The 61,025-nt window shown below is 50.4% G+C and overlaps 1 protein-coding gene across 3 annotated transcripts; it reads left to right on the top strand.

Annotated features, from left to right (window-relative positions):
- The first annotated feature begins 9,443 nt into the window (after positions 1-9,443).
- On the top strand, positions 9,444-30,098 carry LOC119973318 (troponin I, slow skeletal muscle-like). 3 transcript variants are annotated; one of them, XM_038811188.1, is made up of 10 exons: positions 9,444-9,493; positions 18,868-18,899; positions 21,995-22,001; positions 22,268-22,408; positions 25,817-25,858; positions 25,953-26,084; positions 27,226-27,315; positions 27,417-27,593; positions 29,579-29,670; positions 29,799-30,098. In XM_038811188.1, exons 2-10 carry the CDS (start codon positions 18,889-18,891, stop codon positions 29,800-29,802), a joined length of 696 nt encoding a protein of 231 aa, XP_038667116.1. In that variant the 5' UTR covers positions 9,444-9,493; positions 18,868-18,888; the 3' UTR covers positions 29,803-30,098. The 3 variants fall into 3 exon arrangements, with proteins under 3 accessions (XP_038667116.1, XP_038667114.1, XP_038667115.1); XM_038811186.1 differs by having other exon boundaries at positions 29,579-29,684; XM_038811187.1 differs by lacking the exon at positions 9,444-9,493 and adding an exon at positions 15,418-15,429 and having other exon boundaries at positions 29,579-29,684.
- Positions 30,099-61,025: the final 30,927 nt, after the last annotated feature.

Here is a 61,025-nt window from a genome sequence, read left to right as displayed (position 1 = left end):
CGCAGAGGACGGGCACACAGAGGACAGACACAGAGGACGGACACACAGGACGGACACACACAGGATGGACATACAGAGGGCGGACACACGGGTCGGACACACGGGACGGTGACACAGGGACCATCGCACCACGGATCAACACAGGAGACCCCAGACTTTGCCTCTGATGCAGACGCAGGTGGAGGAGTGCATCCACGTGCAGGAGCAGGGAATGGTGCCGGTCATGCTTGCCACCCAGGCCGAAACCGCATGGGTGGCGTCCGCGGTGGAGGCAATGGGGACGAGTGTCGGACATGGGTAAGTGTAGGCAAGGCCTGGGGCTATCTGCATGCAGCGTCCGTGACCCAAGACAGGACTGTCCACTCACAGGCAACCATGAGCCAGAGCCAGCTGCAGATTGCAAAGGCACTCCTCACCGTGGCCCAGTCTCAGCAGGCCATCGCTGAGAGCATCGGTGCCATTGGCCAGTTGCTGGCCGGCATCGCACAGACCCAGACAGGGATGGCCAACTACCTGAGCTCCATGGCCGCTAACTTACAGACCCTGGTCGATACCAGAGCGGGCTTCCCCTCCAGGGCTGGCAGCGCCAGGTGTCGGGGATTGGCCCCGCTCGCACCCGTCCCAAGGAGAAGCCCGGGGGCCATCGGGCACCCCGAGGGAGGAGGAGGTGCTGGGGCCTGTGCCGGTGCCTCCTGCAGGGGGTGTCCCGGAGCACCGTGGCACCTCGGGCTCCCCCCCCCTCTGCAGTCCCTGGTGCATCAGGTGGGCAGAACAGGGCGGCAGCACGCCATCTGGGACACCCGAGGTGCAGCCTGGCCCATCCACACCGGGCCGCCAATGGGGACTCTAGTCGCAGGGCAGGAGTCACAACAGTCCACCTCCACGTATGCTGTACCATCTGGGAAACCACGTGACATAGTGTCCGGGCCCGTAAGGCCAGAAAGTTAGGCACCTAGTAAGTTGGAACAGGTGCAGGGCACAGCTTGGGTTACAGGGGCTAGGGCACATATATAGAACTTTTGTTATTAAACACACTGTAACACCGATGAGAGCTGCCTCTGTGCTCTGTCCGATGCATGTGGGGGTGGGGCGGGAACTGAGTGCCACTGTGGGTGAGGGGTGATGGAACGTCGAGCCCCGGTGGGTGTGACGTGCGCACCTCTCCACCCCCCCGGACGTCCATGCCACCCCACCCCCAGCGAAACGACAGGGCCATGTCATGCAGTGTCCAGCCCGCATACAGGGACCACCCAGGTGGAGGGTGTTACTCTGGCCATGAGACAGACAATGTCTAACGATGTGGAGCTCAGAGCTCATCGCAGAGCGGGCTGTCATCATCCTCCATGGCATGGACCAGACCCGCTGTCACTAGCAACCGTATGAGTCCAGTCCGTTATGCCCCAGGTGAATGTGTCATGGAGAGATGGTGTGCATGCGGGTGATGTGGTGGTGGGGAAGGTGAGTCTCATGGGTGTTGTGGGTGGTGCTGTCTGTGGTGTCCATGCCCATGCTCAGCAAGACCCACCCGTACCCCAGTTGGTGAAATTAACTTGTCCCGTGCTCGCTGGCCCTGCCGGTGGCGTTGGGCAGCCTCCCATCCATGTCCAGCCCCCATGTCCTGTACATTGCCCTCCCCTCCCCATCCTCCTCATCTGGAGAGGCGTGCCCTTCATTGTGATCCACCTCCCCCTCCTCCTCCTCCAGCATATTGCCCCTCTGCTGGGCTATATTGTGGAGGACGCAACAGACCACAACCATGCGGCCGATGCTATTCGACGGGCACTGGTGGGCCCCTCCAGAATGGTCCAGGCACTTGAAGCGCATCTTCAGCAACCCAAAGCACCTCTCGACCACACCCCTGGTCGCACAATGGGCCTCATTGTAGCGGGTCTCCGTGTCAGTCTGTGGCCTCCATATAGGCGTCATCGGCTACGACCGCAACGGGTAACCTCTGTTGCCCAGCAACCAGCCCCGCAGCCGGGGGGGGTTGTCCCTCGGACATGCCGGGGATGAATGATTGCGCCAGGACAAACGAGTCATGCACACTGCCCGGGTACTGGGTGCAGATGTGCAGTATCTTCATCTGGTGGTGATAGACCACCTGAGTGTTCATGGAGTGGTACCCCTTCCTGTTCATGAACATCCGCCTGTTATACGATGGTGGCCGCATGGCGACATACACCCCATCGATCACCCCCTGTGTCCTGGGTACGGCAGCGAAGCCCGCTGCCCAGGCATCCTGGTGGGCGCGGTCCACAGGGAACTGAATGTACCAGTCCGTAAGGTCATACGGCATCAGTCACTGCCCGGATGCACCTGTGCATTGATGCCTGGGAGATGCCCGACAGATTCCCACTCAGCGACTGGAACGACCCCAGAGATTTAGAGCGACGTCACCTTGACGGCCACCGGAATAGAGTGTTCCCCCCTCCCCCCGTCCCGTCCCATGCGGTGGCAGGTGTGCCATCATGTGGCAGATATGGGCGATGGTTTCCCGGCTCATCTGGAGTCTCCTCCTGTGTGCCTGGTCCGGGAGTTTCTGGAAGGACATGCGGCGCCGGTATACACGAGGACCCATCAGGCACCTCCGTGGCACCACCTCTTTCTGCCTCGCCCCCGCCGCCTCCCCTCCTCCTCATCGGCATACTCGTCCTGTGGCTCCCCCTCGTCTTGGTCCTCCTCCTCTTCTTCCTCCCTGAGATGCCCCTACTCCAGCTCCCACAGGGTTTCATGCAGGGCAGCGGACAACATCGCTGGAAGATGCCCAAACATTATGATCTGCAGGGGTGGGGGTAGACAAAGTTTCATCATGGCGCATACCCTCCCTCCACGACCAGGTGCCATGGGCATCATTGTAGCGGGTCTCTGCCCCCTCCGGGCCCTGACTCCTGTCGGCCATCCCTCCTGCCAGGCTCAGCATTTCATGGCACTGCCCTCATGGGGGGCTGCCGTGGGTGCGGCCCTGGATCTACCCGCCGGTGCGTGCAGCTGGCTGGGTGGAGTGCCCCGGTGGGGGGGGGGGGGGGGGGGGGTCCGGCACCCATCCGAATGGCCGAGAGTCCTGGGCTGAGCCAGCATCCGGGGTGGGTGCCCATCAGCGTGGCGTCCGTGGCATTGCCCCCCCCCCCCCCCCCCCCCCCCGCAGACACGGCTGTGCCCGTTTCGCCAACCCGAGGTCCCCCCACGCTGACCCCTACCTCCTCGGCCACATTGTAAGCCAGCACGACTGGCGATTTTGTACACCAGATTAAAACCATGCCGTTGACCTCGGGTCACGCTGTCGGGACTTCGGCCCATCCAGGGCGCAGCATCATTCGGGGCACAGAGAATCGCTCATCCTGCCATCTGTCACAATTCTCCGGGCCATGCGGTGGCCGCCGCGATCGAGCAGTGTTCGGGGGTTCGCGAACCGGCGTCAGAACGGCACCGCAGGCGGTTGCGGCATAAACACCTATTCTCCGAGCCGGTGCGGGCTCGGAGTATCCTCTCCTGGTTACTTGTTGTACACTTTGAAATACCTTTCTTGGAAAGACTACTTGAGAGAAAAAACCCTTTCAGACACAAGCTGCAAGTCCTTTTGTCTTTGGCAGACTAAAAGCTAAATTGTTTGCAAAAGACCTAGCTCCTCCCATTAATTAAATCATCTGTGTCCCACTCAGATCCCATGACCTGCTTACCTAAGTCTAAACACAATGGGGCGGGCTCCGAGATCATGCCTGGTCGGAGAATCACCGGGGATGCAGGAAATTCCCGCGATGCAGCTCCGGCGCCGGGACGTGATTTTATGCCGACCGGAGAATCGCGCCCGTGCGGCCGCCACGGCGCCGGTCGGGGGCCACTGAAAAACGCCCTTCGACAGGCGGAACTCCCTCTGAGTCCTGCCGGCGTGGTCCCAACCTGGTACCACCCAGCGGGAGCTCGGACCCGCAGCCACGGTGGACGTCCTGGTTGGGGGGGGGGGGGGCGGAATCTGACTCCGGGGGTGGTCTCCACGGAGTCCAAGCCCGTGATCGGGGATCTTCCGATTGGCGGGCGCCCGCAATCTGGAGGGGGCCTATCTCCTTCTGCGCAAGCCCGCTTTAGGTCTCCACCATGTTGTGCAGCGCCAGCGCGGAGACGGCTGTCGCACACATGCGTGGACTGCGCCGGACGTGCAGGTCCGCCTTTCGACACCAGAGCAGCACCCAGCACTCCGGCGCTTTGCTGGCCTCCTGAAGACCGCTGAATTGCTAGGCCAGGAGGCCCGTTGACGCCGGCGTACACCACTCCGGTATTTACACCTGCGTCAACACTTGGCCGGGATTCTCCAAAATCTCTAGCAGGAGAAGAGTGAAAAGCACCTCACCTGAATGTCCTATACTGATCCTTTTAAATAGTTGTGATTATTGTCTCTGTAAGGGCGACACAGAAGAGCAAGGGTCACCTGGCCTGGGTGACCAACGGGGACTCAGAGTAGGGAATCACCCCAGGGGGTGGAGTCCTCTGAGGCAAGAGACATTTTGGGAGCTGGCTGCAGCCAAGCAGCTGCTATACAATTCTTATTAATAATAGTCTGTTGTGTTTATTAATGATGTCTGGGAAAGTGGTCTTTACAATAGTGCTATTGCAGAGTCCCTCACGTGATCAGATATTCAGCTGAAAGTGTTTTAAGAGAGGGTGATAACCTGACCGTCAAGATTCAAAATGGCAGGATGTACACCAGAGACAAGATGGTGAGGTGATCTGCCCACTGCCTGACAGAAAGGTCCTTGAGAACTCTGAATTCTCTTTCCCCAAATGCTGTCAGACCTGCTACGTATTTTCAGCATTTTCTGTTCAAGTTTTAGATAAAAGACTACTTGGTGAGGAGCAGGGAGAATTTATTGAATTTATTTGCCACTCTGCAAATGTGAGGCAAGGTAGGTAGGCACTCCTCCATGAACTACCACAGCAGGCATGGGTTTTAACCGACACCGTTGGTGTCATTCTGTATTACACACTTTTAGCCAACTGAGCCAACCCTTACAAGAAACTGAAGTTTTTTTTACTGAAGTGCAGAAAGGAGAATCAACTGGAAACCTGGCAGTGGTGGAATTCGGACTCACGCATCCAGAGACTGGAACCTAACTCCAGCACCTGGGACCAGCAACTAACGTCTTTGTAAGGATCTTGTTTAAATCTACTAATTCTTCACAAGTCAGTATCAGTATTGTTTGCTGAATGTTTTAGCTTATTAAAATTGTTAGTATTTTGCCATATATCATTTCTCTTTCTATTGGGCTGAAGGCCCAGAATTAGAAGAACAGTGAGCTCAATTTAGCTACAGTTTTACAGAATTTGAAAGTTAGTAACGATGTTGACACACTGCAATGTGCTCGTCCCTCACTAGAATACAACTACCACGAACACAATATCTCTAGAAGCTACGTAGGTAAAGGTCATACTTGGAGCAGCTGGTGCAGTTCAGGCATTTCAGATAATGGCAAAAGTAATTTTCCAGATGACCTTCATTTCTGTCTCCTTAACCAATCTGTTATGTGTTTCAGGGCATGCACTGTTGTGGGTCCGTATACATATCTATTCAACTTCACAGAGGAGCAAATGCAATACTGAAGGATTTGCTTTATTGTACTTAATCATAGTAAATTCTGTCATGCAGTGAAATGTATGTAAAGCCTATCTTAGAGAAACATAAGAATTACAGCACAGAAGGAAGTTCATCTGCACTGGCTCCTCAACGAGAGCTCTCTGTTCCAGCCCTATTTTCCTGACTATTCGTCACACCTCCTTGAAGTAGTTTCAATTAATTATACAATTTCATTTTTTAAAGTGATGATACAGGCTGACAAATTCTACGGAGCTGCTTCCTCCACAAGAATTACTTTATCTAGAAGTATTCAGAAATAGGAAGGATGTGATTTCACTAGAGAGGGTGCAGGGGAGATTCACCAGGTTGTTACCTGGGCTCAGGGTTTCAGCCATGAATAGAGGTTGGCTCGGCGGGGGTTGTTTTCCTTTGAGCAGAGAAGGCTGGGGGGAGGGGGGGGGGGGGGGGGGGGACGGACGGACATGATTGAGGTGTACACAATTCTGAGGGTCACAGATAGGGTAGAGAGGAAGGAACTTTTCCCTTTTGTAGGGGGGGGGGGGGGGGGGTAACCAGGAGGCATAGATTTAAACTAACGGCCAGGAGATTTAGAGGGGATTTGAGGAAAAACATTTTCACCTAGAGGGTGGTGGGAATCTGGAACTCACTGCCTGAAAAGATGGTAGAGGCGGGAACCCTCACAACATTTAAGAAGCATTTAATGTGCACTTGAAACTCCATGGCATACAAGGTCAAGTGCTGGAAAATGGGATTAGAATAAATAGGTGACTGATGGCCGGCACAGACATGATAGGCCAAAGGCCTCTTTTTGTGTTGTAAAACTCTATGAAATGTGGGGGGAACCCCATTTACACACATAAAGTAATAGAGGTAGAACAAGAGCAGCACAATGAGATTTCCCAGCCGATACCAAGGCCCTCAATCAACACTATCAGAATGAATTATCTGATCAATTTTCTCATTTTTCTGTTTTGGGATCTTGCTGTGTCTAACCTGGCTCCTAACAACAGCAGGCACTTCAATTCAGAAGTAATGAATTGACTGTGAAATACATTGGGACATCCTGAGGGCATGAAAGACACTAAATAAATGCAACCTTTTATTTTCCTTCAATAGCCATTCACAGTGAAAGATTTAACTTTCTAATAACCCTTGGAGAAGAAATCTTTTGACTTAAACCTTCATTCTTCTGTTGCTAACTCATAGTCAGTCACCCCTTTTTTATATTGGCTCAGATCCTGCTGGGGGCAGCAAATGATCATCACCTGCCATTCATAAGACTTGCATCTGCTCTTAGACTTTCTACATGGTTTTGTGCTGCAAGCTCCTCTTCACAGAGCATTCATTAGGATATCTAAAACCTGTGTGAATAGAGAAACAACTTTGCATCATCTTAAATCAATGAGATCGAAGAATTGTTAATGAACAGTGTCAAGTCGGAACTAGGAAGTGCACGTTAATGTAGTGAATTCAACATCAAATCAGAGACAGAAAGCAAAATAAAGAGAGGGGAAGAAAGATTGGATTAATGGAGAGATGATAAAATAGATGAAAAAGATTTTAATAATATGCATTTTTAAAAAAAATTCCAACAATAATTAAAAGCAGAAGGAATGAGGCTCCATCATCATAAAAATACATTTTAAGTGCCAGAAAGCGGCACGGTAGCACAGTGGTTAGCATTGTTGCTTCACAGCTCCAGGGTCCTAGGTTCGATTCCCTGCTTGGGTCACTGGCTGTGTGCAGTCTGCATGTTCATCCGTGTCAGTGTGCATTCTCTCCGGATGCTCCGGTTTCCTCCCACAAGTCCCGAAAGATGTGCTGTTAGGTAATTTGGACATTCAGAATTCTCCCTCTGTGTACCCGAACAGGCGCCGGAATGTGACGATGAGGGACTTTTCATAGTAACTTCATTGCAGTGTTACTGTAAGCCTACTTGTGACAATAAAGATTATTCAAAAAACAGGTTGTTTGGCAATTATTAAGACTTACCACACTGTTATAAGAGCAAATATAGACAATCCTAGATTTTTGTGGTAAATGGAGTCAGTATCTACAACATTAGTACAGGAATGGCATACTGCTCAATACATTTGAATGGGGAACCAGATGGCAAGGTGTCATTTTTGCACAGCTTGTGGAGGTGTGGCACATCTCAACCACATCTGGATTTTCCCAATTAGCTTCACTCCCTGCCTTATTTGTGTGCAAATAACAGTGAGACAAGCAGCATCGTTGGCCTCACAGTCATTTTCACTGTAAAATCTCGATCATTTATCTGTGCATATATAAGTCACCATGGTAGATTCTATTACAATATAAAATGCATATCGAACCTTCATTACACAATATTATTTTTTCTGCACAGTACAAAGAAAAAATGAAAACAGTTTTACTTGATGGACTTTTAGAGGAAACAACCAGGTCACAAGAAAAGGAATTCAGAGCACACATTCCCACTGTGATAACAGCATGCCTCACATTCCTGGACTATCAGATGGTTAAGCATGATCTCCTAACTCCTTTTTAAATATCCTGAATTGTATTAACAATTGTCTCTGCATATTGAAACAACATGCACTTAAATAAGTCGCTTAAACTAATGGAAAATATTCTGAATGTTAATTTTAACAGGGTGAGTGCAATTACCAGTTAAGTTAAATACATATTTTTACAGTGACTGCATGGAGTCTGAATTTCTGAAAAATCATTTTTGAAACTTTGCAATTAGGCTTTCTGTCAAAATTTCAATTTATCTTCGTTTCTTCAGATATTTAATTGAAACGTGGATCTGAAGTCATTGGAAGATAGTGGTGTTTATATTATTGCATGGATCACGTTCTTTATTCTTTAACGGTCATTTCAAAGCTTGAAGCAGTTCATATCTGTAGCCACAACACTCACCTAATATCACCTTAACATCCCAAATCATTTCTGTTATTTTATCTCAGTAGTAAAAATAAGACCACAAATAGACCAAGTGGATTTATGCAATGATAGCTTTTCGTTGCTTTTGAGAGGTCACAGCGGTCTTTTTCGCTTTGGGATAGAATACTTTTTAAAATTCCTATCCTCCCTCTCCAATTCCCGTCACATATTAACATTACACCGTATGAATCATGTAGAAATCCAAAAATTTCAAGGATTGTAATATGTTGATTTTTCCTCCAGTAGGATACAAGATGACGATAGCACAAAATATTCTCCTGCTCCTCGCAAATATAGCAAGAAAATTAAATGTCTTACTGGGGGGAGGGCGTTATTATCTCTGAAGCACTTTATGCGCCTAAGTTATATCCTGACAAAAGGTTGAGCAGGATTTCCTAAAATACCTGTTCTAGATCATTTTGCCTGTGTAGATGGAAAGAGACATAATTTTTTTTTTGTAAGACACATAAATGGCTTTGTGCAGAGGACAACACATTGAAAGACTGGACAAACATTAATAGTTTAGAACAATAAAATATTCAGAAACAGAATTACACAATTTGACTTTCCAGTTCCGAAGCAATGAATATATATTTGTGTTTGGTGTGACCAAAGATAGACGAGGGTAGCTTTCAGATTTAAAACATTAATCAGCATAGTCTTCTTTGTTTCAAGTTTCCAGTTCAAAGATTCTTCTTCATAAAAAAGATGCACAGCTTACTTTTTGCCCAGACAAAAGGCTTAGAATGCTGGCACAAAGATGACAAAGTGTTTCCTGATTTTAACTGAGGCCTGTGTGTCAGATGTTGAATGATCGCTAAAAATAAACGATGATGTGTTTTCAAGTGTTACAGCTAAATTTATTATCCAGTCAGAGAATAGTTCCATTTGGTGTTCTATAATAAATACTTGCATGTGTCCATTTCACTCCTAGCTTTGTTTCCCAACTAAGAGCGAAGCCTGATTGTCATAAGAAAGGTAAGAATGGTTCAAACATGTATTACAAATGAGAATGAAAGTTAGTAACATACCAATTTATGCACTAAAAATTAGAAAGCTTTGGCAAATTGGGCTATATATCCCATAGTTTTGTACTGGTAATTAAAGTATAATAAGTTATTGTTTTCAGTCATTTGCATTTTGTGTTCAGATTAAACGAACAGTAAAAATAATATAACTGACAGAACTCCATAGCAACTGACGTGTATAAAAAGGGATTCACTTTGAAATAATGAAATTAATGGGTTATTGCCAAAAAAAGCAAATTGATATATAAGTTTTAAGAATAATTCCATTAAGTTATTGCAAAGTTAGAAACAGTGAGCAAATGCCATCTGAGCTATTGTTCAAGTAGAATTCCCCCCTCTGCAGCTCCTGATCCATTATAGTCTGACCTTGGCTCTCAGGCAACTCAATTCTATTTGTACATACATTTCTCATTCATTGATTTTTGATCTTTGTGGGTTCGAAACATATTTTTCAGCACAATTGCCTTGTTTGTGGATAAAACCTAAAGCAAAGCAGCAAGATGAGTTAATAGCAACAGTGGGAGCATGGGTTTAAATTTCATTTGTGGCCCAAGACTGAGTGGTACGCAAATGCATTGCTCACAAACATCGGAGACATCTAAAATAGAAGATGAGGTGTGATTGAATCTTTTAGTTGCAATGTTTGTTATCATTGCTCTGTGATAGTCTAGGAAATGTAATTATCAATCTAATGCATCTTTAATATATTTAGCACTCTTTCTTTTGAATCAGCGGTGAAATCAACAAAGCGCTTTCTCCCGCGTGAATTGTTTTTTCACCCTTGTAATTAACTTGAACAAAGACAGACTTCAGAACCAAAAGGGTGAGGTTCCAGTGGGTATGATATTCTTCGACACTAGATGGCACATTTGACTAAAATCACAGCTTTGGAAATAGATGTTCAATCTAATAAATGTCTCAGTTTTGATATATGTTTGACATTGGCCAACTTTAACACGGCAACAACAGCTAACACACAGTACAAGATTAATGGGTGTTTGTAGAAGATAATTGTTCATTTTTGACACAATGGGAGTAATTTTAACCTAATTCACTAGGCAGGAAGCCCATAGAGTTTGCTGGAATGCTGGTTTGACACTTCAGGTCAATATTATTTCCATTGATGTCAATAAATGGAAGGGGCATTAAACCAGCATTGCACCCATTCTGATCAGTTTCACAATGGGTGAGTTAAGTTAAAATTGTCCTTCTAAGTACCAGCGACAGTACAATTGCCATCGGTGGACTTCCAACGTTTGGAATTTTTTACTCCTGCTCATATTTCTTATGCTCTTAACTTTCAATTTGTCGATTCAGTAAGCAGCTGAGCCAAATAGCCAGGTTCACCCAGTGGTCAGTACTGAGTAAACTAATCTCAATGGGGGAAATTATAGGACCATAAAAGCTATCCTCAATGTCCCCTGGGTTCAGGGCAGAAACTTCAGCAGACTTTGCCCTTCCCATTTCCATTCAATGACCTCTGCTGGAATGTATATTGGTGTTGATAGAATTGGGTTTGTCTCTAGTGCTCTATATCTTCAAATAACTTGATAAAAAACTCTTGACAAGGCTCAGACATGAAGAATGGCATTTTAGTGAGGCACCAAAATAAACACAGTCAAAGAGTCAACACTTTCAGACGGTGAGGAAGAAAATAAAATAAATGGATAAAGTTGATGTTGAAAAAATATCCTTAAAATTTTTAACTAGCTTCCTAGGTTGACAAGCTGTATAAATGATGAAGAATGACAGAATCAATACATGGGCCTAAGGTACTTATGATCTGTTATTACAAATGCAAGAATCTTTTGGGGAATATGTTTTTAGCGTATGAAGCACATAGAGGATGGCTAATTAGCACCTGGATACAAGGTGCATGTGATTCATGTTGCCATGGAGATGGTCTTTGAGAGGGGAGGAGTCCATAGGAAGCCATTCTAGGATTGAGTTACAGGTTTTCCTAAAAATATCACTGCATCTCACGGATAGTGTCAATCCACAAATCCTAGAGAGAGAGGAAGAAAGAACAGATATAAAGGCAACAAGTATTTATTATTCACCATGCTCCAATTCAAGAGAACAAGGTCATGAAGGTTTAGAAAATGTTGGAAGATTTGCCTAGCTTTGCTGAAGTGAGAGATCTGCAGAATAAGCTATACTGTGAAATGCAAGTTGAGAATTGGAAGCTATCCAGCTGGAAAAGAAATAAAGGAGAATTAAGGGCCTAATCAATCGGCATTGTCACGCCCGGCTCAGTGACACGACGAGGCTGTTAATTCTCATGAGACGCCTCTTGCGATATTTACATCGATCAGGACAGGAGACGTCACGATCTGGATCTCGCCCTCACTAGGCGGGATCCAGATTTGCTTATTTAAGTGTGCAGTTAGCTTCACTTAAATATGTACATGCTGGAGTATCCCAAGGCCCGCGATCGAATGCCTGCACCTGGGAGACCTCGCCGTGGCACCGTTTAACACTCGTTTCCACAAATTTGGACTAGGCATAATGACACTTAGGTGGTCTCCCAGGCGATCGAAGTCTCGCAGGTAGTCGGGGTCTGAGCAGTATGGTACATTGGCATTGCCTCCTGGGCATCCTGGCAGTGCCAGGTTGCCAAAGCTGTGGATCGGGCCCGGGTATGCCTTGCCTTATGATGTGAGGTGAGGGGGGCTTGAAGACCCTCTCATTGGTAAGTTGGGACATTGGGGCAGTGTGGAGGCTGCAGTGGGGGGGTTGAGAGATTGGGGCAGCATTTAAAAATGGCGCTCGATCTCTTCCTGCGCTGACAAGCTGAGCTCTTCAGTGGAGGAAATGGAGGTAAGTGTGACCATGGTGGGGCATTCCTTGCAGAGCCTCCCGCCCCCCGCCCCCCCCCCCCCCCCCAATAAAAACAAAGTCTCGTTTGATATTGGGGTAATTATACAAGCTCCGAAAAGCACCCCGCTATTAGTGCCTAGAACAGGACTCTGGGCGCAATTTAATACCAGGTACAACCCGGCTATCTAATGGCACTTTGGCACTCTTTCGGCCCCGGCGGGGAATGCCTCCCGAGGTCGTACTTTAGCATAGTTTCCTGCATTGAGGTGTTCCACTCGCCAGTGCAGGCAGAGATCGGGGCTCCATTTCAAAATGGCACCCCAATCTATCGACCCCTCAAAGCAAGCCCCGGACCCCTCCCAGGCCCCAACTTGCCTATAAAGTGAGACACTGGGAAATATTGGTATTCAGAGCATCATGAATGGCCTTGAGCAAAAATCATCGAAAGCTACCATGCAGATTCAATAACCAGTTGCAAAGGAAGATGCTCTGTTATTCTTTATTACAAAGGGATTGGCATTTAAGAATGAAGAAGTCATGCTGAAATTATATCGGGGCTTAGTCAGACCACACATTGAGCACTGAAGACAGTTTTCATCGCTTTATTGAGGGAAAGATACATTTAAAATGAATGTACTGCATCAAAGGTTCACTACATTGTTTCCTGGGAATATGGTATTGTCCCTATGAGGAGAAATTGAGTAGATGAGGTCTATATTTCCTAAAACTTACAAGAGTGAGAGGAATCTAATTGATACAAATGCAATTCTTAAGGAGCTTGACAAAGGGGATGCTCAGAAGCTGCTTCCATGGTCCCCGGAGTCTGGAACAAGGGACCACGGTCTCAGAAGAAGGGGTTAGTCATTTAAGACCAGATGTTAGAGAAAATTCTTCACTCAAAGGGTTGTGTATCTTTGGAATTCTCTATTCCAGAGGGATGTAGATGCTTAGTCATTGAGTATGATTAAGATGGATAGCAACATGGCGGTACTTGGCGCAGTGGTTAGCACTGGGAATTCAATGCTGAGGGCCCTGGTTCAAGTCCCGGCCCTGGGTCACTGTCCGTGAGGAGTTTGCACATTCTCTCCGTGTCTGTGTAGGTTTCAACCCCACAGCCCAAAGATATGCAGGTTAGGTGGATTGGCCACGCTAAATTGCCCCTTAATTGGAAAAAGAGTAAATAATTGGGTACTTTAAATTTATAAAAAAAGATGGATAGCAACTGATTTTTAGTTAAGCAAATCATAGGATGCAAAAGTGAAGTTGAGATAGAAGATCAGCTATGATCTTGTTGAATGGTGACGGAACAGGCTGAAAGGGCTGAATGGCCTGCTTTTGCTCCCACTTTTTCAGTTCTTGCATTCAATCACTCAGTAAGTTCATTTGATGAGTAGCTGAGTCATAAGGATGAGGAAGGTCTTAGGTCGAATCATCTTACTTCTAACAAGCATGGATGGCGAGGCTGCAATTTGTCTCAATGCCACTTCCATTAGTTCCCAGACACCTCTCCTGAAAGTGTACATGTGTGAACACTAGCAGAAGGGAGGATTGAGCTCAGCTGTGGTGGTCTTGTGGAATAGCCTGTCCAGTCTCACTGCCATGGCTCAGAAATGAACAGTCGCCACTGGGCGAGGTATCGTTGAGTGAACAGCAGTGCTCTATGAACCATCGTCTTCAGTGGAAAGGATACATAGCAGAAAGAAAATTAAAGTTCAAAGGAAAAAGAAATTACAGCATTTACATCTCTATAAAAGGGAAAGAAACACCATCAGTACTTAATTGTTAAAGCTAATGAACAACGTGAATCTGCCTGAGCATCCTTGCACAAAACTCTCCTGTGTAACAATGGATCAGTACAGCTATGGCATCTTGCAGACCAAGATGTAGTTCTTGGCACTAAAGGGATCCAAGGATATTGGGGGAAAGCGCGAACAGGTTACTAAGCTGGATGACCAGCCATGATCATAATGAATAGCAGAACAGGCTCAAAGGACCAAATGACCTACTCCTGCTCGTATTATCTATATTTCTTCAGCGGAAATTTCCATTTGGGAGACTAAGAGCTGACGCCAAGATTGAATTGCCTGTGTTCAGAGTGGACGAAAGCGGTGCCAGTTCCGGAGGATTCAGGTCCCGTTAATGGGCTAGCACCGGTGCCACGAAGAACTCACACAATTCCAATGCATGCCAGTCCTCATTCCCGCTAAGATGATGGCATTGGTTGTACTGCAGCATGCCCATCCTGATGATGGGTCGACTGGCCCCAGAGGATACCTAGGGTTATGGCCTGGGGGGGGGCACCCTTACGATCCATGGCGCTAAGTTCACAGTGGATAGTCAGTGGCATGTGCAGCCAGGTGGCTACCTTGCAGGCTATGGCAACGGTTTCATACTATTATGCTCCCTAACTGTCAGTATTTTACTCAAAAATACAGGCCTAGTTTCAAGACCAGAAGACATAGGAGCAGAATTAGGCTACTCAGCCTATCGAATCTGCTCCGCCATTCAATAATTTGTTTTTGATTATTTTTTATACATTCAGAGTACCCAATTACTTTTTTCCAATTAAGGGCAATCTTAGCATGACCAATCCACCTAACCTGCACAACGTCAGATTGTGGGGTTGAATACCACGCAGGCACCGGGAGCATGTGCAAACTCCACACAGACAGTGACCCAGGGCCGGGATTGAACCCGGGTCCTCAGCGCCGTAAGCAGCAGTGCTAACTGCTGCGCCACCATGCTGCCCTACACAATTTAATCATGGCTGATACATTTCTCATCCCCATTCTCCTGCTTTCTCCCCATAATCCTTGTTAATCAAGAATCTATCTAGCTCTGTCTTAGACACTCAGTGATTTGGCCTTCACAGCCTTCTGTGGCAATGAGTCCTACAGATTCATCACCCTGTGGCTGAAGAAATTCCTCCTCATCTCAGTTTTAAAGGATCGTCCCTACAGTCTGAGGCTGTGCTCTCTGGTTCTAATTTTTTCTACTCGCAGAAACATCCTCTCCACATCCACTTTATTTAGGCCTCTCAGTATCCTGAAAGGTTCAATAAGAAAGGTTCAATAAGGCAGCATGGTAGCATTGTGGATAGCACAATTGCTTCACAGCTCCAGGGTCCCAGGTTCGATTCCGGCTTGGGTCACTGTCTGTGCGGAGTCTGCACATCCTCCCCGTGTGTGCGTGGGTTTCCTCCGGGTGCTCCGGTTTCCTCCCACAGTCCAAAGATGTGCGGGTTAGGTGGATTGGCCATGATAAATTGCCCTTAGTGTCCAAAATTGCCCTTAGTGTTGGGTGGGGTTACTGGGTTATGGGGATATGGGTGGGTATGTTGACCTTGGGTAGGGTGCCCTTTCCAAGAGCCGCTGCAGACTCGATGGGCCGAATGGCCTCCTTCTGCACTGTAAATTCTATTAAAAAGAAAAAAATTTTAAAACCCCTCATCCTCCTAAACTCCAACGAGTACAGATCCAGAGTTATCAACCGCTTGTCAAATGATAAGCCATTCATTCCAGGGATCGTTCTTGTGAATCTCCTCTGGATCCTTTCCAAGACCAGCACATCCTTCCTTAGATACAGGTCCCAAAACTGCTCACAATGCTCCAAATGGGGTCTGACCAGACCCTTATACACCCTCAGAAGTACATCCCTGCTCTTGTATTCTACCCCTCTCGACATGAATACTAACATTGCAGTAACCTTCCTAATTGCGACTCAACCTTAAGACAATCTTAAACTAGGACTCCTAAGTCCCTTTGTGCTTCTGATTTCCTAAGTCTTTTCCCATTGAGAAAATAGTTCATTCTTCCTACCAAAATGCATAACCTCACACTTTTCCACATTGTACTCCATCTGCCACTTCTTTGCCCACTCTCCTAGTCTGTTCAAGGCCTTCTGCAGCCCCCTGCTTCCTCAAACTACCTGACCTTCTGCATATATTTGTACCAGCTGCAAGCTTAGCAACAGTTCCTTCAGTTCATTCTTCCAGATTGTTAATGTATATTGTGAAAGGTTGTGGTCCCAACACCGACCCCTGAGGCACACCAATAATCACCGGCTGCCATCTTTAAAAAGAACCCTTTTCCCCCAACTCTCTGCCTTCTGCCAGTCAGCCAATCCTCCATCCATGCCAGTATCTTACCCTTAACACCATGGGTCCTTAACTTATTTAACAGCTCCTGTAAGGCACCTTGTCAAAGGCCTTCTGGAAATCTAAATAGAGCACGTCCACTGGTTCTCCTTTGTCTAATTTCCTTGTTACCTCCTCAAATAATTTGAATAGAACTGATATTTAAAAAAATCTTTACTGTCACAAGTAGGTTTACATTAGCACTGCAATGAAGTTACTGTGAAAATCTTCCAGTCGCCACACTCCGGCGCATGTTCGGGTACACAGAGGGAGAATCCAGAAGGTCCAATTCACCGAGCAAACACGTTTTTCGAAACTGGAGGACCCGGAGGAAACCCACGCAGACACGGGGAGAACGTGCAGACTCTGCACAGACAGTGACCCAAGCGGGAATCGAACCCGGGACCCTGGCGCTGTGAAGCAACATTGCTAACCACAGTACTACCGTGCTGCCCTAATGGGTGCTTCGAAGGTGATGGGCGCGATTCTCCCAACGGGAGTCTGAGTGCCGACGCCGGATTAAAAACCGGAGCATGAGCGCCCGTTCCCAGACCCCATTCTGAGGCTTCCGTGCAGCTGGCAGGGGCGTGGCGTGATTTGCAGGGGCTGGGGCGGGGCCTCGGCGCGGCGTCGGAGACCCGGCGCCGCGTAAAAGCCTTGGGTCCCGCGCATGCGCAGTTGGGAAGGTGCCAACTAGCACATGTGCAGTGGCCATCCTCCCCCCAGGCCTCCCCGCACAAAAATGCCGCAGGGATATAACATTGCCAGTGGAGGAAAGGAGGCCCGCCGAAGAGAGGCCGGCCCGCTGATCGGTGGGCCCCGATTGCGGGCCAGACACATCGGAGGCACCCCCCCCCCCCCCCCCCCCCCCGAGCGTTCCTGCAGAGTTCCCACCGGCAGTGACCAGGGGTGAACAGCATCGGCGGGACTCTGTCGTGTCGGAGCGGCTGCTCGGCCCATCCGGGCCAGAAAATCGGCGGCCCTGCCGATTGCAGCGGCCCGCAGCCAACACGCCGGCGCAAACGGCGGCAATTCACCACACCTCGGAGAATCGCGCGCAGTCGTCGTGGAGCGGTTGCTCCGATTCTCCGACACGGCACGGGGCTCGGAGAATTGCTCCCATTGTTTAGATATGATACTAAATATCTTTATTAACTCAGCGACTGTCAATTAATAATACATTTGGATTTCACAACAACTGGCATTTTTTTTAACTTACTTTTAGTATACAGGAAAAAGGTGGGAAAAAGGTGAATGAAGGAAACACTTCAATGCACAAAGTATATACTGTGACTTGAACTAAAGGTGCTTTTATATTCATGCTCACAGTTTTCAAGCATGAGTTATGTACAGCTGGTTAGAAGTCAAACGTCTAGGCACTTCAGTATTGTGCGACATCCATATTAATACTGACAGACACTCCAAGTACGGATTCCATGCAACCAGCTTCAAATCATGATATAAGGTGATTTTACACTGTGCTGGGTCTATTCTAAGTTCCCAAAGGGCAGCATTTATGTAAAACTGCTGGGTCTCATGGGCAGCACGGTGGCACAGTGGTTAGCATTTCTGCCTACGGCGCTGAGGACCCGGTTTCAAATCCCGGCCCTGGGTCACTGTCTGTGTGGAGTTTGCACATTCTCCCTGTGTCTGCGTGGGTTTCACCCCCACAACCCAAAGATGTGCAGGGTAGGTGGATTGGCCACGTTAAATTGCCCCTTAATTGGAAAAAAATAATTGGGGACTCTAAAATTTTTTTTTTTAAACTGCTGAGTCTCAAAAAGATCAATGTGATATTAAAGCACCTTAGAACTGCTGGAGAAGTGTAAGAAAGGAAGCTAAGGCAAGGCTGAAAAATAGAAAGTGATAGATACAGGGATTAGAAGTAAAGAGAATATGATAATAATTAAGAGGAAAATAACAAAATTTTCTTATTGGAAAATTAAACTATCTGAGGAATGCTGTACCATTATATAGTCGAAGGGTGACAGTGCAGTATGCGAAAATATGAAGAACCATAGCCTGAAAAATTGGACATGTTCTGAGGTGTGAAGAAAGATACTGGCTATAACTTAATTTGCACAAATAGACAAGTGGTGGGAAAAGAAAAAAAAACTGTGCCATCACAGAACCCATAAATGTAGAAAAGGAATTTTCACAAGGAGCTCTGAAATAATTCTAAGTTGGAAATGTTGATATTATTCTTTGTCATTATTTAATCTTATCGCTATTTTATTCCCCTCCTCCCATTTCCTGACATTGAGAAGTGAGAGGTGCACTTTAACGATGAACTATGGCGCGCTTTGACACTTGCGTTTCTAGCCAATTGAGTCTAGGAGCGGGTGTAACATCTCTTGTTGCTGTTACAGGTCTAGAGCCATAACTCCAAAATGTCTGATCAGTAAGTTCCATTTATTTTTTCTTACATAGATTTATTTCTAGGACTGTAAACTTGAAGTTGAGCGTTTGCAATCTTCAGATTGAATGCTAATGGCTGTACTGTTTATTTCCTCAAAGTAGCATCTTTGCAAATGAAATGTTCGCCAATCCTGGTTCATTTTTACTAAACCTTACTGTCACCAATGTTAGGTGAGATGCTCTTGCCTCCCCACACGGCATGTTTCTCGGTGGTCAGTGTGGATTGCGGTTGGCTGGCGGCAGGCTCTCCTGGTCCCGCCGCTGTCAATGGGATTTCCTATTGGATCCACCCCACGCTGCTGGGAAATCTGCGATGGTGGTGCGCCGTCAGCAGAACCGGATGATCACAACAGCATGAACAGCCGGAAGATTGGAGCACCTTATTTAAAGGGCACCCCAATCTCAAAGTAAAGTTAAAGGCCTCCCCCTCCCCCCACCCCGAATATCGCGACCCCCAGCAGACAAGAGGAACACCCCCAACCCTTCAACACAGAAGGCCAGCCTTGCCGCCCCCCCCCCCCCCCCCATCCACCCCCCCCCTATCCACCCGATCACTACACCACTCAATGGCCAGGTTGCTCCTCCACCCCCGCACCATGCAGGCTCCAGGGTGACCCAGGTCCTTATCCCCCCACAACTCAGCCAATTCTTGCCGGCATCAAGGCACCTCCCAATTCCAAGTCTCCATCGCCCCACTCTACATAATGGGGAGCCCCCCAATCCGGGGTACCCTAGAGATCCCGCCTCCTGGCAGTACCAGGATGCCAGGGGAAGTGCCATGTGCCTGACACTGGCCTCTGCACCCCCGGCGTGGTCATCTTGACCGCTGCAGAGCAGTGGTGATTCCAGCCAGCGTGAACATGTGGCAAACCCGGAAGTAAGGCGTTATTCAAATCTATTTAAATTGATGGCAATCAGGGGTAGAACCTGATTATATCTCTGGTGTGGGTGCGGGAAAGAACTTATTCAGAAAGCGCCCCAGCATAAATCCTGTTATGGTCCTCCCACAAGAGTTAGCAACCATAATGAGACTGTGGCTAATGGGGTTGGAAAATCGCCCCATAGTCCTTCTGCTGCTTCTTCTTCCCCCCCCCCCTTGCTGATATGTTGTGAGTCAAGACCAAGTTACAAGGAACCAGCAACTGTTTAAAGGCTGCTGGCTGACCTTCAAACACTGGTAGTTTTTAAAATATGAATGATTTGGGGTGGAACAACACCTTTTACATGTTGGTCGTTGGAGACCAAAAGCATGTGCATCAAGAAAGGGTGGTTCTATTAAAAGAAATGGTTCTCACAAGGACTTATCACTTCTTTGTTAGCCTTCACTGAAGAATGCTGTTCATGTTGTACTGCTCATAGAAATGGAGCCTCAGTAAATGTGCTCTTAATTCACTTTCTGCTCGCATATTGGTCATATGCAGAATGCGTCAGACATAGAAGAGACCTTGCATCAAGCACCACAATCTTGCTTGAGGGTGATGCCCTTTTAAGTTTTTGGTCTGAATTTTTTGAACACATCCTGCCGACTCCAGCAGCCCCAATGCCATATTACACTCTAAAGCCCCAATGCCATATTACACTCTAAAGCCCCAATGCCATATTACACTCTAAAGCCCCAATGCCATATTACACTCTAAAGCCCCAATGCCATATTACACTCTAAAGCCCCAATGCCATATTACACTCTAAAGCCCCAATGCCATATTACACTCTAAAGCCCCAATGCCATATTACACTCTAAAGCCCCAATGCCATATTACACTCTAAAGCCCCAATGCCATATTACACTCTAAAGCCCCAATGCCATATTACACTCTAAAGCCCCAATGCCATATTACACTCTAAAGCCCCAATGCCATATTACACTCTAAAGCCCCAATGCCATATTACACTCTAAAGCCCCAATGCCATGTTACACTCTAAAGCCCCAATGCCATGTTACACTCTAAAGCCCCAATGCCATGTTACACTCTAAAGCCCCAATGCCATATTACACTCTAAAGCCCCAATGCCATATTACACTCTAAAGCCCCAATGCCATGTTACACTCTAAAGCCCCAATGCCATGTTACACTCTGATTGACATAAGGCGTGATTTCAAACTTCCTGCGGGAGAAAATCCTGCCTGGGGGAGCTTCCAGCCAATCAGATTGTTCAACAGTTCCCCAGTTCCTCCAGGCACAATGATACAGTGGCCGGAAGAGGCACCTGCAGGAAGCTGCCTGGATCAAAGCCCCAGAATCCCGACAACAGAAAAGTGTCAGGGATCCCAGGGCGAGAAGGTTAGGGAATGTGAAAAATGAAAATGAAAATGTCTGGGGTGGTCGCCAGAGGGACAATCAGGATCTCAGGATTGGCCCGGGGGAGGGTGGGAAGGTCGATCCCGATGTCATTGGGCCTTCCAGCCTTCCCACCACTCTGGACTATCATCCACGTGCCAAGCTACAAATTGAGGTTGGGTGGGAAAAAGTCCCTAAGTAGTCATTAAGTGGAATTGAATGCCTTGGGGAAAGTGACAGGGAAGTGGGGGGGGGGGGGGGGGGGGGGGGGAGGGGGTCTACCTGTCCAAAGCCCTGCCCACCTCATCGTAAAATCCCAACCAGGCTTGAAAGGGCGGGAACCCGGAGGGATTCTCGTCCATGCAATCACACACTCCCCCACCTCCAGCCTCAGAACCCAGCAGAGGGTGGGCGGGGGAGTGTAGAATTCTGGCCTTTGGTTTACTATAAAAATTGTGAACTCATGCATCCAACACAGGTCTGTGCCTAAATAACCGTTGATAAAAAAATCCACAACATGCATTTTTGAAAAGGTACAGGGTATAAGAAAAACATTTTTAAAATTTAATTCTAACCCCACAGTAAGTGCACTTCATTCTTCTTCTTACTTTGAAAGGTGCAAATAAAACTTTGCAGTATTTGACTTACCCTTTTCACATTCTCCAATCATAATTTTTGAACAACAGAGTAAAGTTATCAACAGAAATAATAGTACTGCCTTTAAACTATATATTCAGCATGTTACTATTTTCTACTTGTATGATGTTCTCTCTGACATTTCTCTCTCTCTCTTTTTCAGGGAAGAGGTAAGCATTTTAACTGACCTGCCATCATGTTTCTGTGGCAATTGTATTTCTAATTGTTTATGTTTTGTTGATTTATAATTTGTACTTTGGACCAATTTTGACAGTTCGCCGACAATTAAAATTCAAATTGTACCATTCAAATTTAAACTTTGTACTCTTTTGGACATTTCTCTAACAATTAAAATTGAAATTCGTACACTTCAAATTTGAAATTTGTGCCAGCTTGGGAGAATTCTCTAACAGTTGGATCTATAATATTTCCACAGTACGAGGAAGAGGTTGTTGAGGAAATGGAAGAGACTGAAGAAGTGATTGAGTCGGAGCCAGAACCGCCAAAACCAGCACCCCCTCCTAAAGCTGCTCCAGTGCCAAGAGGTCCAGGGGCTCAGAAAGAGACAATTGCTAAAGTATGCAGTCAGCTTCTCTGCACTTCCCCTCAATGAGATGGTCATGCTATTTCCAGTCATATGCTAGTTTTGTTATTCTGCAATATTTAAGGGAATAAGTAAATATACATACCTATTATATGTATAACTGTGAATCGCATGTAAATTCTTGTACTAACTATAGAATTGCACGAACTAAGCTTTATCGTACTTTGTTAAAGATGTGCTCGAAACAATGGGAAGAGTTTTACAGCTACTCCCACCCACGGGATTTTCTGGTCCTGCCGGTCAATGGACTTTTCAGCGGATCGTCGAATTTTACAGCTTTTCCCCTCCGCAAAGTGGCCATACAATTTTACCCAATATTTCCCCAGGGAGCCCCGCCTGGACCGTGCAGTGGTATTCACACCCCGCAATGGCACAGGACCACATTTCACTGGATGAGGTTTGCCATCCTATGATTCAACCCATGAAGAAATCTCAGACTAGGACTAGATTTTGGATTAGGAAGTGCTTAAGTAATTTTGACACAACTTGTCAGTGTCTCTAATGACTTACAAAGTCTGGTTTTCTCCAAAGGAAATTAGGGGCTGGATTCTGCTGCCCCGCCCACCCACTGCAAGAACGCCACGGGTGAGACCCTGACAATGGAAAAATCCATTGACCTCAGGCGGGATTCTCCAGCGCCGGGCAAAGCGGCAAGAGAATCCCGCCCTGAGTTTCTATCAGCAAACATTGTGAAATATATTAAAGTGAAGTGTACAGGGCAGAATGTTAGCTGATTGATCCACTGGGCGGGAGCAAAGGAGGGGGTACAGTCGCCTTCTAATTGGCATTTCCCAACATTGCATTGAGGAGGGTTGGGAGTGCATGTGGGGGAGGGATGGGGTGTAGTAGGGAGAGGGAGGAGTTCTGATGAGGATTTGGTGGGGGAGAGAGGTGGTTGTCATGGAGGGGAGGGAGTGGTTGTTGGGGAGGGAAGGGGGTGTATTCGGGGAGGGAGGGGGTCTGATGGCGGCTGTGGTGGGGGATGGAGGGGTTATGGTGAGGGGTGGGAAGGGTGTGTGTTAGGGAGGGAGGGTTTGATGGGAGAATGGAGGAGTTTGAGGGGAGAGGAAGGGGGTTTGGTGGAAGAAACATAGAGCTCCTACAGTGCAGAAGGAGGCCACTGGCCCATCGAGTCTGCAGCACCCCTCTGAAAGAGCACCCTGTCTGGGCCCACCCAAACCTGTCCATCTTTGGATACTAACCGACAATTTATCAAGGCCAATCCACCTAATCTGCACATCTTTGACTGTGGGAGGGAACCGGAGCATCCAGAGGAACCCCACACTAACAAGGGGAGAAAGTACAAACTCCACACAAACAGTCAACCAAGGCCAGAATTTAACCCAGATCTCTGGCACTGTGAGTGCGAATCACTGTGCTACCGTGCCGCAGGCATCTGGAAGAGAGGTGTGGGGTGGGAGAAGGGGGATTGCTGGGGGGTTGGTCAGGGAGGCGGTGGGGGAGACAACGGTGAGGTGGTCCAGCACTGGGGTTGAGGAGCTGTGGTCAGAAACCTACATTAGTTCTGGCGAGAAGGAAAGGCCCTCAATTCAGAGGCATTTAAGGGCTCATTGGGGGTTTTGCATTCTAGTCCTCGGAGAAAGATCAGCAGTTGGAGGCCTCGGGCCAGCTGAAGGGTCATCTGAGGTCAGAGGATGTCTCTTTATGAAGGGGTTAGCATGACAGGTACACTGGATCTTGGATATGAACTTACGTCCAATGGTCCTCACTTCGCTGTAGCTACTAGTTTTCCCAAGGTTTGCGGAACTTGGCACCCAGAGTTAAATTTAAAATAGTGCATAAATCTGATGCATGCAGACTCATTATAATATTTAAATTGCTAACCCAGCAGCTGAGAGTGGGTGGACCACCTGCCCCTAACCAACCTTTATTAAAATTGAACTGGACAGATTAGAGGTGGGTTGGGATCAGGATTCAGATTTTGAATACTTTAACCTCTCATATAATCTGTTTTTGGGAGTCTAAATATTATCATGGAGCAGTAAAAAAAATTGAACAGAAATATTTTTACCAAAAGAATGATTGGACTGTGAAACTTGCTACCACAGGTAAATGAAGTGAGGGGGGTGGGATTTTATGGGTGCCCCGCAATGTGTTTTCTTTTCTTTTAGAAAATATTTTATTGAGGCATTTATAATTTGAACACTCTTAAACAGAAAGATCCAACAAACACAAAAAAAAACCACAATAACATAGCCATCACCCACCCCCCCCTCCCCCTAATGCATAGATCCTAAATATCAGGTCAATGTAACTACTCCATCTCACAGGCCTCCCTACATTGGTTTTCCTCCCTATATTGGTTTTCCTAGCCATATTTGTCACTTCCATTCAACTCCATAGAATGTACAGGGGTGATAGGGCTATTTCAGTCCAACGAGTCCATAACAGTGTTTATGCTCCGCATTACTTTTTCTATTCCTTTCTCCCTCATATGTTCATCTAGATTCCCCATAAATACATCCCCCCTCCGCTGACGGTCAATTTTCCTTGAAGAAGTCGATGGATGGCTGCCACCTCCAACCGAACCCCTGTAACGAACCCCTTAAGGCAAATTTGATTTTCTCAAACCGGAGAAACCCCACCATGTCGCTGACCCAAACCCCCGACTTTGGAGGCTCCGAGTCCCTCCATCCCAGCAGTATCCGTCCCGGGGCAAAGGCCAAGCGCAACATGTTTTCTAATGGCGGAGGCTGCTCGCCATTGGCTGCCGGCAGGATCTTCTGGCCTCGCCGATGTCGACGCCATTTTGCGTGGCTCGCCCATCCCTCTGTCGGCTAACCTGAAGCAAGGGGTCACTTTTGGCGGGACTGGAAGATCCCATCAGCAGGAAGGGATCCTGTCCATAGATGTATTTATGGGGAATCTAGATGAACATATGAGGGAGAAAGGAATAGAAAAAGTCATGCGGAGCATAAACACTGTTATGGGCTCGTTGGACTGAAATACCCCTATCACCCCTGTACATTCTATGGAGTTGAATAACTTTCTATTTTTAACATGCAACATTAATAATATTAAGGCAGCTCATTAACCAGCTCACAAATGGGTGTGAATGAAAGCATTTTATATGTTTTCATACTTTTGCAGGCTACATTTCCTTGACACTAAGTTAGAAGTATTTTGTTGTGGCCACAGTTTTATACTTGTGTCATACACATATGTGAGTAAATTCACCAATCATTCACCCCCAGCTGCAAGGAGTATATTTTTAAAAATCAGTACTAGATAGTTCTATCTTAATTGTATTTCCTTCAAGTATGGCTCTTCATTGAGAAAGCGTGATTAAATATAGTTATCCAATAATGATTAGCGCCACTTCAATGACAATTTCTTATTTGCTTTTATTGTCGTGAACAGAAAAGTTGTAAGATCTCTGCATCCCGCAAGCTCCACCTTAAGGTGAGATGAAATGATTTCTCCCAGTTTATTACTTCAAATAGTATTTTTAAAAGTTTATATGTGTGCTATTGTAACATGACTGACTTCATGACAGATTCTAATGCTGGGCAAAGCCAAAGAAGACTTAGAAAAAGAAACAGTTGATCGAAATGAGGAGAAGGAAAAATTCCTTGCAGAGCGTGTACCTCCACTCAACTTCACTGGCCTTTCTCTTACTGACTTGCAAGTAAGGCTATATTTGTACTGTATTTCCACTTAAAGCATTATTCAATCTTGCTTAATGCTTTACCTGGACCTTCAAATGTGCAATCATCTCAGTTTTTGACACCGTAGGGGGAGTTTTGAATCCTAGGCAGAACGTGGCGGAGCACTCGGGCTGTCAGCTCAGCAGTTGCAGCTGGAGGCCCAGGCCATTTTAAAGCCCAGGCCTTATTAATATGCTGCTGACGAGATGTCCAACTTAACCAAAAGCACAGAGAGAGCTTTGGGTTTTTAAAAATGAAGTGGCCCAGAGACTGCCAAATTGGCAAATGGGTAAATTGTGGAGGACTCATGGTTCATAACGGGGAAAGAATCCCTGGGCAGGACTGGCCAAAGCTTCCTTTGCAGTACTGTGCCCCCCCAGACTGGACAAAGATAAGTTTTAAACTTAACCTGATTAGGTATTCGCCATGTTTTACTGAGTGGAGCCTCCTACCATCATGGGACCCTACGTTGCATTTATTCATGAGATTCCTATGGAAATCAGGTTGGCCCCTTAGTTGTACAAGATGACCATGTTAAAATGGCAGCTGGGTGGGAAACAGATGGTTAATATGCCATTTGGATTTTAACTCCTGTTCCCTTGCTTGGGGAAAATTAAAAATTGTTCTGTACTATTTTTGAAAGATGAATCCATGAGTTATATATTGATAAGAATATAAACCTTATTTTAGTAAGAATGTTGAATTGAATGGTTATGGAAAGAAACTGAGAAGATTAAGGGCCTAGTGGATGTGTTCGAGATGATGAAGGATCATGATAAGACAAATAGTAACAGAATGTTTCTGTTGGCTGATAAGACAGTGATGAGAGGGTACAACTTTAAGATAACCGTAAAAGGAACAAAGGTTCGCAGCGGGAGTGGTTAGAAAGTGGAGTTGTCTGTCATAAACCAATATGGAAGCATAGTTCAAACTCCCCTTAGGGTATTTTTGATAGAGACAAGCCCACTATGAGTTATGCTTTATTAGTGGACATTCTAAAAGGGAATTGGACAAATGGTTGACAAATATAAATATTAAAGATTACAGGATGTGAGGTTAGTGGGGTTAGATGAGGTGGCATTTATGGAAGTACAGACCAGAACTAAACTATTCTTGTTGCAGAATTTATGCAAAGAGCTTCATCAGAGAATTGAGATTGTTGATGAAGAAAGATACGACTTTGAGTTCAAAGCTGGCAAGAACAACTATGAGGTACATGACAAATTTTGGCACATTTTAATCTCTGCACCCTTTCATCAGAAAACTATGGAAATTTCACCTTTAATATTTTACAACCGTTTTTCTGCCATCAGATTCATGATCTGTCCCTGAAAATTCTTGACCTTAGAGGGAAGTTTAAGCGACCCACTTTGCGCAGGGTGCGTGTTTCTGCTGATGCTATGTTGCGTGCCTTATTGGGATCCAAGCACAAAGTATCTATGGACCTGCGAGCTAACCTGAAATCAGTCAAAAAGGATGATACAGAAAAGGTAACAATCGGATAATATCTCCTGCATTTCTTTGGACTTTATTATTTATTCGTTCTTGGGATGTGGGTCTCACTGGGATGGGCCAGCCCTTGAACTAAGTGGCTTGCGAGGTCATTTCAGTGGGGAGCAGTTAATATTCAATCACATTGCTGTGTGGGTCTGGAGTCACATGTAGGCCAGATCAGGTTAGGACAGCAGATTTTCTTCCCTGACATTAGTGAATCGGCATTGGTTTCATGGTCATCATTAGACTTTTAATTTAAGATATTTATTGAATTCAGATTTCACTATCTGCCATGGTGGGATTCGAACTTGGGACCCCAGAGCATTACCCTAAATTATTAGCTCAGTGACAATACCACTACGCCACCGCCGCCCTCATGTTTATAATGCTTGTTACCTGCCTCAACAGTTCTGTTCATGTTTACAATGAAAATATTGAAATGCTTATTTGAGATAGTCGTTAGGCATAGAATCTCCTTCTAGCAAAATATTAACTTCTACACAGATGTAGAAGTCAAATACATATAGTGATTATGTTGAAAAGTCTTGCTGCGACTTACACTTCAGCAGGAATAACAGATAAATATATGAACACAGGAATGGTTTGCTCGCTGTTGTGGGAATTAGGTTCTATTGCAGTTTGATCTTTTTTGAATAAAGAAGACCTTCAGCAAGTTTTGCCAGACTTCCAATATGGCAAACCGCCAGGCTGTATTCAGTCAATTATTGATTAGCATTCTTTGGACCAAATAACTTCGGGGGCGATTCTCCGAGCCCCCGCGCCGAAGCCGGAGAATCGCCGCAACCGCGCCACGACGCCCTGATGCCGGTGTGCGATTCTCCGAGGTGCGAAGAATCGGCGCCATTTGTGTCAACGCGGCGCCGGCTGCGGGCCACAGGAATCGGCGGGACTATCGATTCTCCGCCCGGATGGGCCGAGCGACCGCACATATACGACCCTGGTCGCTGCCGGCGGGAACTCTGCACAAATGGTCGGGTGGCGGCCTGTGTGGGAGGGGGCAGAGGGGGGCTCCGTCCCCGGAGGGGGCCTCCGATGGGGTCTGGCCTGCAATCAGGACCCACCAATCGGCGGGCTGGCCTCTTCCCCTACGGGCCTACTTTCCTGCGCGACCGGCCCCTGAACACCGACGCCACCGGGGCCGGCGCGCTAAAGAAGTCCCCCGCGCATGCGCAAGTTGGCGCAGCCCAACTGCGCATGCGCGAGTTGGCATGGCACCCATTTGGCGCTGGGAAAGGAGGTTGGAATGGCGTGAACCGCTCCAGTACCGTGCTGTCCCCCTGTGGGGGACAGATTAGGTCGTACCCAGACCGGTTCGCGCCATTGTGAAATGCGACAGGGTTCACGACGGCGCGAACTCTTGAGCTCCATTTGGGAGAATCGCCCTCTTTATTTCTGCAACATGTTTTTTTAAAGCTTTAGATGCTTTATTTAATCTGAGTTGTGAAAAGAATAAAATTGATGATCAGGTGGGGAGTACAACAATGCCAAAGAGGGGGGTAGCATGGTGGTGCAGTGATTAGCACTGCTGTCTAACAGCGCCAAGGTCCCAGGTTCGAACCCAGCTCTGGGTCACTGTCCGTGTGAAGTTTGCACATTCTCCCCGTGTTTGCGTGGGTTTCACCCCCACAACCCAAAGATGTGCAGGGTAGGTGGGTTGGCCACACTAAATTGCCCCTTAATTGGATAAAATGAATTGGGCACTCTAAATTTATTTTAAAAAAACAATGCCAATGACAAAATACTGGAAAGTCTCAGCAGGTCTGGCAGCATCTGTGGGGCGAGAAAAGAGCTAACGTTTCGAGTCTAGGTGACCTCTTAGTCAAATAGTATAACAATGCCATATTGCTCACATAGTGCTACGAAACAAGATGGATTTCTGCCCCGTAAAGTTTAGCACGGTCTAATTTTTCCTTTTATCCTGATCCTAAACAATTTTTTGACATTTTTAAACGGCCCACAGGAACGTAATGTTGAGGTTAGCGACTGGCGTAAGAATGTGGAGGCCAAGTCTGGCATGGAGGGCAGAAAGAAGATGTTCGATGCTGCTAACCAGTGAGTGTTACCAGGTACAAAATGCATTAAATGTTATGGATTCAACATCAAAAATGCGATATAATCTGATTCAAATGGGAGAATATTTATTTATGCTAGACATTGACTTGTGCGTTTTTTTTTTACAGGTGATCCATGAGGGACATTTCCACTTCTTTGAAAGTGAAGAGAAATAAAGTTTTTGCTGGTGGCTTTACTTGCAGCTCTGCCGTGTTCAGCATGTCACATCCTTACATTATTGAATCTTTTAATAAATGGTATTAATGCTCACAAGCACCTCCTGAGATTCATGTGCAGTATTAGGCTTCCTAAATTTTTGGTGATTAAAAGCACTAAATGTTAAATTTTGGCAAGGTGAAGGTGTGTTGAAAAATGACTTGCTGTCTTGTAACCAAAAATGAGCAGTAAAATATTTACTTATAACTGGGTAATGTCACTGTCTCGTTTTTATTATTCAACTTTTAATTTCTTAAACATCCACCGTTTAGCTGTCTGCTACTTGTTCCAAAAGCTCTTGTCAATGGCCAGAATCTTGTGCTGCTACTGGCAATGGGAAACAAGGCGGGTGGGTGCACTTAATTGTCTGCGATATAGCAAATTAAGGTTGCCACAGATTGAACTTCCCGATGGCAAGCAGTGGGAACCTATTGATGCATTAGAATGTCATAAATACTTATTAAAGCACAATTTTTCCAGATAAATGCAATAAACTCTGCAGTGAACGAGAAACAATTGCCTTCAAATTCACACCTGGTTAATGGTGGCCTGCAGCAGGCGAGGTAGTCTTCCTAATAATAATAATCTTAATTAGTGTCAGAAGTAGGCTTACATTAACACTGCAATGAAGTTACTGTGAAAATCCGCTAGTCGTCACACTCCAGCCCCTGTTCTGGTACACTGAGGGAGAATTTAGAATGTCCAATTCACCTAACACGCGCGGCTTTCGGGACTTGTGGGAGGAAACCGGAGCACCTGGAGGAAACCCACGCAGACACAGGGAGAATGTGCAGACTCCACTGTGCTACCCTGCTGCCCCTGGTGGATTTGTGCTATATAGGTCTTGCTCGTCTTTCATGGGGAGCAATGGACCATGGGGGAGGAGGCATTCATGCAGTGAGATTGGGGTAGTGGCTGTGCAAGGGGGATCATGGCATGGCTGACCAAGGGTTGTGCTGGACCTACAAGGGCATGTGGGAGACAGAGGGAGGAAGCTGGGCTACACAAAGAAGGTTAATATCGACAGATGAGAGGTGAAGCATGATTGTGGAGCAATCCAAGGTTATAGTTGGAAGGTGAGTGGTGAGGTTCTGAGAGTCAAGGGGAATACAGGGCATATCAAGGCTGATGGAGTGAGGGACATAACTGATGGAAGGTAGGTCAAAGGTGACTGAGGGAAGGTGCAGGGTAATGACTTCAAGTTCCAGGGTCAACATGGGAGAGTCCAGTGACATAGATGTGATAACATGAAGCGTTCTCTAAAGTATAGACTAAGGATCAAGATGTCTGTGGCGGGGTGATTGGAGACCAGGGCATGGCAGGTACAAGGTACAGGGCTACTGTTTGTTCAGAAGTTTTCAGGTCAGAAGGGAGGGCCACCAGCTGCCATTACTGGGAAACAGGACTTCTTGGCATTCCTGGATGGACTGAAGGAGAACCTGCAGGGAGGCATCATAAACCGTAGGGCCCATTTGTTGTCTGCTCTGAGATGTCACTCTAGAATCGCAGATGGTATTAGCAAACTACCCAGCCTTCAGAACAGTGACCACGACACCACACAACCCTGGCATGGCAATCTCTGCAAGACGTGCCAGATCATCAACATGGATACCACCATTACACATGAGAACACCACCCACCAGATACACGGTACATACTCGTGCGACTTGGCCAACATTGTCTACCTCATACGCTGCAGGAAAGGATGTCCCAAAGCGTGCTACATTGGCGAGACCATGTAGACACTGCGACAATGAATGAACGGACATCGTGTGACAATCACCAGGCAGGAATGTTCCCTCCCAGTCTCCGGGTAAGCGTTCTCCAAGGCAGCCTTCAGGACGCGCGACAACGCAGAATCGCTGAGCAGAAACTTATAGCCAAATTCCGCACACATGAGTGCAGCCTCAACCGGGCCCTGGAATTCATGTCGCATTACATCCCCCACCATCTGTGCTTGCAAAATCCTACCAACTGTCCTGGCTTGAGACAATTCACACCTCTTTAACCTGGGGTTATCCCTATCTCTGGATCTGTAAAGACTTGATTACCTGCAAATGCTCGCATTCTAAGCATTGTCTGGCATCTTTGAATTTGTCTATATATATGTTTCTGGAACATACCTCTTCATTCACTTGAGGAAGGAGCAGTGCTCCGAAAGCTAGTGTTCGAAGCAAACCTGTTGGACTTTAATCTGGTGTTGTGTGACTTCTTACTAGGAAAAGATGAACAGTTGTTAGCAGCAGCTGAAATTTTCCATGTTTGGTGAGGAGGGGGATGCGGGGTTGGGGGGGGGGGGGGGGGGGGGGCGCAGTTTGTGGGGGAAGATCCGGAGGTTCTAGCACCAGCTTTTGTCTGAAGGAATCCACTCACACAGCCCGACTCATGGTTCTGAAATGCAGGGAATGAAAGTTTTAAATTATGGTACCTGGACCTTCAATCCTGGGAGGTGGGATCATCAACTTCCTGCCAGCCCTGCCACACAATTGTCCAGGCACTTGGCCCATGAATATCTAAATGGAAGGCTACCGCATGATTGCACGTGACCAGCTATCTCACCCACCTGCAGAAGACCCACACCCTTCTCATATTGCCTTCGGGACACTCAATGCTACAAGAAGATTCCTGCGGGAAATGTTCAAGGAATCTCCTTTAGTTGCTGATAACAAAGTGATTTGTTATTGGTGCAGATTGGTGGAAAGTTAATTCCAACATACTATACTTGAGGCAAGTAAGAAAGCATTTTATTAGTCGCAATACAAGCAATAACTTTCCAAACCAAGGAAAGACTATCATTTTCATCAGACGCGACAATAATTATTGTTTAAATTGCCCATCCTTAATTGCCCTTGAACTGAGTGGTTTGCGAGGCCATTTCAGAGGGCACTTAAGAATCAACCACCTTACTATGGGTTTGGAGTCACATGTAGGCCAGACCAGGTAAAGGTTGCAGATTTGCTTCCCTTAAGGGCATTAGTGAACCAGATGGGTCTATACTGCAATCAACAATGGTCATCATAGTTCTTTTAATTCCAGAATTTTATTGATCTCAAATGTCACCTACCATGGTGGGAATCAAGCACAGCCCCCCCCCCCCCCCCCCCCCCAGAGTGCTACCCTGGATCTCTGGATTACTAACCAGTGAAAATACCACCATGTCACCTCTTCCCCTCGGGCGAAAAGCCATTCACCAAATTAGATAGCAGAAGACACCCGGTGGGCGGCACTGCTGCCTCACGGTGCCAAGGACCTGGGTTTGATCCCGGCCCAAGGTCACTGTCCATGTGGAGTTTATGTGGGTCACCCCCATAACCCAAATATGTGCAGGGTAGGTGGATTGGTGACACTAAATCGCCTCCTAATTGGAAAAAGTTATAAAAAAGAAGCCACTCTGATGATTCACAACTGTTTTATTGTGATATCATAGTTCAGTTCAAATTCTGATTTCCACTCTCTCTTCGCGATCCGCTCCCTGTCCAGAATTCCTCCCAACTGGGGAAAAACCCAGTTCTGAAGTCTAAACCTCAATAACGTTTGTAGCATCACATGCTCTCAATTCATTCTGAAGCAAAACCTGGTTTATTCTTAAAGGGACCTGCATTTCTAACCTTGTCACAGGTACATGGCTTCCAAGTGAGATAAATGAGAATTCTCCAAAGGCCTCTAATGCCCAAACTCCCACTTCTCCTCCTCCTCTTGTTCCTTCAGAATAGATTTGGAATGTTCTAAATATAATTCTACCATTTTAGGTGGTAGCTGGAAGAGTCCTGTTTACATATCATGCTTTTAGTTTATTTTAGACATGGCAGGTGTTTTACATTCAACCACATATAGCAGTGACACATGCAATGCGTTCACATTTATCAACCTGAATCCCTTGGGAGGTATGCAGAATGCGCCAGGAAGACTTTGTTGACTGACTTATGCCAGATGCACAAAGCAGTAACTTAATTGTTTAAAGAACAAACCACTTTATGACAGCATGGAGAAAACGCAGCTCCAGAACCAAATTTCATTCAGCACCAATGATCCTACTGTTCCGAAGGTGTTTCGCTAGGTTTCTTCCATAACTCAGGTGGAAAACATACAGGGCTCCCAGGAAAACAACATTCAGTCTCTGCGATTTCCAAATGTTCCCTAGGTGTATTCTAAAGAGTCGAAGTGTCACCTAGACCGTACATAAGCTACCTCTCATGAATTGTATCCTACCTATTAGTTTTGTCAACATTACTCCCAATATTCAAATGTCAAGAAATGAAAAAGCACAGTGTTTATTCATATAGAACATAGAACAGTACAGCACAGAACAGGCCCTTCGGCCCTCGATGTTGTGCCGAGCCATGATCACCCTACTCAAACCTACGTATCCACCCTATACCCGTAACCCAACAATCCCCCCCCGTAACCTTACTTTCCATTCTGACTAATTAGGCTTGGTAGACATGGCCTACACATGGTAAATCCTGCAAAAGTCACTTCTTTATTCCTGAAAGTGCAGAAACTACCATTTCCCACATAATATTTGACTTTCTTAGTGTGTAAAATGAAAGGGAAAGTAAACACTTTTCCTAACCAGGAGAATGGCTCAGTCAGCAATTGTCCCAAATACCCAAATATACCAAGAACTCAGTTTAAACAATGCACAAATTTTGTCTTGTTTATCGTGCTCCACTTAGAATCGATTGTTTACTTTTGAAATTCAGTCACTATTGTTCTGTAGTCAAGGTATATACAGTAAGGTCTCTCAAATAACAATTGAATTAATGAGCAAGTAATCTGTTCCTGGTGGAAGAGTTCGTGCAAGGAATGTTTAACAGGAGAACTCGCCATTCTTCTGACCGTGCCACATCCATCTGATACAACTTCATTTTCAAATCTCATTCAAAAGCAATGTTGGTATGTGTTTCTGTTTTCCAAGGGCATAATTGACATAAGGCATAACAGTTCACCAGTGAAGCAGTCAGCGCCTAAGCAACAAAGGCAATGGTACCTCTGATGCATTTGTGAGGGCCAACCTCAGCAGATAACAAAGAAGGTCCCATATGTTACTGAAGGGCTTCTTGCAGGATTCCTCCACAGAATTTATTTAAAATGAGCAGGGCAGAAGTCAGGATCTTGAGCTGCTTACTATTAGAATATAATTTTCTCGTGGAGTAACCTGCTTGTGGAGCAGGGACTGGCACTGTCAGCTCACCCTTAAGGTCAAGATGAAATAGCCAGATTTGCCAGCATATCACTGAGTCTATGCCAAAGTAAGGCCCATACTCCACCCCAATAGCCCTGACAACACAAGATTTGCTCAGCACTGCACAAAAGTGTTAACCTACATTTTGTGCTCAGGTTTGCAGTCAGCTTCAACTCAGAGACACGAGTGTAACAAACTGAATCCCAATGTTTTAATACTCAGCAAGATTAGTTTTACGTTTGTTAAAGTAACAACCAGCTTTTCCCATTCTATTATCAACCAGCATTCTTCTGACTTTATACTAGTTGATTTGCTAATAGAAATTCATAAATCTTGGTGCATATGCTTTTAGTTTGGATTTAGGGTCATGTTGAATTTATTGAAAAATCAGAATCAAAAGCCTCCTGCACTGTGACAACTGGTTCAGGTAGTATAAATCCAGCCTCGGCTTTTGGGGACGTTTTCTTGCTCATTGATCCCTATAGCAGATCATTTACAGTGCATCACATTTATTGTCTGATACTGCAGTTTTTCAAATAATGCGCACCTCTCCTATTCATTATTAATTCATAGTCTAAAGTAAATGATTGACTTTATTTCTTCATTTTTAATATGTATTTTACATACCAGTCTTTCATAATTACTACCTCCGGCATCAAAATAAATACCAGTGCCAGTCAGGAATGCAAAAACTCATCCCAAAGATAGAGTTTTCAGTTAACCTTCAATAACTCTTGAAAATATAACACTTAAAAAAAATCCAATGCATGGTAATTATTTGTAAATGTTCTGCCTGATGTTTGACTCACAAGCCTCAAATTCTTTATCTATATGATGAAAATTAGATACATTGGATGAGACTCCCTGACCTCCCAGTGGGTGGTTCTTGGCAGAGGAAGGTGGTCCACCATTAGCCCCGGCAGCGGGATCTTCTGCTCCCGCCCTATCAATTGGATTTCCCATTGAATCTACTCCACACCATTATAGGGGCTGGTTTAGCACAGTGGGCTAAACAGCTGGCTTGTAATGCCAGCAGCACGGGTTCAATTCCCGTACTGGCCTCCTGAACAGGTGCCGCAATGTGGCGATGAGCTGTTTTTCATGGCAGCACGGTAGCATAGTGGTTAGCACAATTGCTTCAAAGCTCCAGGGTCCCAGGTTCGATTCCTGGCTGGGTCACTGTCTGTGCGGAGTCTGCGCGTTCTCCCCGTGTTTGCGTGGGTTTCCTCCCGGTGCTCCGGTTTCCTCCCAGTCCAACGATGTGCAGGTTAGGTGGATTGGCCATGATAAATTGCCCTTAGTGTCCTGAAAGGTTAAGTGGGGGTTGCTGGATTATGGGGATAGGGCAGATATGTGGGCTTGAGTAGGGTGATCTTTGTAAGGGCAGGTGCAGACGCGATGGACCGAATGGCCTCCTTCTGCACTGTAAATTCTAACAAAAAATAAACCTGTGGTGGGGATGCACTGACAGCAGGACCAGTAGATTCTGTCGCCTTGAACAGCTGGAAGCTCTCGCCCAAGGACGTCAATAAAGACAATTGTGTTATACACAATAAGATACAATTAACATTTTAAAACTGTATTGTGGATAGATACACAAAAGCTGATCCATATGGTGACTCCCCACATCAATGCTATTTCAAGGCTGTGTGTTGGCACTTGGAAGAGAGGGGAGGTGCATATTGCAATTGAAAACATTTGGGGGAAAAAAGACATCTGCTCAGAAAGAAGTGTCTCTGACTAGAAATTAAATTGTTTTTTTGTCTCTCTCCACTCTAGGTAAACAAATAAATGAAACCATTTGGCACAGTTACATAACAATGTATTTGGATCCCAATGGCAGACTCCAATTTGTTTGGGTTGCACGTTTAAATGCCGAGAAATATGCAGGAATATTTCTGCACCACTGCCTCGAGCTACTTTAAAGCTCTGGGCCGGGATTCTCCGAGACCCAGGCGGGTCAGAGAGTCGCCGGTGATGCGGGAAATTCCCGCCATGCCGCTCCGACGCCGGGCCGCTATTCTCCGGCAACGGAGAATCGGTGCCAATTGCGCCTGCGCAGTCAACATGGCGCTGGTCGGGGGCCACTGAAAGAGGCCCCCGCGGCTATTCCCAGCGGTGAATGGCCAACTTCCCACCGAGTCCCGCTGGCGTGGTTCCAACCTGGTACTACCCGGCGGGAGCTCAGACATGCGGCCATGGTGGCCTTCCTTGTGGCGGGGCGGGGGGATCAGACTCCGGGGGGGGGAGCCTCCACGACATCCAGGCCCGCGATCGGGGGTTACCAATCGGCGGGGCCTCGCGATTTGGAGGACGCCTACCTCCTGTGTGGGCCCGCTGTAGGGCTCGGACATGTTGCGCGGCACCGTCGTGGAAATGGGCACCACGCACATGCGCCGGCGCGGAGATGGCCTTCACGCGCATGCGCGGACCCGCGCCGGCAGTGCAGGGTCGCGCATCGGTCCTGGAGCAGCGTGGAGCACTCCGGCACCGTGTTCACTTCTGAGGGCTGCTGAATCGCTGAGCCAGGAGGCCCATTGACACCGGCATGCCCCACTCTGGTATTTACACCAGCGTCAACACTTCACCAGAATTTCGGCCAAGGAGCCGACTAGTAGCGAGCCAGAGTTGGGGAGGAAGTGGGGAATGCAGGATTGGATGCTGCATTACCTTCAAGAAAACTAGCCAGGTAGGTATTCCACATCAGACTGCAGTTAAAGAGTGGCGAAGAGGGAGGGAAGTATCAGAGAGGCTCGACTGAGGGGTTTCCAGGGAGAGCAGCAGCAATGGGATGGGGGGGGGGGGGGGCGGATTTGTAGGGGAGAAGGGGGTAAGATGGGCAGATTGGAAGCAGGGAATGGGCAGTAATAATAATAATCTTTATTGTCACAAGTAGCCTCACATTAACACTGTAATGAAGTTACTGTGAAAAGCCCCTAATCGCCACATTCTGGCGCCTGTTTGCGTACACAGAGGGAGATTTCAGAATGTCCAAATTACTTAACAACGTCTTTCGGGACTTGTGGGAGGAAACCGGAGCACCCGGAGGAAACCCACGCAGACACAGGGAGAACGTGCAGACCCTGCACCGGTCCAAGCCGGGAATCGAACCTGGGACCCTGGAGCTGTGATGCAACAGTGCTAACCATGTGCCGCCCATAGTGGGGAGAGTCGAGAAGATTCAGGATCAGAAAGGATGGAGGTAGGAATGAATGTTGAAAATGTTATGGCGAGATTGTAAAGACCAGGGGCTGGATTCTCTGAAAACCGGCGCAATGGCCGGGACCCGGCACCAGGTTCCCCCAAACGTTGCAAAGTCTCCGGGCCCGAATGGGCTAGCAGCGGCGTGACGCCATTCACGACGGCGCCACCCGTCGTGGACGTGCCGCGTCACTGATGCCACGCGGCGTCACAGCACAAAAGACGAGCCCCCCCCCCGGAAGACCCGCTAAGATGGACGCCCACCGCGCAGCCCCGAAGTTCCAGGAGCGCGACAGCGAGGCGCTCCTGGACACAGTACAGGAGAGGAGGGAGGCCCTGTACCCCGGACATGTCCGCAGGGCCGCCCCACGCCTCAGCCGGCGCCTGTGGAGGGAGGTGGCAGAGGCCGTCAGCGCTGTGGCTGTGACACCGAGGACAGACACCCACTGCCACAAGAAGGTGAACGACCTCGTCAGGGCAGCCAGTCAGTTCCCCCCCCCCCCGATGTGCGGCACACCCCCAGGTGCAACTAACCCTAACGCTAACCCAACCCTAACCCTAATGTGCTGCGCACCTCTGCCAATATACGCGCAACCGCTGGCGTGCCTTCATATACCCGTCTAACACTGTTGCCCTTTACCACTGCCACCCACCCGCCCGCCCCCCACAGGAGAAGCGCGCACACAACAACAGGGAGTGTGAGAGGACTGGAGGGGCCCAGCTGATGAGAGGCCACTCAGCGTTCATGAGGAAAGGGCCCTGGAACTGGCAGGCAGACCTGAGGACCGGGAGGTTGCCGATGCAGAGGTCGGGGGCCCGCCAGCAAGTGAGCCACCCACTGCCCGCCCCAATCCCCCATATCCCCCCTTCCACATATCCCCATATTCCCCCCTCCCCCATATCCCCCATCCCCCATATTCCCCCTCCCCCATATCCCCTCTCCGCCATATCCCCCCTCCCCATATGACCCCCTCCCCCATATCCCCCATGTCCCCCGATCACCGCCCGCGTGTCTAACCATGCATGCTGTATTGTGCATTGCAGGATCAAATATCGAGGCACCCTTACCGGGGATGCCGACCGCCCTCAGGACGCCCCAGGGCGGCCACGAGAGAGGGAGAGACCCAGCCCCTCTAGCATGCGACGCCTGCAGGACGCCCCAGGGCGGCCACGAGAGAGGGAGAGACCCAGAGCAACAGGGAGACGACACCCCCCGTCTCATGCGGGTGCGGCAACGCAGGCGTTTGACACCCAGCGACGAGGGTAGCAGCCACAGACCCCCGTCGCAACCGAGCCAGGATACCCCTACCTAGGACACCCCTAACCAGGACACCCCTAACCAGGACACCCCTACCCAGGATACCCCTACCCAGGACACCCCTACCCAGGACACCAACACACATGACACCAAAATACAGGATACTGACACACAGTGGACAGGTGGAGACGAAGCGCCACCCCAGGAGACCATGGACTCGGAGTCGGACGATACACACGACACAACGCCACTGCTGTCTCCAATATCCTCCACCATCGCAGAGACACTCACCTCGGTTGGGCACTTTAGCGATGAGGTGTCTGGTACACTCACTGGTGCGCACAACACAGCCGTACCCGTACAGCAGGTGGAGGTAGGAGCAGCAGAGGGGCCGGGAGGTCGGAGGGCATCCTGGCGCAAGCGAACATCTGTCGCCCAGATGGGTCCCGGGTTCCTGGAGTTACCACACCCACCCATAGACCCGATGCAGCCACCAAACCTGGGACGAAGGAAGAGGATGATGGCTGGCTTGCAGCGGCTGCAGACACAGGTGGAGGAGTCCACCCGCGTCCAGGAGCTGGGAGTGGTGCCGGTCATGTGTGCCACCCAGGCCAAAACCGCACGAGTGGCGTCCGTGGTGGAGGCAATGGGTGAGACGGTTCAGACATAGGGAGCAGGATGCGAGGCCTGGGGCGTTCCGTGAAGGCGGCGTGTGTGGCCCAGGACATGACTTCCCTCCCACAGGAAGCCATGAGCCAGAGCCAGCGGCAGATGGCAGAGGTGCTCAATGCCGTGGCCCAGTCCCAGCAGGCCATGGCCCAGTCTCAGCAGGCAATGGCCCAGTCTCAGCAGGCCATCGCTGAGGGCATCGGCGCCATTGCCCATGTGCTAGCCGGTGTTGCACGGTCACAGACAGGGATGGGCAACTCCCTGAGCTCAATGGCTGCAAAACCACAGACCCTTGTCGATACCAGCACGGGCTTCCAGGACTGGCAGCGCCAGGTGCCGGGAGGGTGTCGGATGGCCAGTCCGTTCACAACCCCGACCCATGTAGAGGCTCGGGGGCTATCGGGCACCCCGAGGGAGGAGGAGGTGCTGGGACCCATCCCGGGTCCCCCTGTAGGGGAGGTCCTGGAACACTGCAGCACCTCGGACTCCCCGCCCCCCCTTCCGTCCCAGGTGCATCTGGTGGGCAACGGGCAGGACAGGCTGGCAGCTCGCCATCCCAGTCGCCCGAGCCACAGCCTGGCCCATCTAGGCCGGGCCGTCCCAGGAAACGGCCGCCAAAGTCAGAGGGCAGAATTGCAGGAGTCCACCTCCAGTTCTGCTGTACCGTCTGGGGAACCACCTAGGCGTAGTCAAAGGGCCCGTAAGGCCAAACAATTGGACACTGAGTAAGTTGGCACGGGTTGATGAGACCATCAATTCACGCGACACGAGGTTATAAGCGAACAGTGGTTTTAATCGTCTTACAATAGAGCCTGCCTGTAACGAGATGAACTCGAGATGAACTGGCAGGCAGGCTCACAACAGCAACCTTTATACTTCCGATTAGAGGGAGGAGCCATGGGCGGAGCCATGAGCGGAGCCAAAGGTGGAACCCAGTACAAGCTCCTCAACTCCCCCTATGGGTAGAGCCGCGCAACTACACATGGTCTAGTACAAGGTACAGACTCAACACATGTTGTACAATAGTGTGGATTATTAGTGTTTATAATTCACCACACGGGTGCAGGGCACAGACGAGTTTTAGGGGCTAGGGCACGTGTATGGACAGTTTGTAATTAAAATCACTTTCACACCTACAGAAGCTGCCTTTGTGCTCTGTCCGAAGCGTTCGGGGGTGTCATGTACGTTGAGCGCCAGTGTGTGTGTGAGGGGTGGTCTTACGTCGGCCCCAGGTGAGTGTGCCTCCCCTGGGCCGCCCTCTCCATCCCTCCAGGCAGAGGATGGGACCGTGCGCTGCAGTGTCACGGCCGCATGCAGGGATGGTCCGGGTGGATAGTGGTACTGTGGCCATGGGCGAGACATTGTCCAACGATGTGGAGCCAGGAGCTCATCGCAGAGCGGGTTGTCCTCCATGGCCTGCAATAGTCATGCTTCCACCGGCGACCGTGTGAGCCCGGCCCATTGTGCCGCAGGTGGATCTGCAATGGAGGGGTGGTGTGCATGCGGGTGGGGTGGGTGTGGTTGGTGGGTGGGGGATGAGGGTGTTGGTGCTGGGTGGGTGAGGAGGGGGTGAGGGTGTGGTTTGTGGGTGGGTGGGGGGGTGAGAGTGTTGGTGCTGGGTGGGTGAGGGGGATGAGGGTGTTGGTGCTGGGTGGGTGAGGATGTGGTTGGTGGGTGGATGGGGGGGTGAGGTTGTTGGTGCTGGGTGGGTGAGGGCGTGGTTGGTGGGTGGGTGAGGGGGATGAGGGTGTTGGTGCTGGGTGGGTGAGGGTGTGGTTGGTGGGTGGGTGAGGGGGATGAGGGTGTTGGTGCTGGGTGGGTGAGGGTGTGGTTGGTGGGTGGGTGAGGTTGTTGGTGCTGGGTGGGTGAGGTGGGTGAGGGGGGTTGAGGGTGTTGGTGCTGGGTGGGTGGAGGGGGGTGAGGGTGGTCGGATGTTGCCATGGTGTGCGGTATGTGACCATACTCGCCGATTCCCATGCCCCCTAGTCAGTGAACCGGGCGGCTATCAGCCTGTCCCATGCCTGCTGGCCCAGCCAGTAACGGTGGGCAGCCACCTGCCCATGTCCAGCCCGTCTGCCCTGACCATTGCCCCCATCTCCCTCACCTGGGGAGGTCTGCGCCTCTTCCTGCTGCTCCTCCACTCCCCCCTCCTCTGCCTTTGGCACATCGCCCCTCTGCTGACCGATGTTGTGCAGGACGCAGCAAACCACAACGATGTGGCCAACCCTATCTGGCAGGTACTGGAGGGCCCCTCCAGAGAGTTCGAGGCACCTGAAGCTCATTTTGAGCCAAAGCACCTCTCTATCACACCCCTTGTCGCTGCATGGGCATCATTGCAGCTGTTCTCCTCGTCACTCTGTGGCCTCCGTATAGCTGTCATCAGCCACGGCCGCAACGGATAACCCCTGTTGCCCAGCAACCAGTTCCTCAGCCGGGGGTGGCGTCCCTCGAACATGCCAGCAGCAGCAGGGTAGCATGGAAGGCAGCAGGGTAGCATGGTGGTTAGCATAAATGCTTCACAGCTCCAGGGTCCCAGGTTCGATTCCCGGCTGGGTCACTGTCTGTGTGGAGTCTGCACGTCCTCCCCCGTGTGCGTGGGTTTCCTCCGGGTGCTCCGGTTTCCTCCCACAGTTCAAAGATGTGCGGGTTAGGTGGATTGGCCATGCTAAATTGCCCGTAGTGTGCTAATAAAAGTAAGGTTAAGGGGGGGGTTGTTGGGTTCCGGTATAGGTTGGATACGTGGGTTTGAGTAGGGTGATCATGGCTCGGCACAACATTGAGGGCCGAAGGGCCTGTTCTGTGCTGTACTGTTCTATGTTCTATGTTCTATGCCGGGGATGTAAGACGGCGACAACACATATGAGTCATGAACACTTCCCGGGTACCGGGCGCAGACGTGCAGGATAATCCTGCGGTGGTCGCAGACCACCTGGATGTTCATGGAATAGGTCCCCTTCCAATTGGTGAACATGGCCGTTACCTGCAGGTGGCCGCACTGCGACGTGTATCCCATCGATCGCGCCCTGGACCATGGGAAAACCGGCCACAGCAGAGACATCCACGGCCCGGGCATCCTGGCTCGCCCGGTCCACAGGGAACCGGATGTAGCCCCGCAATGGCATAAAGGACGTCTGTCACTGCCCGGATGCACCGGTGCACCGATGTCTGCGAGATTCCGGACAGGTCCCCACTTGGCGCCTGGAATGACCCCGTAGCATAAACGTTCAGGGCCACCGTAACCATGACGGGCACGGGGATAGGGTGGCCTCCCCCAGTGCCAGATGTGTGCCACGGTTTCCCAGCCCATCCGGAGTCTCCTCCTGCATTCCCGGTCCATGAGGTCCTGGTACGACAGACGGGGCCGGTACACACGGGGCCTCCTTCAGCATATCCATCGCTGTGGCACCACAACATCCTCCTCCTTCTCCTCGTGCTCCTCCTCCTCTTCGTGCCCCCCCGCTCCTCCTCCTCGTCCTGTCGGGCGGGTGGCCCTCCAGCCTGGGCGGCTGCCAACTGCCCCTCTGCGGCAGCCTGCGTCGCCTCTCTGCCACGCTCCTCCTCCAGGGCAGCATGTAGAATAGCGGCTGCCGCCACGACGGCCAACATCGTGGCTGATCAGGAAATGTGACGGCCTGCGGGGAAGGGGGGGAGGGGGCACTCGCTCTCCCCCCCTCTTCGGCACTCGCTCTCCCCCCTCTTCGGCACTCGCTCTCCCCCCTCTCCCCGGCACTGTCGCCTCCCTCCCCGGCAGTGCCCCACCCCCCCCTTCCCACCCCCCTCCCCGGCACTCGCTCTCTTCCCCCATCCCTGGCACTGTCTCCACCTCCCCGGCACTGCCCCCCCTCCCCGGCACTGCCCCCCCCCCCTCCCCGGCACTCGTTCTCCCCCCCCTCCCCGGCACTGTCCCCCTCTCCCCGGCAGTGCCCCCACCCCCCCCCCCCCCTTCCCACCCCCCTCCCCGGCACTCGCTCTCTTCCCCCATCCCTGGCACTGTCTCCACCTCCCCGGCACTGCACCCCCTCCCCGGCACTGCCCCCCCCCCCCTACCCGGCACTCGTTCTCCACCCCCTCCCCGGCACAGTCCCCCCCTCCCCGGCACTGTCCCCCCCTCCCCGGCACTGACCCCCCCCCGGCACTCGCTCTCTTCCCCCATCACTGGCACTGCCCCCCCCCCCCCCCTCCCTGGCACTGTCACCCCCTCCCCGGCACTGTCCCCCTCTTCCCGGCACTGTCCCCCCTCCCCGGCCCCCCTCCCCTGCACTGCCCCCCTCTCCCCGGCTCCCCCCCTCCCCCCCCGGCTCGGCACTGTCCCCCCCTCCCCGGCACTGACCCCCCCCCAGCACTCGCTCTCTTCCCCCATCCCTGGCACTGCCCCCCCCTCCCTGGCACTGTCCCCCCCCTCCCCGGCACTGTCCCCCTCTCCCCGGCACTGTCCCCCCTCCCCGGCCCCCCTCCCCTGCACTGCCCCCCCCCTCCCCGGCTCCCCCCCCTCCCTCGGCTCGGCACTGTCCCCACTCCGTGGCACTGTCCCCCCGTCCCCGACACTGTCCCCCCCTCCCCGGCACTGTCCCCCCGTCCCCGACACTGTCCCCCCCTCCCCGACACTGCCCCCCCCTCCCCGGCACTGTCCCCCCCCTCCCCGGCACTGTCCCCCCCCCCTCCCCGGCACTGCCCCCCCCCCCTCCCCGGCACTGTCCCCCCCCTCCCCGGCACTGTCCCCCCCCTCCCCGACACTGCCCCCCCCCTCCCCGGCACTGTCCCCCCCCTCCCCGGCACTGCCCCCCCCCCCCCCCCCCTCCCCGGCAGAGATGGGGGAAGAGAGTGAGTGCCGGGGAGGGGGGTCAGTGCCGGGGAGGGGGGGACAGTGCCGGGGAGGGGAGGGGACAGAGCCGGGGAGGGGGATTAGTGCCGGGGAGGGGGGGGACAGTGCCGGGGAGGGGGGGGACAGAGCCGGGGAGGGGGGGACAGTCCCGGGGAGGGGGGGGACAGAGCCGGGGAGGGGGGGACAGTGTCGGGGAGGGGGGGAGAGAGAGCGAGTGCCGGGGAATGGGAGGGCAGTGCCAGGGAGGGGGAGACAGTGCCGGGGAGGAGGGGACAGTGCCGGGGAGGGGGGACAGTGCCGGGGAGGGGGAGACAGTGCCGGGGAGGGGGGGACAGTGCCGGGGAGGGGGGACAGTGCCGGGGAGGGGGGGACAGTGCCGGGGAGGGGGGGACAGTGCCGGGGAGGGGGGACAGTGCCGGGGAGGGGGGGGACAGAGCCGGGGAGGGGGGGACAGTGTCGGGGAGGGGGGGGAGAGAGCGAGTGCCGGGGAATGAGAGGGCAGTGCCAGGGAGGGGGGTCAGTGCCGGGGAGGGGGGGACAGTGCCGGGGAGGGGGGGACAGAGCCGGGGAGGGGGGACAGTGCCGGGGAGGGGGGACAGTGCCGGGGAGGGGGGTGACAGTGCCGGGGAGGGGGGGACAGTGCCGGGGAGGGGGGGCTGGGGAGGGGGGGCAGTGCCGGGGAATGGGAGGGCAGTGCCGGGGAGGGGGTCAGTGCCGGGGAGGGGGGGGACAGTGCCGGGGAGGGGGGGACATTGCCGGGGAGGGGGGGCTGGGGAGGGAGGGCAGTGCCGGGGTGGGGGGGAGAGAGCGAGTGCCGGGGAGGGGTGGACAGTGCCGGGGAGGGGGGGGACAGTGCCGGGGGGGGGGGGGGGGGGGACAGTGCCGGGGAGGGGGGTACAGTGCCGGGGAGAGGGGGGGAGAGCGAGTGCCCCCCCCTCCCCGGCACTGCCACCCCTCCCCGGCACTGTCCCCCTCCCCGGCACTGCCACCCCTCCCCGGCACTGCCCCCCTCCCCGGCACTGCCCCCCTCCCCGGCACTGTCCCCCCCCTCCCCGGCACTGTCCCCCCTCCCCGGCACTGCCCCCCTCCCCGGCACTGTCCCCCCCCTCCCCGGTACTTTCCCCCCCTCCCAGGCTCTGTCCCCCCCTCCCCGGCACTGTCACCCCCCTCTCCCCGGCACTGTCCCCCCTCCCCGGCACTGTCTCCCCCCTCCCCGGTACTTTCCCCCCCTCCCCGGCACTGTCCCCCCCTCCCCGGCACTGTCACCCCCTCTCCCCGGCACTGTCCCCCCTCCCCGGCACTGTCCCTCCCTCCCCGGCTCTGTCACCCCCCTTCCCCGGCACTGTCCCCCCTCCCCGGCACTGCCCCCCTCCCCGGCACTGTCCCCCCCCTCCCCGCACTGCCCCCCTCCCCGGCACTTCCCCCCCCTCCCCGGCACTGTCCCCCCCTCCCCGGCACTGTCCCTCCCTCCCCGGCTCTGTCACCCCCCCTTCCCCGGCACTGTCCCCACTCCCCGGCACTGCCTCCCTCCCCGGCACTGTCCCCCCCTCCCCGGCACTGTCCCCCTCCCCGGCACTTTCCCCCCCTCCCCGGCACTGTCCCCCCCTCCCCGGCACTGTCACCCCCCCTCCCCGGCACTGTCCCCCCCTCCCCGGCACTGTCACCCCCCTCCCCGGCACTGTCCCCCCTCCCCGGCACTGTCCCTCCCTCCCCGGCTCTGTCACCCCCCTCCCCGGCACTGTCCCCCCTCCCCGGCACTGTCCCTCCCTCCCCGGCACTGTCATCCCCCTCCCCGGCACTGTCCCCCCCTCTCCCCCTCCCCGGCACTGCCCCCTCCCCTCCCCGGCACTGTCCCCACCCCTCCCCGGCACCCGCTCCCTTCCCCCATCCGTGGAACTGTACCCCCCTCCCCGGCACTACCCCCTCCTCCCCGGCAGTCACTCTCACCTTCTCTCCCCGACACTCTCCCCCCCCCTCTCCCCGGCACTTGCTCCCTGCCCCCCTCCCCAGCACTCGCTCCCTGCCCCCCTCCCCGGCACTCGCTCTCTTCCCCCCCTCCCCGCCACTGCCCCACCCCCTCCCCGGCACTGCCCCCCATCCCCGGCACTGCCCCCCCTCCCCGGCACTCGCTCTCTTCCCCCCCCTCCCTGGCACTGTCCCACCCCCTCCCTGGCACTGCCCCCCCTCCCCGGCACTGCGCCCCCTCCCCGGCACTGCCCCCCCTCCCCGGCACGCGCTCTCACCACCCCCTCCCGGCACTCGCTCTCTTCCTCCCTCCCTGGCACTGCCCACCCCCCTCCCCGGCACTGCCCCCCCCCCCCCCCCCCCCCGGGCACTGCCTCCCCCCTCCCCGGCACTCGCTCTCCCCCCCTCCCCGGCACTCACTCCCTGCCCCCCTCCCCGGCATTCACCCCAGCCCACCCCCCCCCACAGAGCCCCCCCACACACCCCTCCCCCACACACACCGTCACTTATCCTGTGGCCACCACCCACGCCGTGACCTACCTCCACCCTGTACGGCGTCAACCATCAGCACTGGTTGCGCCGTTATTTATTTGTTTCGATTTACGCCGATCTGACGCAGGACTTCGGCCCATCCGGCCGGGAGAATACGGGCAGCCCCGGGGTCCATAGAGTCGCGCCAGCCCCCGCCATTCTCCGAGGTGGGCGGCATGATTGACGCCTCGCCGACTTTTCAGCATTCGGGAGACGGTGGGGGCGGGATTCACGCCGGCTCCCGGCGATTCTCCGACCCCCCGCCGTGGGTTGGGGTTTGCCAGGGAAGTTTGGGGAAGTCAGGAGGTGGCAGGCAGGAAGGGAGGAACGTAGATTGAAGGCTGCCTTGATAGAGGAATCAGAAAGACCAGGGAGTGGGTGTGGATAAGGGAGACTGGAGAGTCTAGATTGGTGGAGGATCGTGACTTGGGAACTAAAGGAAACAAGTGGGTTGGGTGGGGCAGGTGTCTCGACTCATTGCAGGAGCGGGTTAGGCGCCAGGAAAGCTGGCCAGCCAGGATTGAACCTAAAATGGAGAACAATGTAAGGTACACAGCCTCATTAAAATATTCAACAGAACCTGGGAGTAGATTGAGCGTCCATGAATGTCTTTCACAAGTCTGGTTCTTGTGTTTACCTGAGAAGAGAACGAAATAGAAAGAAAATTTAGACATGTAGGAGAATAAGAAAGCAATACTTCCCACACAGAGAGAAAGCGAGAGAGAGAGAGAGAGAGAGTGCTTCAGACACAGGGAGGGGAGGAAAATCCTGGCATGAGAGGTTAGAAACTATGACTAATTCATATATGTGAAGAGAAAAATAAACTAGTCGAGACAAATGAAGAATGAGAGACAAGTTCAGCCCTCCGCATCCCTGTCTTCATCAACAGTGCTCCTAATTCCCCCCCCCCCCCCCCCTCCTACTACAAACAAGTTAACCCTCCACTTACCCACTGCTTCTGAATGACAGTGGGCCCAGAAAACCATACAAGTGTCCTGCCTTTTGCTACCAATGGGCGAAAGGTAAATCAAGAGGGATGTAGTGATAGACCTCCTGGCAATATCAGAAATACCACTCAGCCTGTCAGCCACCTCTCCTCCACAAATTCGAAGAATGTACCTTGTTTAGACATCAGCCTACCCAAGGATCAAACCTCATATCTCTTCATCACTTTAGAAGTTTCTGCAAAGGAGTCAAGATTCACTGTGTCCTGCTGTGCTGTGACAACTTCCTCCCTGCAATGACTGGCTTCATTTGTAGTTGCAGGGGATAGGGTTTCCTGTCAGGAACCGGCCCTGCATTGATAAACTGCCAGGTCCCAGTAAAATGGATCATGGCGACAGAGTTGTTGTGCTGGTAGGCAAAAGTTCTGCCCCAAACTTTGGCAGTGAATCAATCAGGGCTGATGCAGGTTCCCCGATTAACCCTTTCATCCAAACCTATTACATTCATTCAAAGCGATGATGCAACAACACAGTATAAATATACTGCACAGCCTATTCAATTTTGTGCAAACGTTGTTGGTTTTGCGAGGACAATAAAAAGATACTTTTTGAGAAGCAAAGCCTGTCCCTTACACCTCATGTTCTACTTGTTTCAGACCAGCCGTGCAGTATGCGCTGACATTAAATCAAGTTCTAGGAAAGGAGGTAATTTATTGTCATGGCACCTACAGAGGGTGCTAAACATTGTTTTAAAGCCATTTATGTGCAGCTGTCTTGAATAGCAGTCCTTACAACCATTGCTCCTCATTTAAACACACAGGGCAAGGGCAGGTGGCCTTGAAAGTCACTGCAGGAGCCGAAAGACAAATATATGTCTGCTCATTATTCTTCCAGTTGGCATTCTGTGCATATTCTGGCTGGACATTGGAAGGGTAAGAGTAACACCTGTTGCCTCTATATTAAAAGCCCAGCACACATCAAAGAAAAGAGTGACAGGAGTCGGTGTGTCTCTGTTCCAATCAATCTGCACTCCCCTCATTTGATGAATGACACTTGATGCAAAATAGAAAACAAAGCCGTAAAAATAGCCTATTTTGTCTGTACAGTGTTGATGGCATAGTGGTATTGGCATTGTGGACTCGTAATCCAGAGATGCTCTGTGGACCCTGGTTCGAATCCCACCATGGGCCAGGTAGTAAAATTTGAATTCAATAAAAATATGGAATGAAATGATTGTCAGATATACCCATCAGAAGTCCTTCAGGTAAGGAAATTTGCTATCCTTACCTGGCAAGGCAACTCCAGATCCATTGAATTGTGTGGTTGAATCTGGCGAGCCACTGACGAGCCACTCAGATCTTCCAGTACCCAATTAAGGGGCAATTTAGCATGACCAATCCACCTAACCTGCACATCTTTGGGTTGTGGGGGTGAAACTCATGCAGGCACGGGGAGAATGTGCAAACTCCACACAGACAGTGACCCGGGGCTGGGCACGAACCCGGGTCCTCAGCACCATAAGCAGCAGTGCTAAACACTGCACCACTGTTCCACCCAAGCCACTCAATTCAAGCACAATTAAAACCTACAATGGACACATGCACCATGCAATGGACTCATACACCCCATGAAAGAATAAAGAAAACCTGTCAGACAATGTTTAGCTCCTTTCTCCCTAACGGACCTGCCCTGCAGTTCTGAATCCATGCAATTCATTGTGAATGTTCAACTACATGAGGTGGTAGTCCATAGAATCTGTACAGTACAGAAAGAGGTCATTTGGCCCAGTCCCCACCCTCTACTGTAATCTTGCACATTGATAATGGGCAATCCATCTTACCTGCACATCTTTGGACTGTGGGAGGAAACCGGAGCACCCGGAGGAGACACGGAGAGAATGTGCAAACTCCACACAGACAGCTGGAATTGAACCCGGGTCCCTGGCGTTGTGAGGCAGCAGCGCAACCACTGTGCCACTGTGCCGCCCCCTGCTGTCTACTCCACCAAGTAACTGTAAAATAGGTAACAAACTGACTTGCCTTTCTAACAGTCACATGATCTACTTTAGCACAATGATCTTTCCTCTTCATCATCTTAGGAAACTTGAATCATGTTTCAAAATCCTCACATTTTTCTACTCTTGTCAATGACAGTTGATTTACCTCACATTAAATAACAGAATACAAGCACATCAATATCTGTGCGAGGATCCTCGTTTTTATTCTTATTGTGTTAAATTGGGATACCCTTTAAAAACAATGCCCGATCTCTTGAAGGCCGGGGTTGGTAACAGCTCGGGCTCTTCTGTCAGCATGACATTTTGGGACCCGCATCCAGCAAATTTTTTAACGAAGCTTCAAATAATATGGAGGGAAAAGGCAGCAGTGGAGCTGCTTTTCCCACCTGAGTTGACACTTAGTTAAACAAAAGGAAAATTCTGTCCAATGTTACTGTGGATGTCAATCACGAACTATGGGCCACATTGAAATCAGTGCCAACTTTACTCGTTTGTTGCCAGTATTTTAAATTTATACCTGATGTACCTTTAAAACCTCTGATAAGTTCGACCAGTTTACTTACTCAAAGTTTTACCCAGGTGTATTTATTTACGTGATGAAGAAAGGATAAAACAGGTTCACAGTTTAACGCAATTTCATTCACAATTCTATTACGCAAGGAATATGATTCAGACCCACAGCTGAGTTTTGGGTTTTACTCGCACTTACTAAAGAAGGCTGGCAGGCTTCGATCACTCGATGCAGATGTGTTCCCTGGGTTTGAAACTCAGGGCCCTTTCTCCTTGTGATGGTTGTGCCTGGGCAACTCCCAGCTTTCCTCTCTGTGGTGAATGTGATTCACACTATATATAGTTGCGAATATCACTCCATGTATATATGTTCGTTATCTACCCGTTGTAAGATCAATGCTGTATATAGTTGCCAATATAACTCCGTGTGTATAGTTCACTATCCACCATTGTAAGTGCAGTTGCACTATCCGACCACCAGGGGGAGTCGCTCTGGGAGTACGCGAGAGTTTGTACTGGGCTCCTCCCTTGGCTCCGCCCAGGACTCCTCCCCCTGGGACCGATGTATAAAGATCAGTGCCTTAGAGCCAGCCTGCCAGTTCATGGAGTTCAACGATGAATAGGCTGGCTCTGTTGTAAGTGTATTAAAACCTCTGTTCAGATCCAACTACACGTGTTCGCTGAATTGATGGTTCCATCAATTTACTACACTTAAGAAGCTACCGAAGTAAAGCATGGAATCCGCTCTATAACCAGGACGTCTAGAACTCGATCCGCAGGATGCAGAGGCGAAAGAAACCTTCTGCCACTGGCTGAAATGTTTTAAGGCCTATCTGGCCGAAATCAGCACCGCTGAAACTACGGAGGAACAAAAGCTCAGCCTACTGCACGCGAGGGTAAACCACAGAATTTCGACACAACTAAGTCCAGCCGGTTCCTACACCGCAGCGTGGCGATTTTGGACAAAATGTATATTAGGCCCATGAACGAGGTCTTTGCCCGCCATGTGTTCACAACTCGCCGACAACGGGCTACTGAAACTTTAGCTGAATTTGCACGCGAGTTGAACAATCTCTCAAATGACTGCAATTACCAGGCCGTAACCGCGGCCGAACATAGGGAGCTTGCTGTGCGGGATGTTTTTGTAGCGGGCCTTCGATCTAGCTATGTACGCCAGAGACTATTAGAAAAAGGGACCCAGGGCTTAGAGACTACCGTAGAGGCTGCTAGTATGATGGAAGTTTCCTTCCGCAGCCTCAACTCGTTTCCCGCGGACGCCGCTAACCCCGCATGGGCCCCCGACCTCAAAACCCCCCAAGCCTGTGCCGCAAGGCCCCCCAGCTATCGCGCTGCCACAGCCGGCCGCCCTACTGTCCCAGTCAACTACTCAAACTATCCAGCTGCTCCAGCTAATTACTCAGCTCCCCCAGCCAGCTACGCAGCTCGCCAAACCAGTTATTCAACTGCTCCAGCCTGCCACTATTCAGCTCGCCAAACCAGTTATTCAACTGCTCCAGCCTGCCACTATTCAGCTCCCCAAACCAGTTATTCAACTGCTCCAGCCTGCCACTTCTGTGGACAAAGCCAGCACCCGCGGCAGCACTGCTCAGCCCGATCCGCGACCTGCAGCAGCTGCGGGTAGAAAGGCCACTATGCTAAAGTGTGCCTCGGCAGAAGGGCCCCAGCCCTCAACACCCCAACAGTACAAAAACATCAGCCCCAGCACCAGCAGGCCCGTGGGGCCCGAAACGCTGCAGCCTACGCTCAGGCTCCGCCCCCTCCTGCCACGTGCGATCCATGGGGGCCGCCATCTTGGCAAACCTCCACCATGCGGCCGGCCACGTGCGATTCATGGGGGTGCCATCTTGGACGCCATCTTCATCACCACCCTCCACGTGCGATCCACGGGCCCTAGCTGCATCCCCAGACTCAAACAGCTCATCGGAGGAGTACGACCTCCCCGGGCAGTCACCACATGGCCCGCAACTCAGCGCAGTGTTCCTGCATCAAGCTCGCCAGAACGCAGCGGCATCTACTCGACAGGACGCCCGATCGGAAGAATTCGACTCCCCCGGGCACCCACCACGCGGCCCGCAACTTAACACGGTCACCCTCGACCAATCTCGCCCCAAGCATCTGAGAAAGTCGATGACGGAGGTCCAGATCAACGGGTACAACATGTCGTGCCTCTTCGACTCCGGGAGCACAGAGAGCTTCATACACCCAGAGCTGGTAAGACGCTGTTCCCTCCCTATTTATCCCGTCAACCAAACTATCGCCCTCGCTTCGGGCTCCCATTCCATCCAAATCCAAGGCCGCACTACAGCAACCCTAACGATTCGAGGCGCTAGCTATTCCAAATTTAAACTGTATGTCTTGCCCGACCTCTGCGCGCCACTCCTCTTAGGCTTGGATTTCCAATGTAATCTCAAGAGTTTCACCCTCAGCTTCGGCGGGCCCCTGCCCCCACTCACTATCTGCAGCCTCGCCACGGTGCGCATCGCCCCCCCCCCCCCTCCTCTCTTCGCCAACCTCACCCCGGATTGCAAACCGGTAGCCACCCGCAGCAGGCGGTACAGCCTGCAGGATAGGGTATTTATCAGAACGGAGGTCCGAAGGCTGCTCAGTGGGGGGATCATAGAGGCCAGTAACAGTCCCTGGAGACCTCAGGTGGTGATCGTCAAGACCGGGGAAAAATTCCGCATGGTCGTTGATTATAGCCAGAACATCAATCGCTTTATGCTCCTAGACGCGTATCCCCTCCCCAGAATCGCAGACATGGCAAACCAGATCGCCCAATATCGGGTATTTTCCACGGTGGATCTGAAGTCTGCATACCAGCAGCTCCTAATCCGCCCGGAGGACCGCCACTACACGGCGTTCAAGGCCGATGGCCGCCTCTTCCATTTCCTCCGGGTTCCCTTCAGCGTCACTAACGGGGTTTCGGTGTTCCAATGAGCAATGGACCGAATGGTAGACCAGTACGGGCTGCGGGTCACGTTTCCGTATCTGGATAATGTTACCATCTGCGGCCATGACCAGCAGGACCACGACGCCAACCTCCACCGTTTTCTCCAGACGGCCCAAAAATTAAACCTTACATATAACAAGGAGAAATGCGTGTTCCGCACAAACAGACTAGCCATCCTCGGCTACGTCGTGGAGAACGGAGTCCTGGGCCCAGACCCGGACTGCATGCGCAACTCTTAGAACTCCCCCTCCCCCATGGCCCCAAAGCCCTCAAACGGTGCTTGGGGCTCTTTTCGTACTACACCCAGTGGGTCCCCCAATATGCGGACAAAGCCCGCCCACTCTTCAAGGCCACACTATTTCCCCTGTCTGCTGAGGCACGCCAGGCCTTCGACGGCATCAAGGAGGACATTGCCAAAGCAGCCATGCGGGACGGTGGATGAATCCACTCCCTTTCAGGTTCAGAGCGACGCCTCAGAGGTAGCGCTAGCAGCCACTTTAAACCAAGCAGGGCGGCCCATTGCATTTTTCTCCCGTACCCTATCCGCTTCAGAACGTCGACACTCCTCAGTCGAGAAGGAAGCACAAGCTATCGTGGAGGCTATCCGACACTAGAGGCACTACCTCGCAGGAAGGAGGTTCACCCTCATTACCGACCAACAGTCGGTCGCCTTCATGTTTGACAACTCGCAAAGGGGCAAAATTAAAAATGACAAAATTCTTCGGTGGAGGATTGAACTCTCCACCTACAATTACGATATCAAATATCGACCGGGGAAGCTCAACGATCCCTCGGATGTCCTATCCCGCGGGACATGCGCCAGCACGCAAATCAGCCGCCTAAAAGCCATCCACGATGACCTCTGCCACCCAGGGGTCACCCGGCTCGCCCACTACATCAGAGCCCGAAACCTGCCTTTCTCCAATGAGGAGGTAAAAGCGGTCACCAGGGACTGCCCGATCTGTGCGGAGTGCAAACCGCACTTCTATAGACCAGACAGAGCCCACCTGGTCAAGGCGTCTAGGCCCTTTGAACGCCTTGCGATCGATTTCAAAGGGCCACTCCCCTCCACTAACAAAAACATTTACTTCCTTAACATTATTGACGAGTTCTCCCAATTCCCCTTCGCCATCCTATGCCCCGATATGACCTCCCACACAGTCATTAGGGCCCTGCATAGTGTCTTCACCCTGTTCGGTTTCCCCAGCTACGTGCGCAGCGACCGGGGTGCGTCCTTTATGAGTGACGAGCTGCGTCAGTACCTGCTCGACAAGGGCATCGCCTCGAGCAGGACTACCAGTTACAACCCCAGGGGGAACGGACAGGTGGAGAGGGAGAACGCGACGGTCTGGAAGACCGTCCTACTGACCCTCAGGTCCAGAAAGCTCCAAGTTTCCCAATGGCAGGAAGTCCTCCCTGACGCGCTCCACGCAATTAGATCCCTCCTGTGTACAGCTACCAACCAAACCCCCCACGAGCGTCTCTTCATTTTTTACAGGGGCACTACCACAGGTGTCTCACTTCTGGCGTGGCTGAGGACGCCTGGCCCGGTTCTCCTAAGGAAGCACATCAGGGCGCACAACACCGACCCCGTTGTTGAAAAGGTGCGCCTGCTTCATTCCAACCCACAGTACGCATTTGTTGAGTTCCCGGACGGTCGCCAGGACACAGTATCCCTCCATGACCTAGCACCCGCTGGATCCAGCCCCCCATCTACCCCCACCTGAGGAACTCCTTTCCCCGTTCCCTATGCGGCCGCCCCCTTGCGCCCCCGATTGTGCGAGTTCACCCCACCAGTCCCGAGCGCCAGCACCAGCCCGCCACCCCGCGCCCCCAGTCTCCATTCGACCAGGAGGTGTATGAGGCTCGGACAAGACTCGCCCCGGAGCCGGCAACCGTACCCCAGACCTTGACACCCGCCCAGCCACCACAAGAGGCGGCAACCCCGGTGCTCCGCAGATCAAAATGGACAATTCGTCCACCGGACAGACTGACTCTTTGAGCCATCACCTCCGCCGGACTTGATTTTTTAACAGGGGGTGAATGTGGTGAATGTGATTCACACTATATATAGTTGCCAATATCACTCCATGTATATATGTTCGTTATCTACCCGTTGTAAAATCAATGCTGTATATAGTTGCCAATATAACTCCGTGTATATATGTTCACCATCCACCATTGTAAGTACAGTTGCACTATCCGACCACCAGGGGGAGTCGCTCTGGGAGTACGCGAGAGTTTGTACTGGGCTCCTCCCTTGGCTCCACCCAGGACTCCTCCCCCTGGGACCGATGTATAAAGATCAGTGCCTTAGAGCCAGCCTGCCAGTTCATGGAGTTCAACAATGAATAGGCTGGCTCTGTTGTAAGTGTATTAAAGCCTCTGTTCAGATCCAACTACATGTGTTCGCTGAATTGATGGTTCCCTCACTCTCAACATCTGTTCGATGCTGCTTTCTTATACTGGGAAGCTCGGATTGAATCATATGAATACGCCCACCACCAGCCAGGTTAATGGGAAATACAGGATATTCCTGTTGATCGACGGTGGTTCAATCAAGACCCATTGTCCTCTGAAACTCCCTTTGTCTGACCACCCATCAGCTCATTAATGAGTCTGATGGCTTCTGTCGTCTGTTCTTCATCCTGCTGTAAAGTTGATCACCTGTGCCTGGAAGTTTGTCACATATTCAGAGACTTGGAGTGGGTAATCAAAGTCCATATTGCAATAACAGGTTTATGCTTTGACTTGAGCGCTTTTGCAGCCAGTATAGATTCCAGCCACGGTTTCATGAGGCAGCCTCTGTTCCATGTGCATCCCCTCAACCTGCCTTCAGTACCACATACTAAACTACCTACTGGCTCACCAATACTGGCTAATTGCCTCTCTCATCATAAGAGCTATTTAGAGATATAATACAAACTCGGTGTTAAAATGCCGTGAATGCATTTTATTCAATTCATTATTTTCATTGATTTCCAGAAATTTACATTGTATTTTACACACAGGAGAAGCTTCTTGAAATGAAAATGAAATTAAATGAAAATCGCTTATTGTCACGAGTCGGCTTCAATGAAGTTACTGTGAAAAGCCCCTAGTCGCCATGTTCCGGCACCTGTCCGGGAGGCTGGTACGGGAATCGAACCGTGCTGCTGGCCTGCTTGGTCTGCTTTAAAATCCAGCGATTTAGCCGAGTGAGCTAAACCAGCCCCTTATTCAAAGCAGATGTGAAACATGATTGAACTGTAGATAATAGAAACAAAAACATTGAATTGTTTAAGAGACAGATCCTTGCTGATGAGAAGGGATGCCATCCTCCTCTGTAGTGTTTCACATGTTCAATTAAATGTAATGAATTTAGGGCCCAACGCTGCCTGAATAAATAATTCAGATGAAAATGCATATAAGTAGATATCATTCTTTTAATATAAGAGTTTCTAAAATTTATTTATGTTGAATTTTCTTTCACGACTGTTATGTGCTCTTTCAGGCCAAGGGAGCTGGTTCTTGGAAAATGAACATTTACCACCTTTAGTCTGCAGTATTAGCAATGAGCACTCCCAGTCTTGTCCTTTTTACACAATAATGCACCGGAAGCTACATTCTGAGCAGAGCACTCCAGTGTTTTGTGACATTTCCATTTCCCACATCAACCACTTTAGCTCGTCTTGAAGAAAGGCTTCTGATATGGTGCAAGAAATTGACATGAAACTTAATTTTTATTATCCCTTGTCATTTAAAAAATTTTTTAAAAATTCTCCTCCTTTTTCACATTTTCACCCGAATTTACACCCACCAACAATAAACAAGTAATCAGCAACAGATATGTCAATCCCCATAACAATAACAACGATCCCGTCCTCCCACCAATCCCCAAACGTCAGCCCTCATGTTAACATAAACAAATGACAAAAAGGAATCAGGGATTACCCATAGACATCCTTAATATACACAGACCCCTCCCCCCAACCCTCCCACCCATCCCCCCCAACTAATGTTCGGTGTTATCCAGTTCTTGAAAGTGCATAATGAATAATTCCCATGACTTGTAGAACCCCTCCGTCCTTCCCCTCAGTTCAAACTTAACCTTCTCAAGGGTCAAGTATTCCAACAGGTCCCCCCGCCAAGCCAGGGCACAGGGTGGAGAAGCTGCTCCCCATCCCATACAACAAGCTATCTCCAGATCAATAGAACATAGAACATAGAATATTACAGCGCAGTACAGGCCCTTCGTCCCTCGATGTTGCGCCGTCCTGTGAAACCCCTCTAAAGTCCCTCTACACTATTCCCTTATCGTCCATATGCCTATCCAATGACCATTTCAATGCATTTAGTTTTGGCGAGTCCACTACTGTTGCAGGCAGGGCATTCCACGCTCTTACTACTCTCTGAGTAAAGAACCTACCTCTGACATCTGTCCTATATCTATCTCCCCTCAATTTAAAGCTATGTCTCCTCGTGCTGGACATCACCATCTGAGCAAAAAGGCTTTCAATGTCCACCCTATCTAATCCTCTGATCATCTTGTATGCCTCAATTAAGTCACCTCTTAACCTTCTTCTCTCTAACAAAAACAGCCTCAAGTCCTTCAGACTTTCCTAATACGATCTTCCCTCCATACCAGGCAACATCCTTGTAAATCTCCTCTGTACCCTTTCCAATACTTCCACATCCTTCCTATAATGTGGCGACCAGAACTGCACGCAATACTCCAAATGCGGCCGCACCAGAGTTCTGTACAACTGCAACATGACCTCATGGCTCCGAAACTCAATTCCTCTACCAATAAAAGCTAACACACCGTACGCCTTCTTAACAACCCTCTCTACCTGGGTGGCAACTTTCAGGGATCTATGGACATGGACACCGAGATCTCTCTGCTCGTCCACACTACCAAGAATCTCACCATTAGCCCAGTACTCTGTCTTCCTGTTATTCCTTCCAAAATGAATCACCTCACACTTTTCTGCATTAAACTCCATTTGCCACATGTCAGCCCAGCTCTGCAGCTTATCTATGTCCCTCTGATACTTGTAACATCCTTCTGCACTGTCCACAACTCCACCGACTTTAGTGTAATCTGCAAGTTTACTCACCCATCCTTCTACACCCTCCTCCAGGTCATTTATAAAAATGACAAACAGCAGCGGCCCCAAAACAGATCCTTGTAGTACACCACTAGTAACTGGACACCAGTCAGAACATTTCCCATCAACCACCACCCTTTGTCTTCTATCAGTTAGCCAATTTCTGATCCAAACTGCTAAATCACCCTGAATCACCTCTGTATTTTCTGCAATAGCCTACCGTGGGGAACCTTATCAAACGCTTTACTAAAATACTTATACACCATATCAACTGCTTTACCCTCATCCACCTGTTAGGTCACCTTCTCGAAGAACTCAATGAGGTTTGTGAGGCACGACCTACCCTTCACAAAACCATGCTGACTATCTCTAATCAAATTATTCCTTTCCAGATGATTATACATCCTATCTCTTATAAACCTTTCCAAGACTTTTCCCACAACAGAAGTAAGGCTCACTGGTCTATAGTTACCGGGGTTATCTCTACTCCCCTTCTTGAACAAGGGGACAACATTTGCTATCCTCCAGTCTTCTGGCACTATTCCTGTAGACAAAGATGACTTAAAGATCAAAGTCAAAGGCTCAGCAATCTCCTCCCTAGCTTCCCAGAGAATCCTAGGATAAATCCCATCCGGCCCAGGGGACTATTTTCACACTTTCCAGAATCGCTAACACCTCCTCCTTATGAACATCAAGCCCTTCTAGTCTAGTAGCCTGTATCTCAGTATTCTCCTCGACAACTTTGTCTTTTTCCTGTGTGAATACAGAAGAAAAATACTCATTTAGCACCTCTCCTATCTCCTCGGACTACACGCACAACTTCCCACTACTATCCTTGACTGGCCCTACTCTTACCTTAGTCATTCTTTTATTCCTGACATATCTATAGAAAGCTTTAGGGTTATCCTTGATCCTACCTGCCAAAGACTTCTCATGTCCTCGCCTGGCTCTTCATAGTTCTCTCTTTAGAGCTTTCCTAGCTAACTTGTAACTCTCAAGCGCCCTAACTGAACTATCACGTCTCATTTTTACATAAGCCTCCTGAAATTTTCATTTCATAAAGAAAAAACATCTGAAAAGGGACAGGATCTTCAAGGAAGTGCCACCATTTACAAACACAACCCACACTGATATTGCTTTCAGCATGGTTAAATCTAGCCACGGCACAGCTTTGCATCTCCAGATGGATTTTGTGCCACTGTAGATATGCGGCATATTTATATGAGTGTGAACCTGATTTGGTTTTTATTTGCAAAGAAGCAGAATGAACTTTGTATTCCTTGGTTTGTGCCCGAGTGCTGCTTTACAAAAGCTTAAGTTTTTCAAGCTAAAGTGTTGATACTCTGATCACTTATTGAAGTTCCTGAGCGATGCATTTGGATATCAGTTGCATTTCCACATGAGTGTCATTACCATCACAGCAGCATGATTAAGGCCTCATGGATGTAGTAACCCTCTCTGAATACACTGAACTAGTGACATCGACAATGTTTTTACCAGCCCTTGGCTGGTAAGAATGGAGGCGGGAGTGATATAGGAAACCATGTCAGGACAGCTCCCAATGCAGTCCTACTGCCAAAGAACTTTCCCAGTGGCAGACTGAGCAAAATGCTCCCTGCTTTGAGAAGATGGGCAAATAATTTTCATACTTAAAAGCCCTATTAAGAGCCATTTTATAGAATTACCGACATTTTACCAATGATGGGGTGACCCCCCCGCAAGCCCCCACATGGGAGATCCCCAGCGTAATGGAGCAGCTTCTCAGGGAGGCATGCCCCAAAGAGGAGGTCACGTGCAGGGAAGTCAGCTGCCATGGACGCCACTGATAGAACATAGAACGATACAGCGCAGTACAGGCCCTTCGGCCCACGATGTTGCACCGACATGGGAAGTCAAAAACTAAAGGCCATCTAACCTACACTATGCCATTATCATCCATATGCTTATCCAATAAACTTTTAAATGCCCTCAATGTT

This window comes from Scyliorhinus canicula, chromosome 11 (assembly GCF_902713615.1).
Source record: "Scyliorhinus canicula chromosome 11, sScyCan1.1, whole genome shotgun sequence".
Classification (NCBI taxonomy): domain Eukaryota; kingdom Metazoa; phylum Chordata; class Chondrichthyes; order Carcharhiniformes; family Scyliorhinidae; genus Scyliorhinus; species Scyliorhinus canicula.
Note: the sequence above shows the minus strand (reverse complement) of the source record. Positions and strands in the feature narration are given on the sequence as shown.

Coding starts and splice junctions, on each gene's coding strand:
- LOC119973318 (XM_038811188.1), top strand. Junction 25,859..25,952: donor CCCGCAAGCTCCACCTTAAG/GTGAGATGAAAT, acceptor ACTTCATGACAG/ATTCTAATGCTGGGCAAAGC. Junction 27,594..29,578: donor AAAAGGATGATACAGAAAAG/GTAACAATCGGA, acceptor AACGGCCCACAG/GAACGTAATGTTGAGGTTAG.